The sequence below is a fragment of the Phaseolus vulgaris genome, chromosome 4 (genome assembly GCF_051622355.1).
Source record: "Phaseolus vulgaris cultivar YP4 chromosome 4, ASM5162235v1, whole genome shotgun sequence".
Classification (NCBI taxonomy): domain Eukaryota; kingdom Viridiplantae; phylum Streptophyta; class Magnoliopsida; order Fabales; family Fabaceae; genus Phaseolus; species Phaseolus vulgaris.
Window position 1 is genome coordinate 36,207,355 of NC_143501.1, and position 72,089 is coordinate 36,279,443.

Sequence of the window (72,089 nt, forward strand, 5' to 3'; positions counted from 1 at the left end):
TTTCATAAACAAAAACAGCCAGCACAGAATATAGAATCCTGATCTGGAATTAAAAACAGTTTTAAGAAACTTCAAAAACACAATAGAATTGATGTATAGGAACTTTTGTGTTTAATTCAAATTCTATAATAAACCTTTGGAATTTAGCGAAGGTTTAAAACCTCCGTTATTTTGTTGAGATTTTAGAATAAACCTTTAAAACTTAACAAAGGTTAAATCTTTTGTTAATTTGGTGAGGTTGTAGAATAAACCTTTGTTATTTTGCTAAGGTTTTAGAATAAATCTTTGGAAATTAACGAAGGTTAATAAAAACTCCGTTATTTTTTTGAGGTTTTAAAATACACCTTTGAAATTTAACGAAGGTTAAAAAAACCTCTGTTATTTACCTTTGGAACTTAATGAAGGTTACAGAAACCTATGTTAATTAAATCAATTCCTAAGGTTATATTAACCTCCGTTAAAACCATTTTTTCTTTTAGTGAAAAAGTTTATGACTCTTTTTATGGCAAGTGTACCGTGTCAGAAGTAATAAATTTGTTCCTAAGGACACGAATATCGAACCCACAAGGAACAGTTGAATTCTCAAGTATAAAATTCACTAAATAGAAAACAATATATAAAAGTTTGTTGTAAGTTTGATGTGTATGAGATTTCAATAATGTAAATAAAGCAAAGTAAAGAGTTATTCAATTGGAAAAATTGGGATTAGGTTTCATCATTCTCACTCTTTTGTATTTTGAAAAGCATGTTATATTCTATCTTTGATTGATATTGATGTCCATATAAAATTCATTTATATCTATTCCTTACATATATTCTCTTAATGATGTCTAGGGTTATGTATGATGCCTTCTATTTAACCTAATTGGGCTTGGGCTAAGTGACATCTTTATTCGTAATATATTTATATGCTTCATCTCTCCTTAAATTTTTGAAAATAACACAAAATTGGGAATAAATCATTCTTATTCAGCATATAATCCAAAAATATATAAAAAAGTTAAAATTCCTAAATTATAGATTGAATTATAATTATTTTATCAATTAAAGTCCATAAGTGTCTATCTTTTTGTATGAAATATTACTGAATTATGACATTTATCAATTATTAAATTTACCAAGTGTGTATGTATCCCAAAAATATGTTTAGTTAAACATGGAGGATGCAATACATGATGACCAATTGGAAGACATGATTCGTGATATTGGACCTGAGTCTTTTGCAAAAGCGTATTGATACGGAAGTATATCAAGCGATGTAGAGACCTCATTGTTTACTGGATCCACTAATTTCACATTGTTGTTGGCTATTTTAAGATTGATGAATTTGAAGGCAATAAATGAATGGACAAATAAAAGCTTCAAGAAATTGCTTCAGTTGTTGAAGGAGATGCTTCCGGGGGAAAATACTCCACCTAATCATAATCATGAGACCAAAAATATTCATTGTCCAGTGGGTATGGAGTATAAAAAGATACATGCATGTCCTAATGATTGTATATTATACAGGAAGGATTTTGAATTGTTGAAAAATTGTTCGAGGTGTAGGTTATCTATTGAAGAGATGGAAAAGCATGGACCCCCAATGAAGGTTGTGTGTTATCTTGCCATCATTCCAAGGATGAAGCGTTTCTTTCCAAACCCAAATAATGCTAAAAATCTCAATTGGCATGCAAATGAGAGGAAAAGTAATGAAATGTACCACCATCCAACTAGTTATATTCAATGAAAATATTTGATGACGAGTCTAGAAATTTTCAACTTGGCTGCTACAAAAGGGATCTCTTCATTTGGTAATTTGAGTACGAGTAACATTTAATGGTTGGTTTTACTAGTTATTTACAACTTACCTCCTGAATTATGCATGAAGCAAAAACCTCATTGGGAACCAATTTACACTTATGTATTATATTTAATTTAATACAAATGTTCTTTATTTTGTAGTAACCTCATCGATAACCAAGTTCGCAAATATAGAAGCATATGATTTACATTGACAATCCTATAGCCTATTTAATAGTGATTGCTAAGGCTATACGTACAAACCTAGTGGAGGTTTTGTAGGATGACACTTTTTTGGAAGAAACATTGACACCCCTCTATATATAATCATCATTCAATTTTTTATGATGTAAGTATCTCTCATCTATATCTCAATTTACTTTATTATATTAAATTATAGATTATAATTTAACTAATTACTTGTAGGTATTTGTTTGAAGTTTATATTAATGATGGGAATCAAGATGTCTATGGATTCTTGGATCCTTATTTCATTAATCCAACTGGAGCGAAGAAAATTGAAACTCACACATACATCACCAACACTTTGATTGGAGATGCAAAACAAATATATCTTGCCCCTAATATTAAAAAGTAAGTTCAATTATAAGTCGTTAATTATTAGTATTTCATATTTTAAATATTTACTAATTGTTTTCATGGATGATGCAGGGGTAACTAACAGTTACTTGTGTTATCCATAATTGATAACATTGTTGTGTGATTTTATTCATTGGATAAGAAGCCAACCATACATCTAAAGCAAATAGTTGAAGTGTAATTACATTATGAACTTACCTATGTATAATACATAAATGTCTACTAACAAGGTTTTTTCTATTAATCAAGGCATGGCGTGGATATAGCATACTTAGAGGTTGATCGAATGGAAATTATCAAAATCTAACATGGTTGAACCTAATGGTTTGTAATTTTATGTTTTCCTCTCTTCATTGTTTTTCAAAATATCAATATTAACTTTTAATTTATATTAAATTGTAGTGTAATAAACAATTGGGAGGCTATGGGTGTGGCTACTACGTTATGCAATGGATGGTTACCATTATAAGGGTAGACATTCAACGAGATTGGGAGCAACTAATAATATTTAAATTATTCTTTATAATGAAAGTATATGTAAATTAACACTAATTTGAACTTATTTTGTAATGCAGTATTTTACGAATGGTTACCATTGTAAGGGTAGGCATTCAACGAGATTGGGAGCAGGTAATAACATTTAAATTATTCTTTATAATAGAAGTATATGTACCTTAACACTAATTTGAACTTATTTTGTAGTGCAGTATTTTACGAATGATCAACAAGTACCTTCAGAAGCAATGGACTATGTGAGAAATGCTTGGGCCACACATACTTCATTAATTTATATTATAACTCTAGGATAGCTAATGAATAGTATATATGTTTAAGTAATATACCATGCTTCTAATGTATAGGAATTAGATAGATAGGAATATATATTGGTGTTTTCAATTGATTTATGAATATATATAATTTCATTGTTTGAAAGAATGTGTATAAATTTGAATCTATATCTAACTGAGTTTTTAAATGAACAGGTTAATTAAGATGAGGAAACAAATAAAACAATTTAAACTAAAAAAAATATCATAATAGATGGTGGTTCTTGCCAAAATAGCAGTCTATTATAAACTGTAGTTTTGACATCGTCGTTTATTATGGGGTCATTTTAAAAAATAAAGGTCCCAAAGTGAAGGTATTGACAGTGGTTTGTACAAAGAATTTCGTCTATACCCTTCTCTAGGTATATTTTGACCATATATGTTGTAAACTATCACTACAAAAAAAATTGGAATTACATACATCAAAAAATCTGTATGTATTATTTTTATTTATTTCCAATTATTATTTATACTTATTTTTATTATTATTAATGTTTGTGACAAAGGAAACATTAATCACTAGACCACGCAAGTTCTTTAATCACATTATCATTTTTATTATACTTATTATTATTAATATAATTTATACATATTATTATTATAAATAATTATATTAATAATAATAATAATAAAATAAATTATATTCATATTATTAATATTATATTCATATTATTAATATTATATTCATATTATTAAAATTATATTCATATTATTAATATTATATTCATATTATTAATATTATATTCATATTATTAATATTATATTCATATTATTAATATTATATTCATATTATTAATATTTATTAATATTTATTAATATTATTAATATTTATTAATATTATTAATATTTATTAATATTTATTAATATTATTCATATTATTAATATTTATTAATATTATTCATATTATTAATATTTATTAATATTATTCATATTATTAATATTTATTAATATTATTCATATTATTAATATTTATTAATATTATTCATATTATTAATATTATTATTAATATTATTCATATTATTAATATTATTATTAATATTATTATTAATATTATTATTAATATTATTAATATTATTATTAATATTATTAAAATTATTAATATCAATATTAATATTAATAATATTATTATTTTATTATTAATATTATTAATGTAATTAATATTATAAATTTTATTATTAATATTATAAATGTTATTATTAATATTATTAATGTTATTATTAATATTATTAATGTTATTATTAATATTATTAATGTTATTATTACTATTATTAATATTATTAATAGTATTATTAATATTATTAATAGTATTATTAATATTATTAATAGTATTATTAATATTATTAATAGTATTATTAATATTATTAATAGTATTCTTAATATTATTAATAGTATTATTAATATTATTAATAGTATTCTTAATATTATTAATAGTATTATTAATATTATTATTAATAGTATTCTTAATATTATTATTAATATTATTAATATTATTATTAATATTATTAATATTATTATTAATATTATTAATATTATTATTATTATTATTAATATTATTAATATTATTATTAATATTATTATTAATATTATTAATATTAATGTTATTATTATTATTATTAATGTTATTAATATTATTAATATTATTATTATTATTATTAATATTATTAATTATTATTAATGTTATTAATATTATTAATTATTATTAATGTTATTATTAATATTATTAATGTTATTATTAATATTATTAATGTTATTATTAATATTATTAATGTTATTATTAATATTATTAATGTTATTATTAATATTATTATTAATATTATTAATATTATTATTAATATTATTATTAATATTATTATTATTATTAATATTATTATTAATATTATTATTATTATTATTAATATTATTATTAATAATAATAATAATGTAAATTATATTCATATTATTAATATTATATTCATATTATTAATATTATATTCATATTATTAATCTTATTAATATTATTAATATTACATTCATATTATTAATATTAATATTCTTAATATTCTTAATATTTTTAATATTTTTAATAATGTTAATATTGTTAATATTATTAATATTATTAATAATAATAAGTAGAATAAAAATCATAAAAATACTAAAGAATTTTTTTGGTGTTGTGGTTAAATTTTCTTTGATCACTGAATGAACCTGTTTAGATACGGAATTTAATCTGTATGTAAAAATAAGTATGTAATGTTGATTTTACATACGGATTTCGATCCGTATATAATAATCTGTATATAATTCACGTTTTTCTTGAAGTGTATAATCATCAGTTGTTAAAAATAATCATTGTCTATATATGCCACTACGGTTTCGAATCATCGTCTATAAGTTAGAAAATATAAACTACGTGTTGATAGACTATAATTGCAAAACCGTTTAAGACCTCTAAAGCGCTGTTTAAAAGTTTTTCTACACTAGTATTGAGTAAAGTTTTACTATATTAATTATATAATAGAATAAATTAATGCATATATTAATATATTACACAAACATTAAATACATAAGTTATGATTATTTATGTTACAATAAGTTATTAATAAATGTATTAATTTTGTGCAATATATTTAATGATATCAGTTAAATAATATAATGCATACATTAATAACATTATTTAATAGTTACATATATGCTTCAATTACTTTTTTTATTTATTTTTAATCTATTTAAATAATCAGTTCAAAAAGGAAAACTACTAAAAAATTAATTAATGTTAATCCTTTCACTGAACTACTCATCTCCTCTTCTGCATCTATATAAAGTGGATATTCATAGAGTTTTCTCAACCAAGAAGTCGAATTTTCATCAACGATTATTTCCAGGTATCTCTGCATATAAAGAGTTTGGGCATCTAGGCGGCAGCATGGCAAAGATGAAGACGATGACAACGCAAACATATACTTTTGTGTGTGTGATAAAATCAATTTAAGGAAGTACCAAATGTATTATATAGCTTTTGATTAATTAGATTCATAGCTTTTCTTACATATTTCTTATTCATTTTTTTCATTAGTTTATATTTGGTTATTAAAGATTTCGTTTTCAGAAAATTGCAGTTTTTTGTGATGCATATAGTGAATAATTTGCAGTGTGTTGTTTTCAAAATCAAGATATGTAAACGATGATTGTTCTGATAAAAGATGTAAAACTGAATATTATGGTGGATATTGGCTTTGTTTGTAGGAACAACCAACAAAACGAGATGAGTTTGTTGGTTGGTTTGGAGCTCTTGCTTCTCTGGAGAAAGTCTCACTGGGCTCAAAGAAACACGGTGCCACTTTCTATATGCTTAAGGAAAACTTCTCCAGACATTTCTTCAAAGAATGACCTATTTTATCTTCAGGATGAAATGCAAATTCAATTTAGAGGAATGGAGAGAGCGCTCATAAGAAGAGCAAAGGAAAATAGAAACATTTAATGATCATTTGTAAATATAAGTGTGATTTTAACTTTTCAATGTAATACAACATTTAATGATGATTTGTAAATATAAGTGTGAGTTTTGAATGTAATATTAATTGTTATTGTTTTTGTTTGTATATATCCATTACTTTCCATCCCTAAGAAACTCTCTCTCTCCATTTGATAACACTGTGTTTGTGAAGATGTAAAATTCAACATAATTATCTAACCCCTTCCCCTTTCTATGTTTCAACATAAGAAAATGTAATATCATATGAACTGTAAAAGATCTCTAGACGATAAGAGAAACAAGAAACATGACAGTTACAATTGCAGTGGTTGTGATCTCTCGAAAAATGGCCACATTGTGAGGACTCTCTTCTTCCTTTCCACCGCTCCGCTATGGAGGGAGACAGAGAAAAGGCTGTAGAGAGCGATAAAGGAGTTAAAACTTAAGGTTCCGGCCAATGTTCTGGTCAAGTTTGTCGCCTCAATGTTGTAGAAAGGTCCTAGGATTGTGAGACTAGCAACCTCGTTTCATGAGATTTTCCATTTTTTATTTCAAATTACAAGTATATAAAAGAGAATTTCATGTTTTGAATATTTTTATGCATGTTGAATTTTACAAGACTTAAATCTTTAGATGGTACTAAATGGATAATTGACATGGTGAATGTTTATAACCTGAACTTTGCTTAGAACTAAAATTAGATTTATATTTCTTCTTGATGAATGAAAACATATATGAATCTTATGTAATTTAGGAGTATTATTGGTGGATATTGAATTAGGAGTATTATTGGTGGATATTGAATTTCTAGCATTGATTACATACACTGTGCATTTATATAAATATATAGAGAGAGAGGGGTTGCTACCACTTCATCAACAACTATCAATCCTCTCGCTTCATGGGGAGAAATTGCGAAGGTAATACATTTTATTGAATTGATCATATGAAATACAAGGCTAGTATAGCCGCTAATTTATTGTAATGAAGTTATTAATCCGTCCTGCTTTTGGCCCACGCAGGTTGTGGATTATGCGGGGCGGGCCTAAGTGAATCAGCGAATTAGATTAGTGAGCTTTCCCGCACTTTTTGGTAGCGGACTGCGGGTCGCCCCGCATGTCCCGTCCCGCATTGTCATTCCTAATTTTCATGATTATAATTTTTTTTTTCATGAAAAATAACAAACCAATTTTACACTACAAGAAAAACACGAATTACATACGAATGATCCATATGTAAAATCAACATTACATACGGATTTTTATATACGGATTAAATTCCGTATGTAAACAGGTATTACATACGGATTTTTCCGTATGTAATTACATACGGATTATATCCATATGTAATTTTTGGCGCCATGAAGCGGGAATTAAAATCCGTATGTAAACAGGTTTACATACGGATTTTTTCTGTATATAAAGGTTTACATACGGATTTTTTCCGTATATAAAGGTTTACTAAGATTACATACGGATAAATAAAAAATATAGATAGAGATAAATAATAATTAGTAATAATAAAAAAATTAAAAAGTAAACTTTTTACATTACATACAGATAAATCCGTATGTAATTACATACGGATTTTTGCCCGTATGTAATCCGTATGTAAACCTGTTTTATATACGGATTTTGGGTATTACATACGGATTTTAACTGTATGTAATTCCAATTTTTCTTGTAGTGTTAGAACACGAGGTCTTTTATCATAAAACACTTGTGAAACTTGATATATCATGATAAATGGTTTGTCCTAATATCATACATTTTGATAGCCAACAAACATCATTACTGATTTATCAATTTTTCACCAGTATTATTATAACTCACTTGCATCTGAAATCAACTAAAAAAAATTGGTATGCCCAATCTCTCTTATCTCCTTAATGACACATAATAAGTAATTGATCTCATGAGATTTTGAAATTTTTAAGTAGAGTACTACATGGATCTTCCTCTAGAGTGACTCCACTATTTTGCATTCTATTTTTATCATTTTAAGATTTTGTGTAAAATAAAATTTATTGATTTCATAGGCAAAACAAAGTAAGATATCATGACTCCATTTTTAAGTCATGTTAATGTTTCATATGTTAACATAGATTGTTCATAATTTCTTGTTTAAACCATGCCATAAAAGTATTGTTATGCTCCACCAACACTCACTTCTCTGATTATTTTGGATTCTTCTCTTGAGTAATGTCTTTGTAAGTAAGTAAGTATGGTACTATCTTGTCTATGTTACTCAATATATACAAATGTGCCTTTAAAACTTCTTCTCTAAATTAGCTATCATATGTATCACTAACTTGTCAATTTTTGAGAGTACCAACATTTAACAGAAACTCTTATAGGAATTTCTTTTGACATTTACTTCAAATAAAACTCAAACTTCTTTTGTAATGTATCTGCTAACAATAGAAGCTTTTTGGACCATATTGATTCTTCAATATCCTTTCAAAATCTTTATATGTTGCTCAATTGGGTATACCTATCTTAGATGAATAGACCAACAAAATCTAATTTTCTTACAAGGTAAATAAGTAAATGCACCATGATATGAAAAAAAGGACGAATAAAAAAACATCTCCAACTCACACAAGATAACAACAATCTATTCTCCAAGTTCATCCAAATTTTGTGGGTCAATAACTTTACTAAATATCGAATTTAAAAAACAAAGTCAATCTAATTATAGTATGTCTCATATTCTTCGACAAGATTTCAAAACTAACCACCAACTATAATTACTACACTAGGATGTGACAGTCATGAGACTTTAAGCATATTAGTTTTGGATTTTTCATAAATATTAGTCTCTTTGAGTGATTAGATGGGCATTGACTTGTATTCATTGGTTAACAAAGAACTCATAATATATAGAAGAACAAAAAACCAATTGGTCAAAAACAATTACAGAAGTAGTCAGAACAAAACTAATTGGTTAAATTGGATTTCATTGAAGATTAATTCATGGAATTCATGTACAAGCATTTTAACCATGAAATTTGCCCGAATCTCGTTGGATGGACTTGGATAACTCTCGGTCAAGGAGTTAGGAACTTAGAACTCAAAGAACTCGAGCACAACCAAATACAAAAGATGATGTGATTCCAATAGCCACATAGAAAAAGATTCTTGACATTCTTAGGAATCACCTTGAGCTGGAAAATATAGAGGCACTTTTCTTAGAGTTGGATCATTGTTCTAAGACAAGAACTCACCAATAACTAGTACCAAATCCCAAACTCATTTGGATGAACCAAATATTGTCAAATTGAATCAACAAAGAGATTAAAACTAGAATTGACCGAACAGAATTGAACAATTGATCAAATGAACCGAACCAAAACAGAAATTAAAAACAAAAACAGAACATAGTGCTGGAAAATAGAAAAACCGAAACTAAACAACTCAAGAACACAAGGCAACATGAACAATTGAAGAAGAAGAAAGGAAGGAGAAGAGAATGCTCATGAAGATGGAAGGAGGATGGATGATCTCGCCACTAGAAGTGTGGAATGCTCCTAGATGAGAGTGATGCCGCCACTTGAGGACTCCATTGATCCATCAAGATAAGACTAGAGAAGAAGGCTCCAAAAGCTCTCCAAAGGTCACTCAAAATTTGAGTAGAGTTTTCTTAGATTAATTCCAATCTGAATTTTACAAAGAGAGCACCTCTATTTATAGCCTAAGGTGCTGAAATGTAAGCTACACAAATTCAAAAAACTCCCTCCCAAAAAGCTTCTAGAATTTGCACCTAAAACAAAGCATGAGGAAGGTGTGATCCTTTCTCTCACTTTGGCACCTCCTTATTTACTCCTACACCTATCTACTAACACACCCCCCCTAAGACTCTTAACTAAAGACTAAAAGATGCTTTAACAATAGAGGTTTCTAATGTTTCCCTCTAAGCACCTTTCTAAACAATATTTATTTAAAACTTGGCCTTGCCCTTCATGGGATGGTCTTTGGGCTTTTGTGGGCTTTGGCCTTCTTGGGCTTGGGCTTGGGCTTGGGCTTTATCTTTTGAAAAGATTAACAAGAAAAACTTTAAATGTGAAGGCGAATGATCTTGTTCTTCATTATAAAAAGCCACCTTTAGTTGATTCTCATCATACTCCCCGAGTTGGAGAGAATTCGCCCACGAATTCTGAATCCCTGCATATAACAAAGTCAGTTTACTTTTACAATCAAAAGTGTAAGAAAAAGGAATACATGACTTAGCATATGGAACCAAAGGGATTGCAGAAAAGGAGGTCCTACAAATCGACCAAGTTGGAAAAATGTGTTTGGGAATGATGATATTTTTGGGAAAAAGACCTCTTAAATGGTGAAACCCCTTAGGAGGTATGAAAAAATCATCCCTAACATATTTTAACCAAGGTGGTGTTGAAATAGGAACCTTGGGTAATGAAAAAGATAAAGAAGAAGAAGACCTTGGACGGTCCATTTGAGGCATAGCACGAGTCAACATGATGGATTTAGAGGAGAAAATGGTGTGACTCGGTGTAGTACTTACTTCTTTTTCTTTCTCATTTTCTCTTTTAGTTTTCATTTTTATTTGGTCCTCATGAACCTCTTTGGGAGAGAGGGGTTTTAACATAACCTTGCGCCCTAGGAAGGAAAAAGACATTGTATTGGATAGGCCATCATGTAAAACATGTCTATCATATTGCCAAGGCCTTCCTAAAAGAAGATGAGATGCTTCCATGGGCACAACATCACATAAAACCTCATCTTTATACTTTCCTATTGCAAAGTTAATGAGGACTTGTTTATTCACCATGATTTCACCTACTTCACTAAGCCATTGTAATTTGTAGGACTTGGTATGAGAGATAGTGGGTAAGGCTAACTTCTCCACAACTCTTGTACTAGCCACATTAGTGCAACTTCCCCCATCAATAATCAAGGAACATAACTTGTTGTTGATAAGACATCGGGTGTGAAAAATATTTTCTCTTTGAGTATCATTCAAAGATTTTGGAATTGTGCCCAACATACGTCTTACCATCAATAAGTCACCTTCACAAGGACTTTCACTCTCATTTTCACTTGATGGTCTAGAAGGTGAAGAATGCCTAGGTGAATTGGAATCATGCTCACTAACTACAATGCCTTCATGCATGTACATACTTCGTTTAGAAGGGCAATTAGCAGCAATGTGACCATATCCCAAACATTTAAAACACTTTTGACTAGACGATTTAATTGGGGATTTAGGCCTAGAAGTAGATGGCGTAGGATCCTTGGGTTTGAAAGAAGAATCTTTGGAAGGATGTTTAGAAAAAGAATTTTTGTTTCTCCAAGACTTGGAGTAGTATCCATCATTGGAAGCATTTTTGAAAGAGTTTTTCTTAGCAAGTTGGGCTTCCACCTTCATTGCAAGATGAACTAAAGAGCCCAATGATGAATACTCTTGTAACTCAACAATGTCTTGAATATCCTTCCTAAGACCACTCACAAACCTAGCAATCATAGCTTCCTCACTTTCCTCTAATTCAATTTTAAGCACAAGCGTTTCTAGCTCTTTATAATATTCATCCACATTTAGCGTGCCTTGTTGAAACCGTTGGAGTCTCAACATGAGGTCTTTCCTAAAATGTGGGGGCACAAATCTAGCGCGCATTTGATCCTTTAAAGAGTTCCAAGAGTCCACGGGAGGACCCTTGTGATAGATAATGTCCTTTACAATTCCATGCCACCATTTCATGGCATAATCATTAAACTCTAGGGTGGCTAGCTTAAGCTTATGCTCATCTTGGATGTCATGGATCTCAAATATTTGTTCACACTTAGCCTCCCAATCTAAATATACATTAGGATCACTTGAGCCATTGAAACAAGGAAGCTTGACCGAAGGTAGCCTAGCCTTTGCATCTTGGTAGTAGCCATTGCCATAGTGAGGTCTCTCCCCTTGGTTGTGATGTCTATGTCCAAGGAATTGGGGTGGAGTTCTCCTTCTCCTATGGTCCTCTTCACGGCCTATGTCATTGGAAGAACCTCTTGTTGAAGGTCTATGTGAATGATGCCCATCATGGATAGAAGGAGATGGTCTAGTTTGTTGGACCTCCATCTTTTGCATTTTCTCTTCCAAGCGTCTAATAGTTCTTTGTGCTTCATGTAATTCACCAAGGATTGAAGCTTTGGAAGGAGAATTCTGCTTGTATGATGCATCACTTGAAAATCCAGCCATTTGTAATTAAAAACAGCAAACACACAAAAACAGCAAACAAGTTAAAAATTAGCAAAAACAGTGAGCTTTTGGCAATGAAACTGCCGAAGTGAACTAAGGCTGAAAAAGATATCACTCTCAAAGAAATAATGTTCTTGCACCAATCTGATCTTGAGGCCTTGGAATCCTCAAATGAAATATGTCAAAGCAAGCACACCAATCTTAAGAGCAAACCACCACAAAACCAAAGAAACAATAAAGACAAACAAGAAAAGGTATAAGCAAGGAAAGGTAATTGCAAAAGGAATATTATATGTAAGACAAACTCAAAGAGTAAGAATGAAAGACAATCAAGAAAATAAAGAACTCAATGAGAAAAGTAGGCACACAAAAGAATACCTAAGGAAAAACACTAGAGTAGATGAAGAAAACAAAAAATTTAGCTACTGGAAAATTATTTTTTTTTTTTTTTAAATGCAATCTGTGCTTGATATTCACTGATTTAACTGGAACGTTGTAGAGCGAACTGGATTATGAAATTTATACCACAGAAACTTCAAGATGTTAACTCAAAAATGGCACTGGAATCAATTAAAAACAGTAAGCCAATTGAGAGAAATAAATTTTTTAAAATCACTGCCAGATTACCGTATTTTTTTCGGCAGGAATGTACACTTTTTTTATTTTATTTATCATTTTTTGTGTACTTCATATTTTTGAATGATTCTTTTTTCTATTCTTTTCGAACACTTTGAATATCTCAAATCCAGAATTTCAGAATTTTACAGTACGTAAATCAATTGCAATAAGGAAAAACAGTAAGCACTTTTTTCAGAAACAGAGGAATCCTAATAGGAATAAAAAAACAGGATGATGAACTAGCAAAGACAAATAGAAAATGATGTATTGGAACTTGTATAGGTCTAGAATACAAGTATGAACTCAATTCTAAAAAGAAAATGCACAAAGGATCAACATCAATTCAGAAAATTATATGACACCAAAGCAAGAAACAATCGAAACAATAAAAGTACTACTAGAAGTAATGACATATATGGAATAACATGACTAAGACAAAACTTGACATGATTACAAAATTAAAAGACACATCACAAATTTTAACAACAAGTGAAAGGAAGCTTAAGGTAAACTCTAGGAAGGATAATGCCATTCCAAAAGAGCAACCATACTCATAAGAATTATGAGTGCCATAAACCTTTTCACAAGCACTTGGTGTAAAAGAAAAACAGCAAGAAAACTCAATTAAAATTCTAAAACAGAAACTTAAATTGCAAGAAATTAAAAAGAGCTCTTGAAATAAAGTGCACACAACTCAACAATTAAACAAGAAGAACCTAAGACTCATGATACCACATGATGTGATTCCAATAGCCACATAGAACAAGATTCTTGACATTCTTAGGAATCACCTTGAGCTGGAAAATATAGAGGCACTTATCTTAGAGTTGGATCATTGTTCTAAGACAAGAACTCACCAATAACTAGTACCAAATCCTAAACTCATTTGGATGAACCAAATATTGTCAAATTGAATCAACAAAGAGATTAAAACTGGAATTGACCGAACAGAATTGAACAATTGATCAAATGAACCGAACCAAAACAGAAATTAAAAACAAAAACAGAACATAGTGCTGGAAAATAGAAAAACCGAAACTAAACAACTCAAGAACACAAGGCAACATGAACAATTGAAGAAGAAGAAAGGAAGGAGAAGAGAATGCTCATGAAGATGGAAGGAGGATGGATGATCTCGCCACTAGAAGTGTGGAATGCTCCTAGATGAGAGTGATGCCGCCACTTGAGGACTCCATTGATCCATCAAGATAAGACTAGAGAAGAAGGCTCCAAAAGCTCTCCAAAGGTCACTCAAAATTTGAGTAGAGTTTTCTTAGATTAATTCCAATCTGAATTTTACAAAGAGAGCACCTCTATTTATAGCCTAAGGTGCTGAAATGTAAGCTACACAAATTCAAAAAACTCCCTCCCAAAAAGCTTCTAGAATTTGCGCCTAAAACAAAGCATGAGGAAGGTGTGATCCTTTCTCTCACTTTGGCACCTCCTTATTTACTCCTACACCTATCTACTAACACACCCCCCCCTAAGACTCTTAACTAAAGACTAAAAGATGCTTTAACAATAGAGGTTTCTAATGTTTCCCTCTAAGCACCTTTCTAAACAATATTTATTTAAAACTTGGTCTTGCCCTTCATGGGATGGTCTTTGGGCTTTTGTGGGCTTTGGCCTTCTTGGGCTTGGGCTTTATCTTTTGCAAAGATTAACAAGAAAAACTTTAAATGTGAAGGCGAATGATCTTGTTCTTCATTATAAAAAGCCACCTTTAGTTGATTCTCATCAAAAGATGGAGGAGAAAATTGATGAAAAACATGTCACTTTATCAAGAGAAAACTAAGTGCAAAGGAAAATCACCCCTTGATTTTGGAAAATTCAAGATTCATGAAAAGGGGCACATACATATAATAGATAACTCACAAAAATAGAGAATTTCTCTTTAATCTTCAATTCCATTCATGAGTTATGTTACGAATGAGAGGACTCGTGTTTATATAGACTAGCTAAGGAATAAGAAAAGCTAAAGACTTATTTGTTTGGTTTATACACTTTTTCAAACAAGGTCCATATATGGAATATGAAGAGTTTAAAAGTTGTTTGGTTATAATCATATTTGTCAAACAATACTAGTCTTATGACCAAACTTAAGTGTCTTAAAATTCTATTTTAAAGAAAGAAAATATATTTTCTATATTTTTATTTATAAGGAAATTGGAGGAAATATAAAGAGATTTTTTTTATATTTTTTTCTAATATCTTTTCTATTATAAATCTTCCTCCATAATCTTGATATTGTCTTTTATTCTTCTTGATTTCTCCTTTCTTGAATTCTTGTATTAACTTCATCTTATTATTATAACATTCATCTTTCTTGATTTGGGATTACATCAAACACTTAAGTAATAATGTTTTATACCAGCAATAAATGTTAGCACTTGAGCGTTGCTCAATCAAAAGAACAATGCTAAAACAATGAATATATATATTAACAATAAGATTATGCAAATAGTAAAACCAACTTTCTCAACCCAATTCAACTTTTTCTACACATTCCAACATGTTCTAGACATGAATTTTAACCTATTTCTATAATTACAATTCTAGTTCAATCTATTAATCAAAATATGGTTGTACAACACCCAAATCAAAATTTCACTACAATTGCAAATCAAACTTCATCATTCAATCACTAAGTATAAACAAAAAAAATCAATAATACATTAATTAACTTAAAACAATCTCATACTCTTAATTTAGGTCCCTTTACCGAACCATTGTTTGATTCCCAAGTAACATCGTCTCTAAATCAAGGATGAACTGAAATTATCTCAAAAATTTAAAAAACTCTAAACCCTAAATTCTAAGATCTAAGTTACGTCACCTAACCAAACAAATTTTGATAAGGAATCAAACCAACTAAAAAAAAATAACATTCTTAGTTTATTGAACTTGTGAAACATAAGATACTGTCATAAATAGACCTAAAAATAAAAGACAGAAACAATTTAGAGTAATAAAGAAACTTACTCCAAATCAAATTTTAATAATATAGAATCGGTTTAGATATTTAATAGGATAGAATTGGTTTAGATGTACCCAATTCCTTATTAGAGATGTATAATAGCTCCAAAAACGGAGAAAAACAAGACAAACAGGTTTATAGAATATAAGTTTAGATAAATGGTAATGATTTTGTAGAAGTGAACAAATAAATAATTAAAATTTAATTTATATTTGTTAGCCTATAACATTTATGTTTTTAAAATAATTTGAATATATTATTTAACGTTGTAGAAAGATAATCACTATGTAGTGACTTAAATAGAGGAATAATAAAATTGGGATTGAGTTTCATCTATTTTATATTTAATTTTTTAATTATTATGTGTACTGACCAGTTCTCGGACGTTGTTTGACCATTAGTAATGATGGGACCGTGTAAGGTGGGTCCTACGAGCGGCATGGGCTAGTGTCTAACGAGGCACGTGTACCAAGGTATCGAAGAGGTGGTTAGACATCGATCACCAGGATATGTCGATGTGTCACCAGCCAGTGTAGAGAGGTCAGACATTAGCGACTCGAACAACAGAGTTGGGCCACGAGAGGTGGATCCCAGACCACACGCCAGTTATCAGTTAGGGAGAAGCCAAGGTAACGAGAGTCCATACGTGTGGTGTGCATGACGCATTCAGGCGTAACACAAGTAAAGAGCCACTGGGAGATATACGACCTGAGAAGGTCACATTCCAGGGACGAGCTGCACGCATGGCACGCGAGCATCTAGGCCGCTCCCAAGACGGGTGACCCCAGAGATCAAGTGCACGAGGTGGCATCCAGGTGGTCGTCCCGTCAGAGGTTGCACTCCAGTTAGGGAGCCCTACACGCTAGTTTGCCCTAAGAATGGGTAATAGCGGCGCTGGGACCCACCCTCAGAAAGCCTATTTTGGGTAGTGGAAATAGTAGAAACCCTAAACTATATAAAGGGAAGTAACAAACCTAGTAAGGTACGCTATTCATTTGCGCTGCTTCTCACACACAGTTTACACATAACTTTTACGCTTAACAGTTTTTGTGTGTCCTAACCCTAAGATTGACTTGAGCGTCGGAGTGCAAACGGCCTCTAGGGCGCCCCTGTTGCACCAAATGGGGGCGAAAGCCTCACCCTGCAACAGATTATGGAAATGATGCAGGCCCTCCAAGAAGAAGTGGTTGCGTCAAGAGCGGATCAATAACGCATCCAGATTGATCTCGCTGTGTCGTTGGCAAGGAACGAAGAATTGCAGAGAGCTAACGAGGAGTTGCGCAAGGACCGTGAGGTGGAAGATCAAGAACTTGCGACGCCACCCAGGGAATTCCCGATGAAGTTCTCGCAAGCAATCATGGATGTTGTGATACCAGTCACATTTGTGGGGCCCAAAGCCAGCTTCACGGGTATAGAGGACCCGGAGGCTCACCTCACGGCCTTCCATACACAGATGGTGTTGGTTGGGGGTTCTGACATGGTGCGATGCAAGCTGTTCAAGAGCACATTGGTGGGAACAACGATGGATTGGTTCATCAGCCTCCCTGATGGCCACGTGACGTCGTTCCCACAACTCACTAAGTTGTTCAAAGAGTAGTACATCGCGAATCGGGCTCCCCCACATATCTCCTACGATCTCTTTGACATAAGACAATATCAAGAAGAGTCCCTGAAAGAATTCCTCAACCGCTTTGGAGCACAGGTGGTGAGGTTAGACATCAAGGACGAAACAATGATAGTGCACGCGTTCAGAAAGGGCATTGTGCCAGGGCCCTTCAGTGAATCACTCATCAGGAATCGCCCTAAAACTTTCGGCGAGATAAGGCGCCGAGCGGTGGCTCACATTGCTACGAAGGGAGAAGTCCATGAGAAGCGCACGTGTGTTGTTCCCATGCGCCCACGTGCACCAAGTCAACCTCAAGCCCTAAGGGTACATGAGGAAACGACAGAGAAGAATACCCCGGCGAAGCAGCAGCCCTATCAACCTAGGAAGCCCCAAACCAGGGGGCATGCAAGAGAAAATGTGCCACCAAGGCACAACTTCATAGTGGAAATAAAGGTCCTCATCACTATCCCCAACGTAGTAGAGAGACTGAAGATACCCGCCAAGACCAACAAGAAGCTCGGTCCCAACAAGAACTCCTGGTGTGAGTTTCACCAAGCATTCGGCCACCCCATACGCAACTGTTTGGCGTTGGGACACCAGCTGGATGAGTTGGTGAAGAACGGTTTCCTGAGGGATTACTTGCAGGAAACACAAGGTGTTGCGGACGTGGCGGTGATAGGGGGTGACCAGGGGCATGAAATCCCTGTGCATGGTGAAGTCCACACCATTTCGGGAAGTTTTTCAAGAGGAGGGTGCACCGCTTCTCAGCGAAAGAGATATGCACGAACAGTGATGTCGGTAGAAGCACAAGAGGCAAATGATGCTCTCGACATCGACCTCATCTTCACCAAGGTCGACCTCCGAGACGTCGCCCCACACGACAATGACTCGGTGGTCATCTCAGTAGTAATCGCTGGGAGGAAGGTATACTGTGTACTGGTGGATCAAGGAAGTTCGGCAAACGTGATGTTCTGGACGACTTTCAACAAGCTTCAATTGTCCCCCGACCTGTTGAGGCCTTATACTGGCTGCATGTACGGTTTCGCGGGAGACCAGGTGGAGGTGCGTGGGCACTTGGAGTTGAGGACCACCTTCACAGATGGTATCGTGTCCTGTACGGAGAACATCAGGTACCTCGTCGTCAACGCCCCTTCAGCATATAACATACTGCTAGGTAGACCTACGCTAAACAGGCTGAGGGCGGTATCAACGACGAGGCACATGAAGATGAAGTTGCCTGACTTGGGGGGAAAGGTGATTACCATCAAGCCAGATCAGAAGGAGGCTAAGAGGTGTTATGAGAACAGCCTCAAAACAAAGAGATGGGTGTTCATGGTTACCACCAGGGCACCAAGTGAAGGAGGGGTCGCCCCACCAGAGATAAACACCCGTGAGAGGCGACCCGAACCAGCAACTGAAGCGTCAAAGAGAAGGGTGGAGTACAAGTGCAGCTCAAGGCTGAAGCCTCTCCAGTTTCAGGTCGCCGACCTGGTGATGCGGAAGGCCCACCCCTATCGACTAGAGAACAAGCTATCCCCAAGTGGACTTGTCCTTTCAGAGTGACAAAGGCCCTTGGGAATGAAGCATATTGGCTTGAGACGTTGGAGGGAGGCGCGATTCCTCGTGCATGGAATGTGACCAACCTCAAGTTTTACTTCAATTGAACAGTAGCCTTGTACGTAGTTCTTAGGGGACACTCTTTTTCCCTTATGAGGGTTTTTTAATGAGGTCACCCAGTAAATTTTGATTGAAGTATATTCTCGAATTTTTTGTACAATGCAGTTAAGAACTTGTTTACCTTGCGTTAGAAGTCTCGTGAGCGGGAAAGGTAGGTTCGTAGAGAACACCTCCCCCTCGAGTGAGAACTCCAAGGTAGAACGAAACTGTTCACCAGATAAATCCTCCTCGCCTTTGAGCGAAGATGAGGTTAGTTACGAATTGTTCCCTTGCGTTAGAGGTCTCGAGAGCGGGAAAGGTAGGTTCATAGAGAACACCTCCCCCCTCGAGTGAGAACGCCAAGGTCGAACGAGATAGTTCACCAGTTAAATCCTCCCTAGCCTTTGAGAGAGGACGAGGTCAGAAACAAACCGTTTGCTTGGGCTAGAAGTCTCGAGTGTTGGAAAGGTAGGTTCGTAGAGAACGCCTCCCCCTCGAGTGAGAACACCAAGAATGAACAATATGGTTCACCACAGAAATCCTCTCTCACCTTTGAGCGAGGACGAGGTCAGATACGAGACATTCCCTTACGTTAGAGGATCTCGAGTGCGGAGGAGGTAGGTTCGCAGAGGACACCTTCCCTTTGAGTGAGAACGTTAAGGTTTAGAGAAATGGTTCATCGGTGAAATCCTCTTTTAAGAGGTCAGTCGCAGGCTTCTCTTTGGGTTAGAAGTCTCGGGGAGGAAAGAGCAGGTTTGCAGAGAACACCGCCCCCTCGAGTGAACGCCAAGGTGGAGCAGAACAATTTACAATTAAATCCTCCCCTGTTTCTGAGTAAAGGCGAGGTCAGTTCAAACTAGTGTGCAAAGCTCGCTACCTAACACAGTAGATGGGACGGGCAAGCGTGCTACCTAAAGTTCAAAGAGTTCGTTAGAGGCGTTGTTGGAATGGAGGTCGTCCGAGCGAAGATTTAGTCTCTTCGCTGAACAAGTTACAGCTCGAGACTGGGGGCTTGTGTACCGACCAGTCCTCGGGCATTGTTTGACCACTAGTAATAATGGGGTCGTGTAAGGTGGGTTCCACGAGCAGCATGGGCTAGTGTCTAGCGAGGCACGTGCACCAAGGTACCGAAGAGGTGATCAGACATCGATCACCAGGATATGCAGATGTGTCACCAGGCTGTGTAGAGAGGTCAAACATTGGTGACTCGAACAATAGAGTTGGGCCAAGAGAGGTGGATCCCAGACCACACGCCAGTTATTAGTTAGGGAGAAACCAAGGTCATAAGAGTCCATGCGTGTGGTGTGGATTGTTAGAAAAGATGGCTTTAAACTAGAGGGGGTGAATTGTTTAAAAAGGGTTTTCGCAAACTTTTCAAAACTAGAATGAATTTATCTTAAAAACCAATTGATTCAGCAATTCAGTTAGCCAAAACAGCAAGAAAAAGCTGTAGTACCAGAAAAACAATCGGTTGTTTCGTAGAAACAATCGGTTGTTTATACCAGCAAACAACAAATAAACTGAAATTAAAGAGTTAGAGATAGAGAGATTGTACACAGTTGTTTATACCGGTTCACTCCAAACCAGAGCTACATCCAGTCTTCTCAGAAACCCTGAGGAAACCCACTAAGCAACCACACCTTGATCACTTACACAACAACCAAGAGAATGACCTTGAACACCTCAAGAAACACACTCTCCTTGGCCAACACTAAGATTGCTGATCTTGAACACCTCAAGAACACACAACCAATCTCAGCAAACACATAAACGAATTGTTCAACAGAGTACAAAGATTACACTTGTTACAGATGAATATCTGAAATCAATACAAGTAGAATCCTATTCCAGCACCTTGATCAATCACAACCTTTTAGCAATCTCAGCTCTTTGAAAAAACTCTTTAGAAAGCTTTGTCAAAAGATTCTTAATTCTCAAATCTGTTTTTCTCAATATATTCAAAGATGAAAGTTTGTTATCAAATCTTAACAAACTCTTAAAATGCATTAAAAGATTGGTGAAAACATTTAATGACTGGAGCGTATACAGTTAAAGCATTTAAAGCTCAGTCAAACACAAAACAGTTTTTCTGTTATGGTTTCAAAACAAACAATCGGTTGTTTTGGTACTTAACAGTTTCAACCATTCAAAAACAGTTTTCAATCTTTCTCAAAACACCTAAGTATAAACAATCGGTTGTTTTGACAAAACAATCGGTTGTTTCAACTTAGTTTGAAAAACATTTTACTTTCATAAAGATTGAGATGCTAATTTCTTGAGATTTAATCAAAGGGTGGATTACAACATATAAACTACCCCAGAACAAAGCTTAAACCAGCACAGCAACAACAAGCAAAGCAGAGGCTTCAACATCCTTCAAAGGATTTGGATTCTTCAAAACATGAACACCACTTGGTTCAACATGGATGACGCGTTCAGGTGTAACACAAGTAAAGAGCCACTGGGAGATATACGACCTAAGAAGGTCACGTTCCAGGGACGAGCTGCACGCATGGCACGTGAGCAGCTAGGGCGCTCCAAGGACGGGTGACCCTAGAGATCAGGTGCACGAGGTGGCATCCAGGTGGTCGTCCCGTTAGAGGTTGCACTCTAGTTAGGGAGCCCTACACGCCAGTTTGCCCTAAGAGTGGGTAATAGTGGTGCTGGGGCCCATCCTCAAAAAGCCTATTTTGGCTATTCATTTGTGCCGCTTCACACGCTTAACATTTTTGGTGTTTCCTATCCTTAAGAGTGACTTGAGCGTCGGAGTGCAAACGACCTCTAGGGCGCCCTTTGTCTTTGTGATTTTAGGTGTTTAATCGAGAGACGAAGGCACAGAGAATCGGGTGTGGGAGTATCGTGAGACGTACGAAGGCTCTCGAGTCAACCGGCAGGAACAATTTGCATCTCTTTTTATTTTTTACAATTATTATTAACAATTATTATATATGGCATTACAATTATAATTAATTTTAGATATAAACTACAACAGGTGAGACTCTAACTCAAGTCCCTTGGATGATCAAAGAAGTTTTAACCATTACACTAGTCAAATTTGGTTATCATTTTAGGATTATTATTATATTTATTATTATGATTATCAATATTAATATAATTAATAATATAAACATTATTAATATTATTCATATATTTAATATCATTCATATTATTATTCAAATTAATAACAATATTAATTATTATAATAATATTATTAAATACTATTAATATTATTCATATATTTAATATCATTCATATTATTATAATAATATTAATAAATATTATTAATATTAATAATATTATTAAATTAATATTTTTAAAATAAATTAATGTATTTTTTCTTTTTAAAAATATGTTAGAACGTGTTAGAATTGTCATAAATCAAATAAATATTTTTTGAATTGGACATTTCACCAATACGTATTCTACGAGTGTTATACGAGTGTCGGTGTTCGATACGTGTATGGGACACAGACACGCCATTTAAGAGAAGTGTCCAAGCCTCGTAGAATTTAACAGGAAACGTTATTTCTGTGTTGTTTTGTCCTAAAATTTTGGATTCTAAGCCTTTGCTCAAATAGCAATCCATGGCACAATCAAGCATTTTGTTTAGTTGGTGGCAAATGCTTTTATATGTCCTTAGAAGGCTTACAAGAGTTAGAAGATAGTCCTCATGTTCTAAGCAAGCTATTATAGTTATTTATGGTCCAGGTTATACTGATACATTTGTGCGTGTAGAACTTTGGATGATCAAGATAATTGTTAAGGTAAAGTATGTCCCTTTTATCATTTAGAATCAGATACAATTACATGGAATCTATGCTTAGATTTTGGAGCACGAAATAAATCTATTTAATGCATTATATCAACATTGGCTAGTTGTGACATTTCAGTGTAGAACTGGATTTAAATTTTCAGAAATTATGCATTATCACATGGGTTCCACTTGTATGTCATGTGGCTGGGCTCCAGGTATACGTATATATTAACTCTCAGTCATGTGTATAGGATAACCCTTCACGCATAAGATTAATTGCTAAGGTAAAGAAATGTAGTAGGCCTAGGGGTGTGCTTAGTGTGTCCAGGTCTATGATAAGTAAAGTATTAGCTGTAAGGCTCAGGTTGCGTTGCATGCATGGCTATAAGAGCACAACTGTACGTGAGCACATATGAATGAACGCATGGTTATTGTACTGCGCGGGTCCTTATGTCAAGGATTGCTCACGTGTTTTTTATAACTACGTATAGATATGTTTGTTAATATCACGTTACATATTGTTTGGTTGTTACGCATACGTGTCTGTTGCACATAGAATACCCGTTGATAATTGTTGTTAACCCTAAAACGTTAGTGTTCTCACCAGTTGACTCGCTCGTCGGTTGACTCGAACGGCTGTCTCTGGCCCGCCTGTCTCCGCCTGAGAATCGAACTTCCTTGGTTGAAGAATCTCTCACCTGCAAAGACAAAGGGCGCCTTGGCGACCGTTTGCACTCCGACGCTCAAGTCAGTAATAGGGCAAAGAAACAGTAAGTGTATAAAGTACTTTCAGTCTTAGAAACGGTGTACCTTGCTAGGGTTCTTAGCGTCCTTTATATAGGTTGAAACTAGGGTTTACCTCTATTTTGTTACCCGTGTCTAGGGTTCCTTGAAGAATTTCCTTGCGCCGCTATTACACAATCTTAGCATAATCTGGCACATAGGACTTCTCTTTACTGGAGTGCAACGACTAACAGAATGGTCGCCAAGGTACCAACTCATGCACCAATGCTACGGGGACATCTGTTCTATGGGTGCCCTAAGTATTCACGTGCCATGCATGCGGTCTACCCTTGGAAACCCTAACCATAACGGGCCTTAGCGCCTCCAAGGGTTGTTTACTTGTGTTGCGCCTGAATGCGTTATACACCCCGCGTGCATGGATCCCTCGTGACTTAGGCTCTTTCTTAGTATCTAGGAGTTGACTTCATGTTAACTCATATTGCTTGTGGGACCCAACTTACGTGACCCATCTTTACTATTAGAAACCGATGTCTGATGTCTTTCTCTGGAGTCGATGACCGAGGACTGGTCGATACACAAGCCCCCCAGTCTCGCGCTATAACTTGTTTCAACAAAGAGACTAAGTGATCGTCCCAGGCGACCTACGTGGCGTTGGGTGATAGGACGTGAACAGTGCACCGAAGTGGCATCTCACCATACTTTTTCAATCAACGTACACGTGGCAAGATCAACGGCTATCACTTGTTGGCGCTTGCGCTTCTTCGTATACTGTTTAAACCCTTAAACCCCTACGCTTCCTTCACTGTTTCATTACTTCACTTAAGCATTTCTTGAACATTTCTCATTCTCGAAAACACTCTCCCTTCCTCTTCGATAACTTATACCTTCAAACCCTACCTGATCAAAGGTATGATTTTTACCTCCCGATTGCTTCTGTTTTATGATTTCGACGCTAATAACATGTTATAACTGTTATGGGACTGTTTATGTTTTTCGCATTTTTTGTTTCTCTGTTCTTCATTTTTGAGTCTCTGTTTCTCTGGGTTTGTTGAGTCGTGCCATCATCTTCTTCTAAACCTTCGTTTTTCTTCATTTCTCCTCTCCCTCTTTAGCTTTCTTATCGAGATGGCCAGAACAAAAACCACATCGAACCCTCCATCTTCTGTTGATTACAAAACCCTCTACCATTGGGCACCTGACGACCTTCTGGCCGAGACTTCCCAAATTAAAACCTTCAAAAACATAGAGACGTACAAACAGGGCGAATCTCATGATAAGTTCCATTTCTTCGAGAAGGAACTCGACGTGTATCTAAAGGTTCTACCTTGTCGGGAAGGCGTTCCTGTGTGTGCGGACGATCGTGCGGATCCTGAAGAACCCTTTTTCTTTATGTACACAACCATCTTCAAACGGCTCAAACTCTGCCTTCCCTTCTCGGGGTTCGAGCGCACTCTCTTTACAAAAGTCAACGTGGTCCTTGCCCAGCTGCATCCCAACAACTGGGCCTTTGTGCGGGCCTTCGCAATCCTTTGCGACCATCTTGGCCATCCGTCCACTATGGACGTCTTCCTCTACTTCTTTGAAGCTAAGAACCCCGAAAAGAAGCTCTGGATGAGCTTCAATGGGGGTGGCAGGGAGAGTTCTCCTGACTCTCTTTCAGGAATCTTACATGGGCTTTAAGAAGAAGTTCTTGAAGATATGTTGCAACATTCATGACCCCACCTTGTTGGATGGTTTTCCATTTTACTGGGTGGAGAAACCGGAAATCAATAAACCCAAGAGCCTCGACGACTTGGCCCCACCTGATCGTGAGGTGTGTCAGCTCCTTTCGAGCTTGGGAGTGGTGTTCAACACTGTTGAGCTGATCAAGCTCGAGTTCAGCACCAAGGCCCTTAAAGGCTACATTGGTACCTTTACCATTTCTGCTTTGTACTTTTTGCTAGTTGCATGCTGTGTGGATTTAGTTTCTTATGCTTTGTTGTTTCTCATGCAGATATGGTGCTCAATGCAGAGAAGAGGAAAAAACTGGCTGAATGGACCTCCTAATGCAAGGCTTCTCTTGTCGATGCGGGTGCCTCTACCGCTCTGAGCACTCCTCCTCCTGCCACCTCCACCCCAATCTCTCCTGAACCAACCCACATCGACCAGAGGCAAAAAGGGGTAGTGGAGACTGCCTCCGAAGACGAAGGTACCTGCACATGCCTCGTCTTCAAGAGGAAGAGGGCGGCTGATGTGGTGGATCCATCACTCTCAACTTCAAATGGCCACGCCCCCTCCTTCAAAGAGAATCCTCCCAGTGCCTCCTCCCCCCGCGACCTCATGGTGCTTGAAGGCGGGGGGGAGAGCGCCCCTAGAGGTGATCACGGTACACCCCCTGTTGTTGATCTGCCAGTCTTCCTCCAGCAGGCCCTCAAGTGCTTCCAAAACTGGGAAGTAGTGAAGAGGTTGGGTGAAGACCCCCTACAAGACCGTGCAACTCAAGGCCTTGGGGAGTTCCTCATCGTGTCCAGCCTCTCCATGAGTAAGGCGCGATACTTGCAGGCCGAGATGGCGAAGCTGAGGGAGGAATCAACTCTTCAGGCCAAGACTTTCTCCCATCACGAAACTGCTTTGCATCAGGATCTGGCAAGCCTTCGACAAATTGAGAAGGAGACCAAGAGGCTTCTCTTCGAGAAGTCTCAGGAGGCCCTCCAATCCCAATTGAAGATTCTGCCTCTTCGCAATGAAGTGATCGAGCTGAAGGAGAAGGTCGAGGAAGCGCAGGCCAAGATGGCCAGGCTGGAGGAAAGGGTCACTCAACGAGAGGTCCAACTTGGCGAGTTGGAGGGGGAGTTAGCCCAGAAGATTGAACTCTTCAAGAAAACTGAAGAAGAGCTCAACGACGTCGTCGATGCTTATGGTTCCGAGTTTAAAGATGCCATTGCTCAGGTTGCCTGCGTGCATCCTGAGATGGATCTCTCCCCATTTGAGGTGACCAAGCGGGTCGTGACAGGAAACTAGTGGCCAAGGAGTAGCCTATTCTTTATCTGTAATTTAATGGCTTGACAAACACTTTGTAACTTGTATATATATATATATATACCTTGCTCTTATTTACAAATTTGCTCGCTTTAAGTTGTTTTCTTTGTCTTGATTGTTAACTGGCGTGTCTTGCACTAACTTTGCTAACAACACCTTTAATGCATATTTACACCTTAGGTAGCACACTGCGCGCAACTCTTGGTTAGTCTTACCTTCGTTGTACGAAGATAGGGAAAACCCTCACTTACTGCTTCTGACCTTCATCTTGCAAGATAAGGGAAAGGCCTTCCCAGCGACTTCGCCCTTGCCTTGAAGGTCAAAGGAGATGTCTTACTAGTGGTACTGGTGAACCATGTTGTTCTCAACCTTGACTTACAAACAAGGGAAAGGTTCGCTTTATGACCTCGACCTTGCTCCATGAGGGCAAAAGAGGATTTAACAGTTGAACCATGCTATTAGACCTTGGCATTCTTACTCAAGAGGGAGGCGTTCTTTGCAAACCGTCCTATCCCAATCTCGAGATTTCTAACCGAAGTGAAAAGCTCGTAACTGACCTCGTCCTTGCCCCTTAGGGCAAGAGAGGATTTAACTGGCGAACCATATCGCTCAACTTTGGCGTTCTTACTCAAGAGCAAGGCGTTTTCTACGAACCATCCTATCCCAATGTTGAGATTTCTTTGGTAGTGGACTGGGGAGTAGTGTGGTAAGCCCACGCAATTCTAGGAACCTCCTCTGCCCAGGTCTCTTTAGGCTTCTCCAGCCTTCTCTTCAGACCTCTGAGCAGTACTCGGTTGGCGGACTCGACCTGCCCGTTTGTCTGGGGGTGTTCGACTGATGCGAACACCTGCTTTATTCCCAGCTCCGTACATAGTTTGCCCAACTGTTGGCTTGCAAACTGGGTGGCATTCAACAACCAAGAGAAGTGCAGATCTAAGAGGAGATAGGCGGAGTCCGAACCAGTCATCGGAGTCAACTGGCAATCAAGTCAACCAGCAAGAACAAAATCTATCTCTAAGAGCTGAATATGCTAGATTGTAGGCAACACTGTACCACAAGGTAGACAATCTCCCTCTTGACATAAAGTAGAAGAGGACCAAAGAATGGAAGATGAAAAATCGTAGAAACTTAGTAATATAGCCTAAAGTTAACATGATATATGACAATGCATATTGATAAGAATCCAGCATGATGTCCTATTTCTTAAGAAATACATACATATATATATATATATAAAATGTTCTTTCTAAATTCTTGGAAGGTGAAGAATCTTTATTTGCTCATCAATTTTTTGTAAGCTATCATTGGTCTGATAGTTACCATGCAATCATGCCTCAGTGCTGTGACTTGTAGGATCTGTATTCTTGATCTGTAGTAGTTAGGAGGTTCTTTTGTCTAAGTGTCCACATTCTCCCTAATGTCCCCTTCCCTTGCATCATTCTCGTAATAGCCTTGAAAAGCACTATCCTTTTATTAATTGCTTTCTTCTAGCATCACTGCAGCAGGGTCGAGTGATTAGAAATAATATGTAACTGCAGACCTCTAGAATTTAGAAAATACCTCTATATGAATTGATATCTTTGAAATGTGAGTTCTTGCAAGTTGAAAATAGACTTAGCTAAATTGGATGTACACATTTTGTAAATTTTGTAAAGGAACTGTTTTTCCTATTCTTGTATTTTTCTTGAATGGACTTCCATTCCATGTATATGAAACTTATCCATTACTGATAAAGAAAATAATGTTTGGGGATAACAATATTGTATCCCCACCCTCCCAATTTTAATAGAAATACCAGATGTGGGAGATTTACAGAATTCAAAACCTAATTGAATTCTCTATAGTGATGCTAGATAAAAATCCTATAATGAAGTTAATAAAATAGTTTTATGTTATAGTATACAAGATAAGTTATACGTTATAGTTTCCCTTGGTTATTCGCAGCTTTGAAATTCAGTTTGGATCTTATCTGTAACTTTTCCTCGCTTCTAAAATTGGGGAGAAATTTATTTCATCTGAATGTTGTATTCCCAAAGTGCTAATGTTAATAAAACGTCCATTTTGTAATGCTCCAAATAACAAAATGTTCAATTTTGTTCTTGGCAGTTTTGCTGTTGCGTAGTAACGCGTAGTAACTAAGAAAGATCACTAAGTTATTACATTGTTCTGCATTGTTGTAATTTATATTATTGTTATTTCACCCTGTTGTTTGATCTCTGAATGGCACTATGGATTGCATCATATCTACAATAACAATCTAAGTTCGTATCTGCTGGTTCTGCTCCTCTGGGTTGCCTCATTTTTGTTGGTTACATGTTAAATACTGTGGTCAAACAGCAGTGTTGAAAAAGAGACTTTCATGAATCGGGTGAGCTTTGTGTAATGTTGCTAAAGGTGTGGCTAGGATCGCAACATTTTTATCTTTGCCTTGCATTTCATGCACTTTTATCTGATTGTTTCATATTTAAACTTGATGTCAGTTTAGGCTGCTTCATATTTCCCTCTACAATTATCCATCAGCAGTGAACCTAAATGTTTTGCTGCTTCACCAAACTACCCCCACTATCATCTCAATTGCAGAGAGCAACCTGTTGTGGCAAGTTCGGACACACCTTTAAATGGTGTGTTCATGTCGGACACATGTATCAGATATTGACACGTGTAAAACACTCGAATGACACGCATCGTTAAAATGTTCAATTGAATGAGTCATAGGAAGTATCTTTCTGCCACAAAGAAATAACTCAACTATACTTATTTACATAAATTTTGATAATCAACTTATATAATTCATAATTCATAATCAACTTATTTACATGTGTCTAAGTGTTCGTGTCAGTGTATGTGTACATACAAGACCTTGGAAATGTACCTCTATAGGTTTTGTTTCCGTAAAGGAAGAAATTGGCTTGTGTGGTTTCCTTCCCCCTTGAACTAAATACTTGTCTGTATGCTGTGTCATGTTAGTGAGTTTTTTTTTTCCTTGTTACATTCTATAAGGCAGTGGATGCCACCTCTTATGGATCTATCTTCATATGCTTAAGGATCTGTTGCCACCAACATTGTTGCATACATGTTAAATGCCTTTGTTTTTGTAGATCTCATGCAGTCATACTTGACTACTTTGTTTTCATGCTGGCATCATCTCTGCCTCTCAGCCTGCCTTGGCCATGATTTCATTAATAAAAGCTTGCATATTTACCAAGAAAGTTAAAGAATTTCCATTTCCCACTACTTCACCAATCAATAAATGGAAGGCAAAAAGATTTGGTTGCATAACTTTAGTGAATATAAAGTGTTTCTGGCATGAGGGTAATATTTCCAAAAAGGTTAGCAGGGATGGTAGAATACGAAAAGAGCATTCATAATTTGTACCTTGTAGAGTGTGTCACATGAAATTTCCTGGCAACTCTCTCACTCAAGCTGGTTCGATTGGAAATTTGAACTCCTGTGGTGGGCATTATTCTTAAAAAGAAAAGAAAAAAAAAAAGAAGTGGTGCAGTCTAAACGGTTAAGGATATTTGTGAAACTAAAATTTGTGGCTTCATTTATGCAGTACAAAAGGATATAATATAGGAAATGTCATTGCACTGTGACATCTTTCCTTGCTGGCCCCATAGAGGGGAGACTTGTTGAGAAACAGTTGAAGGTGTGCTAGCTGGCTTGATTCTCTTCTCCATTTGAAGTTTATCCCTAACTATATTCTTGCAGTTAAATTTTCTGTCGTACTTAGGTTCCTTTGTACTTGCATGAATGGTGTAACGTCTTTTCAGAATTAGACTGCATTAATGAGTGATGGATTTAGCAGCCAATACTCATTGTCCTCAATGGGGACAAGGGAAGGGGACCAATTGGTTTCAAGTCACTCTGTAATCCTTCCTTAGTGGCTTTTGTCCCAAAAACCTTTGTTCATGTCTACCTCTTTATCCGACATCTCTTGGGACCCTTGTCTCCTCCTATTTTCCATTTTTCAATAAATTACAGGTTTTTTTTTTAAATTGGACTGTCACCTACTTTAAAGTTTACTACTAATTTCTCGATATACTCATTTCTTTCAAAGATTAATAATATCTCTTACAAGAGTTTATATATTTCTACTTTTAATTCTGATTTAATTTTATAAAATCGATTGTAAAATATTCAACACGTAATTATTAAAATCTAATTCCTAACTATATACTTTAATGTTTCTTTCTATAAATTACACATATTTCCTAATTAAGATATCACCTACTTTAAAGTTATCTATTTGAATACTAAAATGTTTGAAAGATTGGTATAAACTCTCATAATTGAATCTTGATTATCTATTTTAAAATTATATATTTTCATTGAGGTATAATCTAGTTTAGAGTTACACATTAATAATCTTTTGAAGTATTAGTATCTGTTTGAAATATTAATATTTCTAAGCAGGTTTTTCTTTTTCTAGAAATGCATATTTTAGTATGGAATATCTGAATACATGTTTAAGATACAGCATTATCTGAAGTATTTCACATTACATTAATATTTTTACTTAATTGCTTGTCATATCATTAGTTGATTTCTTGATGAAAAGGACACAATTTCATGATCAATGTTTGATGCTAGAGAAGATTTGTATGCAACACCACACATGGCTTGTAGTGGATGATAAAGCCTGAAATTTCCTTGCCATGAAAATCATGATATTTATTTATTTATTTCATATTTCAGAGTTCTGTTGAAGTGATTCAAGGACAAAAATACAGCTACGTGTGTCTCAAGGACTCTAGTGGTAATGGTATCATGCAATTTATCCATTTCTGCGCGTGCCTTCAGGATGAGAACATACCAATTGTCCTTTTTTACATTTGTTTTTATGCTGTAAATTGTAAGTACTATAGAATTTTCCACTTCGTTTCTAATTCATATTTGTATGTTTTTAGTTGGAAAAACTATACACAAGATATTTTTATTTATATATATATGGATTAAATACTCGACTAGTTAATTTAATATGCATATTAAATATCACTAATCGGTTCAAGGTTTATTTTTCTTAAATTTGAAATAAACGACAAAATAATTTTAAAAGACTTGTTTATTAGAAATGTTTTTATTGAAATTCATATTAAAAATATATTAGAAATTAAATAAAAGTGTGTTTTTCAATGAACATTTTTTATTTTGAACTCTTTAATCAATAGCATTTACTCCACTTTTAGTTTCCCAAAAGTATACGTGTGGATTATTCTATGGAAGAAAATTAATGTTGATTTACTTCTTCCATTAAGAGAAGTTAAATTTTCATGAAAAAAAATTGTTTTATGAATTTTGAATATTGTATTTAAACATGGCAAAATAAATGTTTACGTTCTAATATTCGCAAGAATATATATAAATTGACTGAACGTAAATATAAATATGAATTTAATTGAAGTACGAAGATAAGAGTGAATCTATCATCATATTCATCTTATTTTTTTTTATATCTTATTTATTTTAAATTAGTTATTCTTTCTTAATTTATTTCGTATTTTATTTTAAAATTTATTTATTATTATTTGATACTGAAGAAGAAAAATATATTTAATGTGAAATTATGAATAATATCATATTTTTTATTTATTTTAAATTTCACTTTTTTTATAAAATGAATTATATAACAACCATGAATAAATAAAAATACATATATATCCATTATATTCATTGAAAATGGAATATAGATTTTATATCAAACATGAAAAACAAAAATTATTTATATATTTTTATATTAAAAAATGTCTATATATTTATATTAAAAAATAAGGACGAGTATAATTAAATCCAGGGTTGTCCTTCTCCGGACTCTGTCACTAGTCGTTTCAAAATGTTGGACTCAATTAATATCACATTCTATCATTAATTAATGCCTACGCTTTTTTTTTTTTTTGGCTTTCAGAAGATCGAATATATGCCACTTTATTATTATCCATGTGTTGCATTAAATTCAACTTTAGGGACCAAATTAATTTTCTTCAATAAAATGCTTTTTTTCGCTGTAATTGCGGTTTTAATTAAAGGAATATAGTGTATATTTTCCTTTTTGAAAAACGTTACTATCTTTTATTAAAATGTGGCAGGGAAATTTAAATCAAATTGACGATAAAATAAACGCATACTCATTTTTTCTACTATCATTTTATTTAAAATTTCCTTATTATTCTCTCTCTTCTAGCCATGTCACTATTTTTATAATTTCATTCTTTGCTAGCGTACAAAATTTTATAGTTAATACAAAATATTTTAAACCAATTATTCAAAATATTTACATAAAAGGTAGTTTTGTGAAAAAAAGAAGTAGATATTTTCATTTTTGACATATGGGTAAGTCTTGTTTATAAAATACAACTTGAAATAAATAAATAAAACTCGCTTTTCACAATATATTAACTTTTGTTATTCAAATTCTAAATTAAAACATTACTTTAAAAAAAAATACTTTTTAAATATATACATTGAATTTGAGTTCATAAAACACAACTTATTAAAAAAAATTGAAATTATTTTTACAAACGTGAATTAAAATAAAATATATATAAAATTCATGTTTAAAAACATGACTTTTTTCATTTTAAAATTCTTAAAATAAATTATAAATTCGTGTTTCAAAACATTATTTTTGAAGCACAACTTAACTTTTTTTTTAAATCTACTTTATTTTTGATAATTTTTTAAAAATAGCCAATTTTGTAAAAGAGCCCCGAAATAATTGGTACTTGAAAACGAAATAAGTACGATTTTTTTTAGGGACAGAATTTGCAAGACAAATCTAACGGCAGTCACATTTTAACGTTCACCAAACCACGTTTGGTATGTGACACAAACGGAGCCATAATAATGAAAACTTTTGTTTGAATGGTTTGCTTTATAGTTTGGAGACATTTTGCCCCCACAAGCCATAGATTTGCCTACGGAATATTTTCACGACGGGGCTTACTTATGGCATAAATTCTTCATATTTTAAGTGCGTGTCTTGATTAAGACTCTAAATCTGACCTATAAAATAAATGGCACCACTCTTGTAGACACATGGAACACCTCTTTTTTCTTGCTTCTTCCATGAAACAATTATTTTGTCTAGAATATCTCATCCATGTAATAATGGTCCAATAGAATATGCATATCAATGTCCTTTAGGTTTCATGCACGTAATGAATATGGTACCATGGGATATTTTATCACTTCTGTTCAACCTTATGTTGCAGCAGTTGGGATGTGATCATCATCCAACTGATGAAATCAACCTTCCCATCTCCTCATATCCATCCATCTATAAATAAACACATCACAATAAGACAAGGGCAACCCCTTGCAAAATCAACAACATGGTCCCTATTGTTTCATAAATTTGGTTTGTGACATAACTTCCCAAGGATTTCAGCTAACTATTCTTTTCCTAATTCAACATGTCTGCTTACAAAGATTCCCTCTCCTTGCTTTTGATTTTACTCACCAAAAATGCTCTGTGGGCTACACATTCTAAAGCACAACACTAGTTCTGATCTATTCTGCTTAATTTTTTTTTTCTACATTCTTAATGTGCCCCTTCTGAATAACATGCATGATTCATGAACCTCTTCATGCTTTTCATTAAATATAATTGGTATGATAAATTAGTGTCAAGTTCTAGAAGCAAAAACCGTCCAACTCCCTTTGTAAAAATTTTAAAGCAGCAAATGATTAAAAAGGAAGGGTGAGGTTAACTACTGATGGGAACAAGACATTATGGGTCTAGTGGGGCTCACATTTCTGTTTTTCTTTTCTTTTTTCAATTCCAATTATTAAATTTCATTGTCTCTTGCCAGACAGCCATTTTCTCAATTGTTGGAGAGAGATGATATGTTAAGGTATATATATATATATATACACACACAAGTTAATGATATGCTGAATAAGATTAAGTGAGAGGAGAGGCTTAAGGCTTTGCTTTACACTGTCCAAATTGTGAATTATTTCAAGTGCTTCTTCCACACATTCAAAGTAGAAACCATGGAAGCTTCTCATCCTCTTTCTATTGAAAGTTTCTCTTACAGTTGGTTAGTGAACCTGAAGCCATCTATAGAAAGCCTTGATGGCTCCCTCAGAGCTTCCCTTGATGCTTCTGATGAAGCTTCCTTCATTGAAATGGACCCAAGAATGCCACCTTCTAAAAGATTCTTCCGAAACTCCCAAGATTTCAAATTTGACTTCCCAGCTTCACAGTCCCCTCTCACTCTTGTTGATGCTGATGAGCTCTTTTCCAATGGTTACCTCATGCCCCTTTTTGTTGAGTCTTTGAAAATGGAAGCATATGAGGCTTCAGATGCCAATCCAAGTCTACCTTCCTCATCACATGTGCCAAAAATTGCGGTTCCTAATGCTCATTCTAGATGCCCTTCATTGAAAAGGTGCAGAACATTATCAAGGAGAATATTTCAGAAGTATCTCAACTTCTTAAGGCCCTTGTGTAGAAGATTGAGGAGTGGCAAATCAGGTTCAAAACCTGAATCTGTTATTAAAAGAACTGAGTCAGCAAAGAATAGGGGATGCTATTCTGAAACATCCCCACGGATTAGTGTAGCTTATTCAGCTGATGACTGGCGCAAGTCCTGCGATTCCGAAAGTTCAATTTATGAAGCAGTTCTCCATTGCAAAAGATCCATTGGTATGTTCAAGTTCCATGTGTATATGTGTATATCATTAAACATGTGTTACGTTCAAGGTTTTAAATAATAGTCACGGTTGTGATCTTGTTGAAATCTTTGACACTGCAAGAAATTACAGACAAATGGGGTTGTGATTTGCCAAAAATTGCAGCTGTAGACTATTTTTTAAAACTTAATTTTGCGTTTACTTGATGTCATTTTGTTCATATTTTGTGTATCTAACAAACATTTTGATACTTTACTCATTGCAGAGAGAATGAATTAAGGATGCTGCCAAAGGGTTCAATTTGGAGATAAAAAATTAAAGAGAAAAGAGAAGATAAAGGGAAAAGGGAGATGATCAAGGCTAAACCATCATCAGCCACTCCTCTGCTCCATCATCCTCTGCTTGAATGATTAAAAAATGTCAATAGGAAATAAAGATGTGGTTGGTCAAGCATTATTCAAGAACTATGATCAAATTCTGAAAAAAAGAAGAAGAAAAAATACAGTACAATTTTGTTTGTTCATCTAATTATTATGAGAAGGAACACTTTTACTAAAGATTAGAATCTGCCTCCTATTTCAGTAAAGTTATTCTTCAACTGATTTTTGGATTCAGAAATGTGTGTTACAGATCAATTATGTATATAAGATTCTGATAACTTGGTATATATCTTATCTCCTATGTTGTTGCCTCCCTATTCCATAAACATGATCTATGACATGCTTTGAAAGAGGGTTTTTGATTTTATCTTTCTCCCTCTCTCTCTCACTGTCTGGCTCTCTCTTCTTGTTCTCTTGTGGATGTGAAAGTAAGAAAATTGGAAGATGGAAAAGTTTTGAGACAAGAGATTTAAGAAAGTGAGAAGTTTGAAAAATTCTCTGCAAACTTGACAGACTTGTCAGTTATGCAAATTTCAAGGCAATGATGAAGAAACGACACTTATGGAGACAAAATCTGACGACAAATGTGCGGAGCCATTGAATTGTATGTGGACACTTTTAGCACAAATTCATAAAAAATCTAATGATGGAGAAATAATGAGTGATTTTTTCTCTTAAATTTTATTTTATATGTACCCCAATTATTACCATTTCTGTTATTTTGAGAAGTCTGGTGTTGTTTCTGACAAAAAGATGCATCAGGAACAACGTTGAGGATATTAAGGATTATCTTCAACTGACAGAATAACCAAGATCTGAATAATCATTTACAGAGATGTTTATATTTGGTCAAAATACTGGAAGGTGTATTGAAACAAGGTTTGATGAACTTAAATTTTGGTGTGTAATTGCAAAACAAACTTTATCAAGTCAGAGTTTGCAGTGCAAAGTTAAGAATGTAGAAACTAGAGTTTACATTGGACCTCTGCTACATAGTTATATGTTATTCTTGTACAAGTTTGTAGTAGTAAGTAACTCTTGCATTATGAAATATGAGAATCCCCTTTAAACATAAATGTTTTGTAAGTAGAAGAAATTGAATGTAGGGTCAAAAAGATTTATGGCCTCAATATTGAGTTGACTTTACAAACCCATCCTTAAGCTTACTGGTAGTGTTAACTTTATTCTTTATTGTGGGCCTAAATTCTCTCACAAGATCTGGGACAATATTTAATTCCTAGTTCAAATAAGATTATCTTGTTTTTTGAAAAGAAAAATGTTGAAAACTATAAAGAAAGCGACCACTTATAAAACTATTAGTTTAAATGCATGTTTAGGAGCATAAGATTCCATGAAAATGGAATTTGATTATTTTTTAATGAATGGTTAATATTCTTCTTTTTGTTTCTTTTTTTCTTTCTATTTTATCCTTTTTCTATTTCTTTCATGTCTCTATATTCTCTCTTCCACCCTATCCCTTTGCTCGAGATCGTAAATGAATATCTATGAACTCAAACTAATACAATCAAATATTTTGGGTTGGATTTGATCATCTTAATCAAACTTAAAGTAGGTAATAAAATTATTTTTCATTATTATGTATAATAAATATATATAGTCAGGGATATAAAAACAAAAAATTATTTACTTTGCTCAAAATTATTACAGATTTTTTGTGCATATTAATATTAACACTAAAAATATGTCACTTACTGAAATAATTGCAGTGAAATAACTTGCTCTCTCAATAATTGCATGTTACTTTTATATATACTCCAACATCCATGTAATTTATTTGGGATCAAAATAGAAATAATAAAATTAACATTTCATTGAACATTGAAAAGTGAAAATATTGGTCTGCTTAAAAACTAAAACCACGATAATTTTGAGATAGAATAGTACTTTTGGAGATCTAATATGACATTAAGAAACTAGAATTACCTTTTTCTTGAGTAATTAAGAATGAATCTTTAATTACTTTTAGATAGTATTTTGCATTAGGAGTAAGTTTAGCACGAGTGAAGTAGTGAAGAAAGAGAAGAAAGAAATATGAAATAGGCATGAAATAAATAATATTGATTATGCCTTTCAATTTATTTTTTTTCAATTCTGAATAAAATTTAGGCTAATTTAATGAGATTAATTAATGCTAAAACTTTTTTAATTTAATTGAAGTTTATTTTTAATGTATTATTTTTATTTCAAGTTGAAAGAAAAGAACGGAAGTTTAAAATAAATACGTATTTTTTAAATGAAAATAGTACAGATGTTACTAACTAATTGTTTAATATGTGTGAATAAAACTTTTTTATTATATTAAAGGAATAATTATTTTATTAAGGTAGAAGAATTTTTTTCATTTTGCTATATATATTAGTTGATTGAGATTGTCTATGGTTAGAATTAGGCAATTATAATTAGTGCGAAATGGTATAATTTGACAGGGTTGTTTTAAATGGAAATTTAAGTTGAGGGGAAGCTTCCTCTTATTAATGGTATGTTGTTCCCAATTAGTTGACTACTTATATGAGACCTATTCATAATTAACTCATCCAGCAAAACTTATCTTGGTGATGGGATGACTATGACTTATGCCAACTTGTTTGACAACTAATGGGGTTCAAGAATGATGTGCTATTCATAAATATTTATTAGATCCTACCTTAAGTGTTTCATCAAAAGCAGTAGTTAATAATAAATATATATATATATATATATATATATTAAATGTAGTAACTTAAATGTTGTGTTTAGAATTTTTTTTTTCTTGCCAGTTGACTTTCTCGTCGGTTGACTCTAATGACAAGCTCTAACTCCGATCAGTTTATGAAATCTGTTATACGTCTTGTTGCACTAAACGTGACTCCGTTTGAAACAGAGGGGGGCACTATCTGTTGATCACACTCCGACGATCAAGTCAGTAAGAGTTTACTAAAACAAAGAAGTATCCAGTTTCGGTCTAAAAAACAACGTACTTTTATTTGGGGTCTCAAGTCCCTTTTATAGCTTGTCTCTTGTAACAGCTTCCTCCTATGAGAATCTAATCTCAACTGAAAGCGCATGTAACAGGAAAAACATTTTGTTTATGGGTGCCTTCTCTCGAGGTGCTACAATAGAAAGCGTTCTTATCGCTAATAGAGCTTAAAATAATAACAGAACAACCACCTGTCAACAAGACACCATCTTAAACGCCAACCACAGAGAAGTATTTTGCTTACATGGGCACCCTTACCCATGGTGCAACGTTATCTTTTACTATGCATGCAACTTAACCACCACGTGCCCTAGAATACCCACATTCATAAGTTAAAAGATATTTACGTGACCTAACCACCGCATGTACTACACGTACCTCTAGGTTCGTAAATAGCCTTGACTAATAACCTTATATTAGCGCACCAAGATATTGTTTTAATTACGTTCCCACGGGCTTATAAACAAAACTAGACCTAACACATGACCCACTTTATAGGCCCAACAGCCGAGCTGGCCTACTTACACTATACACCAAACTCCGATCATTGAGCATTGAGCTCTTAGGGCTATGTACAGTACACTTTTTAATCTAATTCATTCTCAGAAGAAGAAAATTGGCATTTATATGAAACAATTTCTCTTCCCCTAATTACTTGGTAAGAATTAAATAAATTAATTTAAAATACTTGAAAATACTCTGAACCTTGTAAAAAACAAGTAAGATTGTTAACATAATTTGTAACATAAATCTATAACATAAGGATAAATAAAATCGGTGTGTATAAAAAAAAATGTAATTCATGACAGTTGAATCAAACTCTTATCCATAAATCAAAACTTATAATTAATAGTTAATATATTAACTTTTTCTAGTTAAAAATTTAACTAACTCAAGCATCATAATTGAAGAGTAACTTTTAATTCATCTAACTTTTATACTTTCACCATGAGACAAATGATGCTTAGTTACAACACCCATGAATTATTATAAATATATTTATGTCCTATAAACTTGTATGAGTAGATGGAGATTCAAATATTTATCAATTACTTTTTAGGTTTACAATATCTTCTTGTATTTCGAATTTGTTCTAAAATGTGGGGAAATTAGTAAAGAATTTATAAAAAAATTAAAAAAAAAGAAAATGTAGAATTTGACTCATATGATTGAAAAGATACACTTAAAAAAATCATGAAATATAAACCAATTTTAGAAACAAAAAATAATTAGTCTATTGTGATTAAATTAGATACCATTTTAGAGACTAAAAAAAAATTTGGTTTCTATTATTGTTAAATAGTTTCTAAATTGGTATCTAATTAGCTACCAATGTTTTAACTACTAATTACTTAGATTCTAAATTTGGTAGCAAAAACCTTGATTGCTAATTAGATACCAATTTAGAAACCATTTAGCAATAATAGAAATTAATTTAGAAACTAAATTTTTTTTCGTCTTTAAAATAATCTCTAATTTAGTCATTATATCAATTAATTATTTTTTGTCTCTAAAATTGGTTTTTATTTCATGATTTTTTTTTTAGTGATACGTTTAATTAATTGCAACTCAACCTTAGTGGGAAATGTAAAAGTAATATAATTATAAGACTATAAATCCCAACATACAAATGGAGAAGTATATGAAGTAAGTTATAATGTTAAATTCTTTTATACGTTTTGTTTTACAGATTTTTTTTTTTCATTCTCCACAAATAATAAGAATATTTATTCTTAACTCTTTGTATAAAATAAAATCATTTTCATTTTTAGAAGGTTACTGAAAATTATTCTTTACATTTTATTCTCATAAAAACTTCATTATTATATTAATCCAATTTTTTATTTGTGTTAAGTAGTAGAAAAGTTACATTCCCATGTAAATGTGAGGGATTATTTTCTAACTTCCCTATAATTCTTATTTTAGATAGTTTAAAATTTAAATGAATTTGTTTAAATATTAAGAGTTAATGAGAAGAGGTCTGAGTTCGTAAACTTGTCCTTCTTTAATTTTATTGGGTTGGCTTGGCAATTATGTTGAGCTTTACAAGTATGTGAACAGAAAATCATAAAAGGTTTAGTGAAAGCAAATTGCATTTTTGATAGAAATGCCTGGATCATATAAAATGAATTCAATACTTCATGTTCAATGAATTCTACATGTTTGATCTCTTACAATAGACTCCTCTCCTTTACACACTACAACAAATATCAACACAAACTGTGATCGAAAATGTAGAAATTGTAAGTTAAACTTTACACAACAATTTTTCATAGGTAGACATGACTATTTATAATAAGAAGAGAACAATTTTAAAACTGTTGTTTAAAGTCATGACAATAATTACAATTTTACTTTCACTTTATTTTAAAATGGTTTATACCACAATTATATTCTATTGCATTTGGATTTAATGTTTGTTTTATATTAAATACATTTTTCTAAATTTTGTATAGATGGTTCATACAAAAGTTTAACATGGAAACAATTAATCCATAATTACCATTTAAAAAGTGGACAACACTTTAGAAAACATTAATAGAAAAAAATAAATATAATTGAATTTATAATAAATAAAATTCACACATATATTTCAATGTTAGTGTTAAAAGTTTAAAATCAAAATAATAATTTTTTTTATCAAAATTAAAATTACAAAACTTAGTTTAAAAACATGATGTCTAGATTTTTTTTATTATATAAAAATTACAAAATTATCTTTATTATCTTTTAAATTAAAAATAAGACAAAATATAATATGTTAAATATTTTAAAACATTATATAAATTTTGATAAAAGCCAATTGATTCTGTATCGGTAGGGTTCGCACGACGAAGGTCATCTCTTTATCCCATCAATGGACCGATCGACATTACGAATCCAATTATGCTTAAGTAGTATTAGTGAAGCTAACCAACAGTTAAGAGCTAGGTAATGTATTCATCAACGTGACCCAGCTCCCTAATCCGACCCAGTAAGAAAGATCCACTAAAATAATATAAATAGAACAAATTCCAAGAATCAAGTATGTCATTACACAGTACTTAGAATACCGAGTGTCGAATACTAAATCTGACTTGAGCGTCAGAGTGTTTTCTGCGGGTACCATCTGAGTTTGGATTTCGTGAAGATCAAAGAGTGGAGCGAGTAGGGGAGAGGGAGGAACTTGCAGGGAGAGGAACTGAAGTGCAAAGTCACCGACTGACCAAGGAATTAGAAGAGTAGCTTCAATCGTTTTATGTGCCCCAACCCCGTTCGAGAACAAATTCTAATTGAAATAAAAATGTTTTAGCAAATTAATTTGTTTAATATTTCAATAATTTTTTTATTTAATAGTTAAGTACTATTAATTTTATTTGTTTGCCAAATATCACGATTTTGAGTCATTCAAACTTAAAAAAGAAGAAAATTCCTAACAAAAGTATTAACAAAAGGGATAAATGGCCGACAGATGGCATTCGACTACGACGACTACATGTTTAGTGTTGTACTGGATAGGAATGCTTGGGACCTCGGTCCAAGTATTTGGCTATGGTTAGCTTGGCTTTGGGTCCAAAAGCGAGTCATGGACTTGACCCAATTTTAATGGTAAGCCCGGTAAAGGATAATTAAAGAGTAAAAAATAATAAGTTTGGTTATATGTTATTATAATGCATACGTTAGTTAAATATATATGTGAATATAAAACTGTTAGTTGAATATATATCAATATATAAGTTGTAAATTAAATATATATGTGAATATAAAGTTGTTAGTTGAATATATATGAATATACAAGTTGTTAATTGAATATATATGTTAATAAAGTTGTTAACTAAGTAGCAAGCACCTGTGAATAAAGGTGCACAAGATTCTCTTTTGTTGTTAACAGTGTGAGTAAAGGTGTCCGTAGGCAGAATATTTTTCTTTTATATATGCTTTCAGTTGAGATTATATTCTCGTGAGTCAAAGTTGTTAAAGAGATAACTATAAAAGGACCTTGAGACATCCGGAAAAGGTACGTTGTTTCTGGATACTTGAGAGTGAAACTGTTTACTATTTTGTATGCTCTCACTCACTTGATCATCGGAGTGTGATCAACAGGTAGAGACCCCTCTGTCTCGTCGGAGAGTTTTTCCAGTGCACCAAGAGGAGACAAACTAGAAGCGGATCTCTCCATTCAGTCCAACAGAAGGCCAATTGGCGAGAACATTTGGCGCCCACTGTAGGGCCCGATAAAACTTGATCCCATCTGCATTCGTGATTGAGCCTTCTAACGTGATGAGAAACACAAGGCAAGGCCCGCAGGAATCTGAAGGAAGCGATGCCCCTATCTTACAGCAACTCATGGATGCCATGAGGGCCCTCCATGAGGCCAACGAGGACCACATATGAGAGCAAGAACGAATCCAAGAGCGGATCCAAGAAGTAGACAAGGATGAGCAGGAGAGGCTACAAGTGGAAGTCCGAGCTGAGCAAGAGCTTCTGCAGAATCGCCTGATGGTAGAAACTCAGGCCTCTCAAGCGACAATGGAGACGCACGCGCAAGCCAATGACGAGTTGCGCAAAACCATTGAGGAATCACTACAAAAAAAATTGTATATTGTGGCGGTTTTTTTCGTATAAAGTGGCGTTTATAACCGCCATAATATACGCTTGTGGCGGTTTCCCAAACCGCCATAGAACTGGCCGCCACAAAGTTTAATGTGGCAGTTTTATGTTACCCGCCGCAACACCTGCCACTTTAAACATAGTGTAAGTAGTGGCGGTTTTTATATGTAAGTAGTGTCAGTTATAACTGTCGCAATTTACAATCATTGAAGAAGATTTTGGCACCATAATATACGTAAGTAGTGGCGTTTTTAACTGGCGTAATTTTAATACTAAATAAGTAAAATTTAACCACTTTTTTATAATCTTTTTTATAATCTATTTTATACAATTATAAAATTTAACCACCACTTTTCTATAATCTTTTTTATAATCTGTTTTATACAATTATAAAATTTAACCACCACTTTTTCATAATAAAATAAAATAATGTATAAAGTTATAATCATCCATTCATTTCATTAAAAATTAAAGCACACATAATAATGTTCAAATGTTTATATGTAATTGAAAGTTAAAGCACACATAATAATGTTCAAAAGTTTAAAACACATAAAAAGTTTATACATCCCTAATCAAGTTTAAAATTACAACACATAGTTGTTCAAAAGTTCATACATCCCTAATCAAGTTTAAAATTAAAACACACATCTCTAATCAGTTTTGCTTCCGGCACTTGATCCTATTACTTGATTAGGTGATGGAGCACCACTTCCATAATCTGATGCCTGAAATAAATAATTTTAAGTTAATGAATTTGTATGTTTATAATTATAAAATAAAAGACACCAATAAATATTTAAATATATTAATACCTCATTGGTGGATGCATGAACCAAATTAGCTGTTATTGCAACAAAATGTTCTGGAACGTCTTTTCTTGAAGCAATATAAGCAAGCAAAGTGTTCATTTGATTTTTCACAGTTGCAAGCTCATTTTCCATTTGAGTTATCTTGTCCTCCACATTTGATGAAGTTGAACTAGAGGAAACATGGTTCATACCACTTAGCCTTGTTGTGGATCCTTTGAAAGCAAGGCGGGGACAAGCTCCATATGATAACCCTCTAACTCGACCCGGATGCTCCTTACCAAATATGATACCAATTGGATCTTCTTTAGTATTGGCAACATGTTAAGAATATGATATACAAATAATTAATATTAATATGATAAAACATAAAAACAATTGTAAAAGTATTAGATGTTATGAATTAGGTTAACTAAAAGATTTAATACAACTCACTCAATCTAAAATAAAATAATAAACTATATAAACAACATATAATAAACTATATGAATTGTATTAAGCAATATTCAAAATACATTAATTTATAAAATCTGATATAATTGGTGAGTAATTTGTCTTTGAACGTACCCTTTTGGGTGCTGCCTCAAGAGCAATTTTTGTCCTATGACTCCTAATTATCCAAAGAAGTCCTGATTCACAAAATGATTCAGATTAGTGCATAAAATACAATAATCACCTTACACACTATATTGATAGCTTGTATTAAAAGAGTAGGGTAAGAATATTCCAAACAAGTGACATCCAACTTAAATAAATCAATAAATATTCAAATGTACATTATAATCCATAGAATCTGGAAGAAATGACAAACTACCATAAGTACTGTTACTCTGCTTCTTTTTCCCACTCATACGGTTACTCTGCATCATCATGATCTTGCAGTCATAAAGCACAACTTTACGAACTTAATGAAGCTTTGAAACCTAAATCATCTTTACCTTACAAGATTGTTTCGTGCCACCACATGGTCAAACAAATCCCTAGTTAATTACAGTAATAATAGTTATAAATGTCTCTAAGAGCTTATTTTTGTTTATTAAAGGGGATTGGTATCTTGCTTGATGGTCTCTATGGAACTGGAACAGGTTCCACTGTATCTGTGTAAGTTGCCCTTTAGGAATCACTAATACTAGTTGATCCCTGCATACGACCTTATATGATTATATCTTTCTATGATAGCTTGATGAGCTTTAATGGTTGGTTATTCTAGGGAAAATGTGGAACTCCTTGGTCTAACCCGTGTTGGAAGTCGCAGAGTTGTTCAAATCTCTGCTGGTTTTATGATATTTTTCTCAACTTTAGGTCAGTATTGATGTTTCAAACACAAGTTTTGACTATAATAATACTATAATAATCTTAAACAGTGTTTTAATAATCAATTGCTGCAAGCATGTACTAGCAGATCAATTCAAATCAAAGCAATCATTAATCAAAATGGTGATCAGTGCAACAAATAGGTGAAGGGTTTGAAGGCACTTACTACTTCCAAATAGGTAGGAGCTAGTCTTTCTGTTCCTCTCCAGATGCTTCCTAATTGAAACTGCCTTCTTAATCAAATGGTACAGATCTGTACCATTTCTTCTTAATAAAAAGAAAAAAGTTTAAAAAACCTAAAGTATTTCTTACCAAGCCTTTCAGGATTTCCTTCAATCTGCATAAAAAGCTCTCGTGCAGCTTCAACTATGCCTGAATGCCCAAGGTGGGGGAATGATGAAGTCACATCATAATGAATGTAGTTGCAACTGCAAACAGAACATAAAATGTTGAAGTGAGGGACCAGAATATTGTATTGGACCATAGAAAGGATCTATACAGTTTGGCCCATATAAAACTATTACACATTGGAACTGAAACTATAAGGTATACAGAGAAGATTATTTATGCAGATAAATGTAACTCAATAGGGATGTCATTACTCATTAGCCTTTGTTTATAAACAGTTTATAATCAGACATCATAGCATAACATGTCAAAATTTATTTTCTAGGGTATATATGTCACAACCTTCCAAGTCATTGAAAACCAATCCGACAACAATACCAGAGGATATGTAGTAGTCCTAAAATTTAGAAGTTCAAAATTGCATCTTAAAATTGTGAGGATTGTTTATTGCTTTGTGTATTGCTCTATCAATTTCAGAACACTGTACTGACTCAAAAAAAGTTATTCTGTAAACAAAACTTAGCTATTTTTTTGGTGCTTAAAATATTATAATCCTAGTAGTACCTTCATAAGCTTCCCACGTTGCTATATTCCCACAGAATATAGCAAATCAGAATAGTCACTCAATCAGGAGAGCATAGTCACCATCACCAAAGCATCAAGAGGGACAAGTTATGGGCATCATAGTGAAAACTGAATTCTAAAAAGAGTTGTGAAAACTGAATTCTTAAAAATAATCTCAGCACATTAAAACAATGATTTTAAATTTTTGAGAAATGAGAATTAAATAGAAAAATAAAAAATTAAAATATAAACTCACTTTTATATAATATTTTAGTAAGGACTTAATAAAATCCCTTGACTTGACTTCTTTAAAAATTATTTTCTTAAGTTTTCAAAAAAAAATCATTTTTCAAGTGAAAAACTGAAGGATTTTCAAACATTTCAGTTTCGGGGGGAGAAACAATATTACTGATGTATGTTAATGATATTATAGTAATTGGGGATGAAAAAGAAGCAATAAATCCTAAGTCAATGCCTTGCCACAAAAATTGAGATAAGGAAGACCTAAATATTTATTATTGACTTAAATAAATATGGAAGATAACCTGCAAGCCAGTTAGTACTCCAATTGATCCAAACATAAAGTTGAGTCTAGTAAGCCAATTTATGCACCAACCAAAGGAGGCTTATTTACAAGCTACTCTTAAAGTTCATTGGAGCCTTTGGCCATTGGAGCTCAAACTGTCAAAGGTCTACAAATTGGGCACTATATTTGAGAGAGAACCCTTATTCTTTCTAATAAGATCCCATGTTTCCATCATATAATTAGATATTTTCAGTCAGTACAGTTTGCAAGGTTGTTTGAGGAAGCATACTCTAGGCAACCTATTGTCTTGTTTGGGGAAACTGGAAGTACAATCACAACCAGACAGAACACAGGCAGACTATAAATTATATGACCATAGAAACCACAGGAGGAGCTGACATTCATGTTACCTGCAACATCTCAACAAGAAGAATGATGCGCTCAGCGTGCTTGCGACACGTAAGGAAGCCTTGAATGCATAAAACCTATGTAAAGGACAAAGCAGTATATAAAAAACTAGAGTTAACAATGACAAACTACCATAAGTATAAGGAATGCACTGCATTACCCTGTCAATATGACTAATCATGGTTCTAAATGATGTTTTTTTTATATAAGTATGTCTAAAGACAATGTTAAGTTTTCTGTTTTTTATATAACAATAAAAAAGGACTTGCGTATGAGATAAATATCCGTATTGGATTAAATAAGTGCAGTTTAGTGTGTGTGAATATTATATTAAACAACTTTGGCCTTTTACACAGATTTGAACTGTCAAAAAGACTCCATCGTTTATCATGCCAATATATATAATTAGAATTTCGTTTGTTTCGAGTTACAAATGTTGATGAAGTGGCATACATCAAACTCCTTTACTAAATTCTATTGCTGGCTTCTTCATTAATGATGATGCATGTTTCAAATCTTAGTTTGTACCAATATAAAGATAAATTAAAAAACGTTAATCATCTATTTATTCTTTCCATTATATATCAATTTACCAGTTATAAATTGTATATCCTTTTTATCTAAGTTAAAAAGTCATGTCTCTTCTCAATTCCTATAAGAACTATTATATTCTGAATTTCACATATACAATAAAGTCTCTAAAAACAATATCAAACTTAAACCCTAACTGAAAAGTTGCAGGAACAATTTAAAAAAACTTTAACAAAATTAGAGATACTAGCAGATATTAGTCATGACGATTCTTTTATCCAATTCACACACTGTCGAAGGTGCATCATACAACACCAGTTACCAGCAGAGAATACAAGCACAGAATTATACCTTGGAATTTTAGGTTGCTCTAATTTTGCATTTGAAAGAGATATTGCATTTTCTTAGAACTCAAAATGAGTTTTAGAATTCTCTCACCTGTCTCTGTGATAACTTGCTTCAATTGCTCGAAAATCAGAACTCGAGTCAGGAAACTCTTTCTCCCCTGTCGCCTCTGTGATAACTTGCTTCAATTGCTCTTTAGCTACCTAGTAAAAAGATGCGGATACACAAATAGAACGAAACATTCAAAACATCAAACAAAGCACGAAACATTAAAAAAAAAATCTACGAAGCAAGCACATCCAAAACATGAATGAAGTTGATGGTCGACATTGATAAGAGAACGTGCGAGCATTTAATTACCTTCAAATCGGTTCCGTGTAGAAAGCGCTAGGGTTCGTGTGGAGGCCGAGAGCGCTAGGGTTCGTGTGGGGGCCGAGAGCGGTAGGGTTCGTGAGTAGGCAGAGAGCACTAGGGTTCGTGAGGCAGAGAGAGACGAGAGTGAAGAGTTAGGAGTTAGGTTCACTCTGGTTTCCAGAAATTCAAAAAAAAATTATTTTCTTAAGTTTTCAAAAAAAAAATAATTTTCAATTGAAAAACTGAAGGATTTTTAAATAAAAATGTGAATATAGGAATAAAGGAATAAAACAATTTCAATTCTGAAGGAAAATTATGACAGTTAAAAATGACATAATTTGAAAGATAATTGCGGCGGTTAATGAAATGACGTATTATACTGAAATTTGTGGCGGTTATTAATAACCGCCATATTAAAACCGCCACTTTTTACACATTTTTTTGTAGTGAATTACACAAAAGACTGCACCAACGTTCCACCAGGGAGCGATCTCTAAACTTGCCAGCGAGAGATAGTCCAAAACCAGTCTCGAAAGAAATCATGGATGAGCCCGTGTCAGCTAATTACATCACACCTAAAATCGCCTTTTTCACGGGGGTTGAGGACCTTGAAAATCACCTTACAACATTCAACGCTCAGATGATTATCTCTGGAGGAACGGATGTCATCCGATGTAAAATGTTCATGGACACTTTTACAAATACAACCCTACAATGGTTTAGCAGGATCCCTGATGGTCAGATCACCTATTTCTCTCAGTTTTCCAGGATGTTTAGATACCAGTTCTCAAAATTATTACAGATTGTTTGTACATATTAATATTAACACTAAAAATATGTCACTTACTGAAATAATTGCAGTGAAATAACTTACTCTCTCAATAATTGCATGTTACTTTTATATATACTCCAACATCCATGTAATTTATTTGGTATCACAGTAGAAATAATAAATTTAACATTTCATTGAGCATTGAGCATTGAAAAGTGAAAATATTGGTCTGCTTAAAAACTAAAACCACGATAATTTTGAGATAGAATAGTACTTTTGGAGATCTAATATGGACATTAAGAAACTAGAATTACCTTTTTCTTGAGTAATTAAGAATAAATCTGTAATTACTTTTAGATAGTATTTTGCATTAGGAGTGAGTTTAGCACGAGTGAAATAGTGAAATAGTGAAGAAAGAGAACAAAGAAATATGAAATAGGCATGAAATAAATAATATTGATTATGCCTTTCAATTTTTTGTTTTTTTTTGTTTTTCGATTCTGAATAAAATTTAGGCTAATTCAATGAGATTAATTAATGCTAAAACTTTTTTAATTTAGTTGAAGTTTATTTTTTAATGTATTACTTTTATTTCAAGTTGAAAGAAAAGAACGGAAGTTTAAAAAAAATACGTATTTTTTTTAATGAAAAATGTTACTAACTAATTGTTTAATATGTGTGAGTAAATTTTTTTTATTATATTAAAGGAATAATTTTTTTTATTAAGGTAGAAGAATTTGTTTGCTTTTGCTATATATATTAGTTGATTTAGATTCTCTATGGTTAGAATTAGGCAATTATAATTAGTGCGAAATGGTATAATTTGACAGGGTTGTGTTTTAATGGAAATTTAAGTTGAGGGGAAGCTTCCTCTTATTAATGGTATGTTGTTCCCAATTAGTTGACTACTTATATGAGACCTACTCATAATTAACTCATACAGCAAAACATATCTTGGTGATGGGTGGATGACTATGACTTATGCCAACTTGTTTGACAACTAATGGGGTTCAAGAATGATGTGCTATATTCATACCTTAAGTCTACTACTTTCTCATCAAAAGTAGTAGTTAATAAATATATAATTTTTTTATTTTAAAATGTAGTAACTTAAATCTTATGTTTAGAATTTTATTTTTCTTTTTTTCTCGTCGGTTGGCTCTAGTGACAAGCTATAACTCCGATCCTCTTCTAGAATCTGTTTTACGTCTTGTTGCACATAACGTGGCTCCGTTTGAAACAGAGGGGGCCCTACTTGTTGATCAAACACAACCGATCAAGTCAGTAAGAGCTTACTAAAACAAAAAAGTATTTAGTTTTGGTCCAAAAAAACAACGTACCTTTACCTAGGGTCTCAAGCTCCTTTTATAACTTATCTCTTATAACAATTTTCTCCTATGAGAATCTAATCTCAACTGAAAGCATAGGTAACAGGAAAACATTCTGTTTATGGACACTTTTTCTCAAGGTGCTACAATAAAAAGGAATCTTATCTCTAATGAGAGCTTAAAATAATAATAGAACAACTACCTGCCAACAGGGCACCATCTTAGGCGTCAACCACAAAGAAGTATTCTGCTTACGTGGCACCCTTACCCATGGTGCAACGTTATCTTTTACTGTGCATGCAACTTAACCACCGGGTGCCCTAGAACACTCACATTTAGGTTAAAAGATATTTACATGACCTAACCATTACATGTACTACACGTACACCTAGGTTCGTAAATACCCTTGACTAATAACCTTATATCAGTGCACCAAGATATTGTTTTAATTACGTTTCTATGGGTTTACTAACAAAAACTGGGCATAACACATGACCCACTTTATCGGCCCAACAACTGAGCTGACCTACCTACACCATGCACCGAGCTCCGACCATTTAGCACTGAGCCCTGAGAATCCTGTCTAGCACCCATTTTAATCTAATTCACTTTCACAAGAAAAAAATTGACATTTATATGAAACAATTTCTTTTCCCCTAATTACATGGTAAGAATTAAATAAAATAATTTAAAATACTTGAAGATACTCTAATCCTTATAAAAAAGAAGTAAGATTGTTAACTTTTTAACATAAACCTATAACATACGAATAAATAAAATCTGCGTGTAAACAAAAAATATTTAATTCAAGACTGTTGAATTAAACTCTTATCCATAAATCAAAACTTATAATTAATAGTTAATATATTAACTTTTTCTAGTTAAAAATGTAACTAAGTCAAGCATCATAATTGAAGAGTAACTTTTAATTCATCTAACTTTAATACTTTCACCGTGAGACAAATGATGCTTAGCTACAACACCCATGAATTATTATAAATATATATTTATGTCCTATAAACTTGTATGAGTAGATGGAGATTCAAATATTTATCAATTACTTTTTAGGTTTACAATATCTGCTTGTATTTCGAATTTGTTCTAAAATGTGGGGAAATTAGTAACGAATTTATAAAAAGTTAAAAAAAATAGAAAATCTAGAATTTTCCTCATAAGATTGAAAAGATACGTTTAGTTAATTGCAACTCAACCTTGGAGGAAAATGTAAAAGTAATATAATTATAAGACTATAAATCCCTTCATACAAATGGAGAAGGTATATGAAGCAAGTTATAATGTTAAATTCTTTTATATGTAGAGTTTGTTTTACAGATTTTTTTTTTCATTCTCCACAAACAATAAGAATATTTATTCTTAACTCTTTTTATAAAATAAATTCATTTTCATTTTTAGAAGGTTAGTGAAAATTATTCTTTACATTTTATTCTCATAAAAACTTCATTATTATATTAATCCAATTTTTTATTTATGTGTTAAGTATAAAAGTTACATTCCCATGTAAATGTGAGAGATTATTTTCTAACTTCACTATAATTCTTATTTTAGATAGTTTAAAATTTAAATGAATTTGTTTGAATATTAAGAGTTAATGAGAAGAGGTCTGAGTTCCTCATCTTTAAGTTTATTGGGTTGGCTTGGCAATTATGTTGACCTTTACAAGTATGTGAACAGAAAATCATAGAAGGTTGGTGAAAGCAAATTGCATTTTTGATAGAAATGCCTGGATCATACAAAATGAATTCAATACTTCATGTTCAATGTAAATGCTAATGAGGAAATGTTCCTCTTTTGATGTACTGGTGTTTGGGCGCCAGTTCATATTGTTTTAAAGTGTGTTTTTTGAAATTTAAAATAGCTAGCTAGAATAGGAAAACATAAAGCATGGAACCAAGGTTGAAGACAAAGATTTTGTGAGAAAAGGTAAGGTTTAATTCCAAATGTATAAGATGATTTGGTGCTCGAAATTTGCACTAACTTGTAGTCAGAAAAATAAAAGGCATAAACAAAGTGAGGTGTTTAAAAAATAAAGCTTGTAACATTGTTTGAAGCTATGTTTTGAACATCTTGAGGGCCATGTCTTATCATGTTCTTATGCCTCATTGTGAGTTTATTCTTTAATTTATGGACCATATATATGTTGTAGACCCCACCTCATGTATTTATCTTATCATCACTTACAACACTGAGGTTTGTGAATGACAAAGTATCAGTTTCTGGTGCCTAAATTATTTACAGTTTCTCTGTCTCAGTACAATTGTGAGTTTGAGTAATGATATCAATGGAGACATGTCCATCCAACAAACTACATAACCCAATTTGATAATACATCCAATTCAATTTCTTGTCTTTGAGTCTTATCATTTACTATCTCTGTTTTCAAATATTACTTTTGTTTATAACTAATTTATACTCATAAAAAATTATTAATTTAGTTGAAAGTATTAAATTTGTCTCTAATAATAATATTATTTTCTTTCTAAAATCATCTTTGCATAGTTAATGTGAGGAGAGAAAGTAATATTAGTGAAATTTGAAATGTTCTTTAAATGTGTGTGATTAACACTACAAACCCAATATAACTTATGATAAAATCTTTTTCTTCTTTTATAAAGAAAGTATCTAAAAAGGTAGATGTATTTATAATGTGTGGATAATATAAAATACACTCAATATTTAGCATATAGAGATAAAAGGGATTAGTTGGAAGATGTTTTGTATGATGAGAGTGATGAATGGAGGTTGCAAAACAGTTAGTACAATAGTGTATGCTTAGAAAGTTAGTAGCCAGCAAAGTGCCATAGAGATGAAGTAGAAGGCATTGTTGTGTGTTGGGAGCAGTATACAAGATTAGTTACTACCACCTAATACTGAGATGTAACCAGCAATTATGGTTCTAACATTGAGATTCATTATTATAAATGACAATCATAATGGAAAATGCTAGGGAACCCCAAAAGACAGGCAACTTCCACAGGCACATCAATATGTCAGTGTCGAACTCAAACTTGTCTGCACAAAAGGTAGATGTGCTTCACCCAAAGGTAAACTGAAACTGCTAGAAGCATAAAAAAATCATTGTTGCTGACTGAGATAGAACTAGAAGTAATATAGTATGTGGTATATTTGAATGAATGGCATGCATGGTATTCCTATATTCAGTATTCTTGTTCTACAAGCTGATCCAATGGGAAGGTCTAAGTTGTAGGCACCCCTTTTGGTTTAACTTCACTTTAAAGGTTCATTCTGGTGGTGGTGAAAAGACATGATAAAAACATAAAATGGTCCCTAAAGGAATGGGCCCAACATGTGATGGGTCTTGGAGGCTCAAGTGTGAGTGAGTGAGTGAGTGATTGCCACATGGAATCTAACCCGAAGTTTTGCTGGGCCAATGTTGGCCATTGATAGTGGTAAAGGATTTGGCTAAGAGCTACAAGTTCATCACATGCCAACAGGAGTGAGAAGGGGACATGGACAAGATGTGCTAGGAGAAATGCCAATGTCTGATAACTCTGCTTTCTCTGTTTCTTTCTACTTCTTTTTGTCTTCCTCGTTGGATTTTATACTTTGCGGTGAGAAAAGCACTACAGTGCCATTATCACTTTGCTTCTCTCTTGTTTCTACATCAGCTTAGGTTGTGGGGGACCAGAGCTTACACATGATGCATGTTCATGATATTGATCCTTCCACTATACATGGCTCTTAGAAAAGTTATAGAAATCATAGCTACGTCATCTCTCAGTAAACCTCAAACCATACATGCATTCTTTAATTAATTAACAAAACAACCCTCTATTCCACGTAATAACATAGTAGATTGATATAGCAAAACAAACATTGAAACGTTCTACAAAGGTTAAGGTTAACTCAAGAATTGACTAAAGTGTGAGATATGACTTATAAGTCTACATGTTTGATCTCTTACCATAGACTCCTCTCCTTTACACACTACGACAAATATCAACATAAAACTGTGATCGAAAATGTAGAAATTGTAAGTTAAACTTTACACAACAATTTTTCATAGGTAGACATGACTATTTATAAAAAGAAGAGAACAATTTTAAAACTGTTGTTTAAAGTCATGACAATAATTACAATTTTACTTTCACTTTATTTTAAAATGGTTTATACCACAATTATATTCTATTGCATTTGGATTTAATGTGTTGTTTTATATTCAATACAATTTTCTAAATTTTGTATAGATGGTTCATACAAAAGTTTAAGATGGAAACAATTAATCCATAATTACCATTTAAAAAGTGGACAACACTTTAGAAAACATTAATAGAAAAAAATAAATATAATTGAATTTATAATAAATAAAATTCACACATATATTTCAATGTTAGTGTTCAAATTATAATTGTTTAAAATCAAAATAATAAAAATAAATTTATCAAAATTAAAATTTCAAACTTAGTTTAACCACATTATGTCTAGAATTTATTTTTATTATATAAAAAATACAAAATTATCTTTATTGTCTTTATTACCTTTTAAATATAATATAAAATATAATATGTTAAATATTTTAAAACCTTATATGAATTTTGATAAAAGCCAATTGATTCTGTATCGGTAAGGTCCGCACGACCGAGGCCATCTCTCAGTCCCATCAATGGACCGATCGACACTATGATTAGTGAAGCTAACTAACCGTTAAGAGTTAGGTAATGTATTCCTCAATGTTATCCAACTCCCTAATCCAGACCAGTAAGAAAGGCCCACTAAAGTAATATAAATAGCACAAATTCCAAGAATCAGGTACGTCATTACACAGTACTCAGAATACCAAGTGTCGAATACTAAATCTGACTTGAGTGTCGGAGTGTCTTCTGCAGGTTCCATCCGAGTCTGGATTTCGTGAAGGTTGAGGAGTGGAGCGAGTAGGGGAGATGATGGAACTTGCAGGAAAAGGAATTGAAGTGCAAACCGACCATCCGAGTTGGAGTGTTCAGGGCAGCAAATTCTCGTCTTTTTCTCTTAAAAATAAGGCCCAAATTGGTGTTCTCGTCCTCATCAAATGGGATGGGAGAGACTTCGATCAGGGCCTTCCTTTTTTGAGTTGGAGAATCCTTGCTTAGGTTGGTAGCAGCTCTCATATTTCTAATACGTTCAGCCATTCCGATTTTTCGATGCCGAACAACATCCTTTTTGCAAAGGAAAAAAGTAAGTGGTTAAACACAATAATGAAGTTTATGTTACCAAAGGTAGGAAATGAGGAGTACTAGTATAGGCTTTCAAAACAAAACACCAGTAAGGTACTCTTTGTTCAGAAGGAAGGAAGTGTAAAAAACAACCTTTAGGTTCGTCAAGAATTCGCATACTCCTTGATCTTGTGGGACAAGTCATCCACGCGTCGAGCACTCTGGAATCTCGGTTTAGGGGACCAGTATAAAGGAAACCCGTCTAGAAGGGTCGGATCTCCTTTGGTAGCTCAGATTTTTAGGAACTTGCCCTTGAAATTTTTGTAAGAAGACTAGAAGAGTGTGAACAAAGCTCTTCCAGGGGCACCGTTTAAGGATACCCATAATTGGCGATCCGAATCCTTGGCCTCAAAGAAGTATAGGAAAACTTCCACAGTCGACGAAATGCCGAGCTATGAACACCAAATAGTAAAGGCATGAATGAATGCCCAGCTATATGGATGTAGCTGGACAGGAGCTATGTTGAGCTCGGTTAACAATTATTTTTCAAAAATCGACAAAGGAAGACACAAAAGGACTTTCTTAAAAAAGGTAGGATAAAAGTAACAGAATGGACGCTCGTGGTCCGAGGATTCATCACAACATACGGGCTCATCTTTCCTACACTCTACTATTCTTAGAAACCTATCGTGCCTCTTACCAAAGGTGCAACCACTCTTTCTTAAATCCCTAATATGCTTATGGGTAGTATAGAAAGAGGTTTCGTTTAAGAGGTCCTTTTTGACCCAAGGGTACATGGCATTGTAATTCATTGCAGTTATATCTAGAACACAACCCAAACACAAACCAGATACGAGCACAATTTAAGGCAAAGAAAATGGATTAAAAGAAAATTCCAGCTCAGACGATGCAATCGGTAAGTTGAGTACGTATTCAGAGATAAAGATTGGTGGAAGGAAAATACTTGGTGTGATGGATGATTGGAAAGAAGAGGTGCGAAGAGAGAACTTTTTAGTGAAACGGAGGTACGTAAAACGCACGAGTACTGAGAAATGAAGGTTGCGTGAAGAGTAAGAAAAGAAATGCATTCTTAACGTTTAAAAGGATAAATGAAATGACAACTCTTTCTGGGCGTATGGTGAGATGTCTCTTCAGCGACGCTTCGGTACCTATGCCTCACCTGTAGAACATGGAAGCTTTGATGATTCAAATCTGTGTTGAAGGGTTGATGCTTTGCTGTTTTGGTTGGAACATAGTTCTAGGATGTTTAGAATTCTTGTACAGATCATTTTTGTCCTATGCACAAAGCTAAATCAATCTATGTTAAAAGAGAAAAAAAAATTCTAAGCAAAGAGAAAAACAATCGGTTGAAATCACGATATAATTGGTTGTTTTACACTTAGCTTGATTGAAGATTTTCAAAACTGTTTTTGACTTGGTTGACTAATTGTCATAACCAATTCAATGGGTGAAAATGACATTTCAACCGGTTGATTGTCACATTGCCTAACAGCTTTTTAAAAACCTGTTAAATTTGTTTTCAGTTGAATTAAAACTTTTTTGGATCATGATTGACTGCTTAGAACGGCTAGTTTTAAAAGCTATAAATATGGTTTCTCTTTGTATTGAAAATAATACAGAAAGTGAGATTGAAATTGTTTTTTGAGAAGAGACTCAAATCAAAGTTTTGTAAGATTGTTAAGTAGTTGTGCATTGGTTCAAGATCTGATCTTAGGAGCTCTGTGATTCCTGAATTACCAGGTGTAATATGTTCCTTTCTGATTCTTGTAATTGTTCTTTTCTAAACTTGTAATAGGTGTGTAAACCTGTAAGGTTAGAGGGTGTTCTGACTAAGGTTGTGTGAAAGGAAAAGAAGGTGAGTGCTCTTGTGGTTTCACGAACACCTTTTTATGGCTTTGAGTGTGAGTAATTTGTGATTGATTGCTAGTGGAAACCCAGTGGTTGTTCTGAGAACTGGATGTAGCTCAGGGTTGAGTGCACCAATATAAATTGGCTCTATAATCTCTTTCTCTCTCTCTCTCTCTCTCCTCTCTCTCTCTCTCTCTCTCTCTCTCTCTCTCTCTCTCTCTCCCTTTCTCTCTTTCTCTCTCACTTCTTATAAAATGTTTGATTTGATTTTGTATTGTTGTTGCCATAAACAACAGGTTAAAACAAAGTTTCAACCGATTGATATTCTGCAAACAGTTTCAATTATCTTATTTGATTAGCTTCCTTGATTACTTCTTCTCTGATTGTTGTTAAAACTTCATTCTTTTCCAATATTTTCGAAAATCTTTTGACAAACAATTCAATCCCCTCTTGTTTAGGCCATTAATTCTAACAATTGGCATCAAAAGCTAGGTTCTTGAAAAATATTCAAGTTCAGTTTTTTTTTTCTAAAACTACTTTAATGGCTGATAAACTACCTTTTGGAGAAGGTGCTTCTATAAACAGACCACGATTGTTTTGTGGTGTGAATTACCAGTTTTGGAAAGTTAGGATGAAGATTTTTATGCATTCCACAGATAAAGGAATTTGGGAAGCAATTGAAAATGGTCCTTTTATTCCCCAAGTTAAAAATGATGATGTCTTTGTTGATAAGCCTTCATCTGAATGGACTGAGGCTGATAACAAGAAAGCAAAGTTTGATTGGATTACTAAAAATATTATAACCTCTGCTTTGAGTTGTGATGAGTTTTTCAGGGTATCACAATGCACTTCAGCAAAAGAGTTGTGGGACATCCTTGAGGTCATACATGAAGGAACTAATGATGTAAAAAGGGCAAGAAAGCATGCTCTCATCCAAGAGTATGAGTTATTCTGAATGTAGAAAGGGGAGACAATCTCTGATGTGCATAAATGGTTTTCCCACATTGTGAACCACTTAATGAGCCTTGGAAAGAACTTTGACAAGGAGGAGCTGAACATAAAGATCTTGAAGTGTCTTGGTAGGTCTTGGTAGCCAAAGGTCATTGCTATTTCAGAGTCAAAGGATTTAACATCCATGACAACAACTTCCTTGTTTGGTAAGCTAAGGGAGCATGAGCTTGAGATGATTAGGTTGGTTGTCCAAGAAAGTGAGGACAAACACAACAAGTGTATTGCACTTAAAGCTGCCAACCAAAAAAGGAAACAAGACTCTAGTGATAGTGATGAAGACACAATGAGCTTGCTGTCAAGGAAGTTTAGCAAATTTTTGAAAAAGAATAAAGGCCAGTCTTCAAAGATGTACAATCATAAGAAGTTAAATGACTTTAATCTTAACAAATATACTTGTTATGGTTGTGGTGAACAGGGATACATTAAATATGAATGCCCTAACAATGAGAGCAAGGAAAAGGCTGATTTCAAGGAGAAAGGAGAGGAAAAACCAAGAAGGCATATATAGCATGGGATGATAATGAGACATCCTCCTCTAGCTCTTTAGAAGATGAAGAAGCAAATCTATGCTTAAAAGCATCAACATCAAGCAGTGTAAGCTCATCTTCATTAGTCAAAGGTAAGAACTACTACCAATTACTTGAAACATTCAATGAAACACATGAAAAAGATAATAGATTGGCTTTCTTGAACAACCGGTTGAAAGAATTGAACAACTGGCTTGAAAACAGAGTTAAAAAACTAGAAGAGTTGGAAAAATCTAAACTTGATTTTGAAAACCTGGATTTGATTTACAAAAATTATGCTTGCATGTGTGACTCTAGTTTTTGTGAAAACTGTGAATCTCTTGAAAAGAAGGTTCACTACCTTGTGAAAACTGTGGATAGGCTTACAACTGGAAAATCCAACTTTGAGAATGTTCTTACATCTCAAAATTGTGTCTTTGGAAAACAGGTTTAGGATTTTATCCACATAGCAAAAAGAATGGGATTTCAAAACCTCTTTCATCAGTGCAAGAAAATCAACCGATTAAAAGAACGAAACAACCGGTTGTTACATGCTTTTACTGTATGAAGGGAGGTCATTCTATTAGATTCTACAGGTTTCGTAAGTCTCTTGTTCCTAAAGGTATCTTTAAATGGATTCCAAGAAATTTTGATGGTTCTAAAGATAAATCTAACATGGAAGGTTCCAAGTTCTTTAAGGGATCAAATCTTGTGATTTGATAAGCTTTCTTTTGTAGATTTTTGCCTCCACATGAAGGATCTGTAGAATCAGGATCTCATGGATGCAAATAAGCAAGACAATGCCTTGTTCTGAAATTGTGTACTTCTTCATATGTGTACTATAAAGATTGAAGAATAACTCTTTGTTCTTCCTATACTTGAACATTTCATTTTAAATTCAATTATGTATTTCTTCTCTTAAGGTTCTAGATTATTTTGTATTCCTTCTGTTTCTATACAAAACTATGTGCCTTAAAACCTGAATCCTTGTATGTTCAATTTCTGTTAAAAGAATTTGGCTTTTTCAAACTTTTCACTGGTTGCAGAAATTTAACCTATTGTTTATTCGAAACAACCGATTGTTTCAACTCTGTCAACACTGGTCAAATCTGTTTTTAATTCAATGTGCATTGATTTGATTTTCTGTTCAAAGTGACGTTTGTGGTCAACAATGCTTTAATTACAGCCTTGAATACAAATTCTCTCTGCAATAACTACGCTTCAAGGAATATATTATTCTAAACCTTGGAAATTAAATTACCTTTAAGTTTGGTTAAATCAACATGTGTTTTCTATGCTTTTTGTTGGGTCTGACATAACTACTTTATTGTTCTGATTTGATTCCTTTTTCAGTTTGAATTCAACCCACTAAATGCCATCTTTGACTGACTGTTCTGGGTATATATATGTGAGGTTACTTGTTGCACTTAATCACAATAAACAACTTGTTTTTCTTTTTTTTCTCTCTACACTAAATCTGTTATGCAGCTTACTCACATCTCCTCTACCTAAACCATGGCATCAACACTTCCATCCTCTAAGAGAATGAAGTCAAGGGTAGTAAGGAGTGGTGGAAAACTAGAAGGTTGGTTTTCAGGAGAATCAGAATTGATAGAAAAGTACCTACATGAAACCAGTAGGAAAATTATTAACACTCCAAAGCTTGTTTCTTTCACCTGGATGAAACAACAGAATCTTATCATGGTGAAGAGTCTTCTAAAGGAGCAAAGGCTGAAGAGATTCCTTGAGCTTTCTGGAAACATCTATCCAGATTTGGTGAAGGTATTCTACACAAATCTTCAATTCAACGGTGACACTCTCAACTCTCATTTGAAGGGGGAGGATATTGTAATCACCAATGATGTGTAGATTGCTATAACTGGGCTAAAGTATTATGGATTAAGAATCAACAAAGGCAATCTTGGAGTGATAGAAGAGTTCAACAAAAAGCAATTCTACAAGAATTGTCTCAAGAATCCTCTCTCAAAGGTGAGAAATTTTCTATGGGAGGTTTGAAGCTTAATGAAAAGCTCATTGCCTTCATAGTTTATTGGATTGTCACACCAAGGGGGAGCAATCATTCTACTCTTTCTGAAGAAGACTTGTTGTTAATCTACTACATCATGAATAAAGTGAAGCTCAACTGGATTCACATCTTCAAAGACCATATGCAAAAAGCTATAAGGTTAAATGACTTCCATTATCCCTATGCCATTTTGATTTCTAAATTTCTACATTATTTTGAAGTAGATATTGAAGAAGAACTGGCTGAGATTATAAATCCTTCAAGTGAGATCAATAGTGGTTCCCTAAGCAAAATGGGGTTTACCAAGATTGATGGAAGGTGGGTAAGCAAGGATGGTGATCAAGCTGGCTCAAGTGGAACTCATGATGAAGAAACTGAAGTTGCAGCAAACCTATAAGAACCTATTGTTGAGACTCATGAAACTGATCCAAGTACTGATCACATGGGAGATAGGATGACTTCAATGTCTCCTTCTGAGAGGCTCATGGTAAACCGAATGGATAGCTTTGCGGAGAACCAAAGAAATCTTCACGAGCTGTGTGAATCAAGGTTTTCACCATATGGATTCAAAGTTTCAGACCTTGGATGAACAAATTGAAGAGGTTCAAAACCAACTACTTGATCTGCAATATGGAAGGAATGACTGAAGCAAGCCTAAGGCCTTCATTTAAATGTTTGTTTACTTTTCTGAACACTTTTTTTTTCTCTTTTATGCTGTTTTTTGGGCTCCCTACTTGGAAGCTTGTAGCCTTGTACGAGTCGTGCCAAAAATGGGCCATTTTAATCAGTATGTTGTGTTTTAATACACTTGCACATTTATTTGACATGTTGACTGGGTGTTTAATTTTTTCTGAATATGCAGAAATCATGTCTTGCGTTGACGGTGTAAGTCTGTAAATATATTTAAGAAATTGAAGTGACAAGCTGGCAAGAGACAAAAGGGATTGATCGAGTTTATAGGTGCAGGAATGTCTGCACCTATTGTTGACCTAATGCCCCCGGCCAGTAATGAACACCCGGTTAATTCGAAGAAGAGGGGTCGCTCAGCAAAAATGCCTCAATCCCAGACTCGGACACGAGTGGGGTCATCTCCGTCTTCCCCTTCGGTGCTAGACGGGAGTCTTCAACTCGCTCGGGGGGGTTCAGATTGCTTTCACACCGGAGGAGTAGAGCATAATGGTTGCGATATCCACAACTAACTTAGTCCCAGGGCTAGTGGAGATGCTCATCCGATTGCTTATGATAAGCTGGACTTTGGGAGACGAGCTGGAGAGGAACTCGACCACTGTGGTGGCTAAGTTAAAAGCAGAACTTGACGAGTCCTCCAACTCGTTAAAGGCGAATAGGTTTATCTGGCATAACATGCAGCCTGCACATGTCAAGTGCAGGCCGGGGCGGGCAAGCCCGCATAACCTGCACATTTTAAAAATTTATAAATTTCTTTCTACACCCCATAATTTCTTCTTACATCCTTATAATCTCAAAATTTATAAAAGTATACATTCCAAATTTTATAATCTGGAATACAAATTTCTATTCTGGATTGTGAAATTTGGAATATTGTACAATTCCGAACACGAGTTTTGTCTTCTAGATTCTGTAACCCGGAAAGTCTCTAAATTCCACATTTTTCAAAATTGAAGAAAAAACATTCACTGGAAAATGCCAAAGGGTAATTTGAGTATTTTTTGAAATATGAGATGCATGAAGAAAGGCATGGAGGTACAGGAAAAAACTACCATCAATCCCTAATTCATAACACCTTCACGAAATTTAATATTTGTTTTTTAATATTTAATAGTGTTTTTTTTTTTTCTTTTTGAAGTGGATAGATTATTTAGGTTTCAATATTCATCAAATGATAAAAACAGTAGTCAGACCTTAGTCTTTTTTATAATAAAATTTAAATATAATATTATTTTATATATGGATATTATTTTTCAAATTAGAATAGTAATTATGTGCCTACGTATATTATACTTTTAAAAAGTGTATATATTTAATAAAATATTTTATAAGTCAATTTATTAATACGATTGAAATTCAAATTTTATTGAAAATCAGAACATCTTATTATGCATGTGTGGCGAGAATAATACTATAAGACTATGAATTTTGGTTTAGTGATTAGAGGATCTCTCAATTAGTGTCTTGGATTCAAATTCAAATCCCACCTGGAACAAAATTGGTAATGTTATATTTAATAGCTTTAATATAATAATATAATATTTAATGATAAATAATATTTTTAAAATATTAATATTAATAATTACTGACAAAAAATTCTGTTGGTTTGAATTTTTGTCAGTCACTTTTTCATGGTAATGCGAGTTTATGGACTAATTTTCGGTCTTATGAATTTTGATAATATACTTTGTAGTGTCTAACTATATTGTTTAAAGTAAAAGTTCGCGTAATGGGATTCTACTTATTTATTTTCTCTTTTTTCCGTGAAGGACCTATTATGAGGAGGAAATGAGATGCATGTTTTTCCTTTTCGCTACTTTTACGGAAGAAGGGATGACCAAAAAAGTTCAATAATTAATCAGAATGATATTAATTAATTAATAAAAATAACACTTTTTTTTATCACAAATCTTTTATCTGTATGTGTAGCACCAGGGTTATAAAAACCTACAAAACTTTGAATGAGGTAATGGTTATCACATGACGTTCAATGATGAATGTCAAAAAAAGTAAGAGACATAGGGCTAAATTTTGAAAACAACCAACCATAGGGATAAAATATGAATATAGGTTACTGAGCTAAAAAAGCTCTCGCAATGTTTGTAACAGCACCGACATTGTAAGAACATAAACCTAAGTCTAAAAAGAATGTAGATAAGGAACCTTTTCATTGCATAGGTATGATGATTACTTGGTAAAATTATGTAATAATGAACTCAAACCCAACTTTGAGACATAGAGCCGACACAACTTCAGATTGATGCTGACAAACTACGTTTCTTGTGGCATATGCTACTGAACATTATACTAGATATATATGTTATGATGGTTACCCTTCCTCTAAAGTAATTGTTGTATTTTGTGTGTTTTTTTAAGAATCGGTTTTGTCTAATAGCCAAACAACGTTTTTCTTTGAAAGTAGACAAAATGGATAAGGAAAACCTAACAAATTGTACACCAACTGTTGTGTATGCAATTGAATCACATGTTGCAAACAAAATTAGTTTCTGATACAAAATTAGTTTATGACCTAATAGAGTACAGGAAACCGTGAAAGACAGAAAGTATCACATAAATATAAATGATTGATATATAGTAAATAAGTATCTAGCCTTAGTATCAACCATATACTTAACGTCGATTTTACTAACTTGGTTTTGCAATTATAACAAAGCCTAGATGCTTGGTTTAAGTTTGTAACCATTTAGAAAGACAAGAAATTAGATCAATGAATACAGGTGATTATAACAAAGACTTAGGTTCCATCCACTTGAGATGAGGTAAATACAAATTATCTGTGTAGATATTGCTTCATGTTCAATGACACGATGCTCAATTGGTGTATTCTACAATTGTAGCCTTATTGTAATGCAGCAGCCACAGCATATGATGTGATATGCAACTTCAAAACACTTGATATATTCTTCAAAATATTAGTTGAACCCTTTTTTTTAGTAAATAGAGTAGAACAAGCAATCCAAGTCATATACAAAAGAATATGTAAAAAATATAAAAATATAAAATCTACTTAAAGAAACCCTTCAACTATAAGATGATCATTTAAATATAAATCCTCACAACAAAACTCATCTTTCCTAATATAAAAAATTGTTCTCAACTTGAATATATTGTATAAAAACCCCACTACCTAACCCAAGAAGGCATGTAAAAAATCAACTAGATTAGCAACAAAAGGTGTCTAGAGTTGTTGGAGTCTTCTAGTCCCTTTCGCTTACACAAAAGGAACATAACCACCAATGCCATTTCCAAACTAGATAAACAAAACCCCAAAAATCCAGACTGTATTTCCCACAAGAATACTCAAATTATAAAGAACCAAGTCTAAGTGAATTATATATTTGTTAGATTTTAAATATTTACAAAATTTAAAGCTAACTCAAACTTTATCAAATCGGCTTATAATGTCAAATATTATGTAAATGATATTTTTATATATTTATTCAGCGCATGCCTACTGTTTATTTACAATCAAATTGGAGAGATATACTCCATATATTATGTCTATCTATCAACACCAAACTATTGTCTTATTTTTATCACGTATATTATACATTTATATATTTTCAATATACATCTATATGGAAAATATAATAATTTCAATATCCCCCTCAAGTTGGTGACTAAATATCATGCACTCCCAACTTGTTTCGCAAAGTCACGAACTGATCTTTCTCAAGAGGCTTATTAAATATATCTTCTAACTCTCAATGTGAAGAGACAGGTGATGGACCTTGCAACTTTTCCCGTATGATGTGACAGTCTATCTCAATATGTTTCATACGTTCATGAAATACAGGATTTGGTGCAATATGGAGTGTCGCTTTGTTATCACAATTCAAAGGCGTAGGCAAGCTAATTGGAACCTTACGGTCTCGCAGTATATAACATAACCATGTTAGCTCTAGACAAGCATTTTCCATGGCCCGATATTCTTCATCGGTAGATGACCTTAACACGTTGGTTTGTTTCTTAGACTTCCTGGATACCAATGAATTTCCCAAGAAAATGCAATAGTCACCGACTGATCTTCGAGTAATATGACATCCTCCCCAATTTGAACCGCAATAGGCTTTCATCTTAAGATCATCATCAGAGGGAAGTAATATATGCTCCCTTCCACTTGTTTCAGAACCAATTTCAGAACACTTGTTTAAATCCGTATAAGGACTTATGAAACCGACAAACCAGATTTTCCCCCTATTGGCAAAATTCGAGAGGAAGCTCCATGTAAACAATTTCATGAAAGTAAGCGTGTAAAAATGAATTTTGTACGCAAGTTGGTGGGTGAACTAGTTTCTAGCAACTGCAACGGTGAAAAGACAACGTAATGTCGTGAGTTTAGAAGTAGGAGAAAAATTCCCATATAGTTAATCCCATCCAGTTGTGTGTAGCCTTTGGCAACTAAGTGCGTCTTATATCGTTTGATGCTCCCATTAGACCTATGTTTTATTTTATAAATTCATCGATATCCTATGGGTTTGTGGCCAACTGGTAATGAAACAATGCTCCAGATGTTGTTTTCTGTCAATGCTGATAATTCAGCTGCCATGGCTTCCTTCCAGTGGGGAAAAAGAATGGCTTGATCATATGAAGAAGGCTCTCTATGTGTAGAAATGTTATATAAAAAGTTGCAGTGAGCGAAAGATAAGTTGGAATAAGAAATAAAATGAAAAAGTGGGTATGGTGTACCTGAGAGAGAACCTTGGCTAGGAGTAGACTGCTTGGCGCGAGGTGGCAGCAAGTAATCTTTATGCCATGCAGGAGGATGCTTGAGACATGTAGAATGTCAAAGTGGTTGTGTAGAAATATTGGTAGATGAATTAGGCACATGAGATTTTGTGGTCATAGGTTCGGGAATAGGCTCAATGGGTGAAATGAACTCAATGGGTATGGGTTCGGTAATGAGCTCACTGGGTGAAGTTGGTGAAGCCGATTGTGAGTTCGGTAGTGTGGTAGAAAATGTAGAATTTTGATGGTCTTAGTCAAGGACCAAATTTAGTAGGATAGAAGGGTGTGAGGGTGATGTTGTTTCATGAAAAAGGGAAAATGGTTTTGTGAAACCACGTCCCTATTGATAAAAATACTGTTTTTCAAGATCATATAATTTGTAGCCTTTATGATTAGGTGGATATCCAATAAAGACGCATTGTTGAGCGCAAAGATCAAATTTGTATTTGGGATGATTCTCTGTTGCATAACATAGGCTGCCGAAAATACGTAACTCTATAACAGATGGAACTTGGTTGTATAATAGTTGAAAGAGTGTTTTATCTGACAGAATGGAGGAAGGTAAGTGGTTAAGGAGGTAAACCGTGGTTAAAACACTATCTCTCCAAAAAGGAATAGGTAAATTAGACTGATAAAGAAGAGATCGCGCAATTGTGAGGATATGATAGTGTTTGCGCTCAACCACCCTATTTTATTGGGGGGGGGGGGGTATAGACACATGTACGTTGGCATTCAATGTTGCTATCAAGAAAAAAATTGATGCATGGAAATAAATTTCGTACCATTATCTGGTCAGACGACTTTAACACGGATGCAGAATTTTGTATATGCAAATGTGATGAAAGATTATAGTAGACGTTGAGTATGTGATTTCTGTTGCATCAAAAGAACCCAAGTGCATCTAGTTAAATCATTGACGATGGTTAAAAAAATTGTGCATTTGAATAAGTAGGTGATTTTTGACACCCTTAATATCGAAATGTAACAGGTCAAATGGATGTTGTGTATTTATTGCTCAGGAAGTAAAAGTGATACAACCCAAGTAGCTATAAAAATGACCAAGGAAGAAAAAGACAAAGCACATGATGAACAGTTTTCTCAGCGAACAATTCATAACCCTACCAAGGATCAGATGGACCTCACCAAAGGAGCTGAGTATAAACTAGCACACCAACTATTCTTCCTTTTGGTCTTCTTATAAGATACAAATATGTTGTAAATAATTTGGTCTCTCTTTAGGGGTCTAAATAACAAAGATATGATAGAATAAGATTCTTTTAGCATAATAGAGGGTGTAGTTAGCATTTTAACTTGTTCCTAGCCCTTTAGAAAGGGATTTTGACATAGTTTCTAGAAGGATAAGGCTAGGATACGGGTTTGACTAGGGCTGCCCCTCTTTTAATGTTTCCCATCCTACCCTTCATGCTTGTTCTCCAAGGCTCTTTCACCTATAAATAGGAAGTCTACCTTATTGTATTTTAGAAGTTGAATTTGAATGAAGCAAAGAAACTCTGGACAAATTGTGTGAGCTCTTAGTGAGGTTTATGTCCTCTTAGGTTTGAGGTCTTATCTTGAGTGATTTGGGAAGTCCTTAAGTGGCGACCAACACACTCATCTTAGAGCACATCACACTCCAAGTGGCATGATATTTCTCACCCACCACCATAAGTTTTCTCATTCCATTTCCTTCTATTTCTCCATTCCATTTATGTTTTTGTCTCTTACTTTTCTTATTTGTTGCTCTTGGGTTTCACTCATATTTATGAGTATGGTGCATCATTTGGGAGGCCATGACCACCATTGATGTTTACCTTGAGCCCATTTCAATTCCGCAATTGCATCGCATCCTCACTCTTTCTTGTTTTTCATCTTTGCCTCTGTGAAGTGAACCTTCACACTTACTTAACCACTTGGTTAAGTTTGTGTCCAATGGGAATCTTCATTAGGTCCTCACCACTAATTGCTAAAATCTTAATCCTAAGTAAAGCGTCACATCTAAAAATGTCTAAATCTAAAAATCAACTCACATAAAAAAGGCAGTCTTGCTTGTTTAGCAATGGGACAAATAATGCAGTTATTATTAGTAGACGTATTGAAACAAAATATTAAGGATGCCAATTTTAAATGGGATGAAGAAGGATGACCAAATCTCATATGCTATAGATTCGTGTTGCTGGAAACTTGAAAAGAATCAAGCAATTTTTTGAAAGGTTTCATGTAATAAAGACCACCTCATTTTTCACCTGAGTCAATTATCCTCCCCGTAGCCAGATCCTACAGGATACAACCATTTGGAAGTAAGACAACACAACAATTTAGAGCTTTAGTGAGTTTACTTGTTGAAATAAGATTTGTTGTTGTTGTGTCTCTTCTTGTATAATTAATGAATATGTATTTCGAATGTTAGGCAAGGGAGACATCATCAAAATATTAGATCGGACACCTTTATAGGTGTGATTGAGACCTATAAGAAATTGCATTAAACAATCTTCTTCCTTCTCGTCAATATTGTGTGCTTTCATTTGATTACAAGGCGAGGATGAGCGATATGTGTCTAACTTGTCCCAAAGGCTCTTGATTTTTATGTAATATACGACAAACATCGTGCCTTGAGTAATTGTTGCAATAACTTTCTGTATATGAAAAACTGCAAGCGTGTTCTTTTGTGAGAAATGATCTTTCAAATCTTGCCAAACCTGATGTGCTGATTTCGCGTGTATGATGCCTTTAGCCAAATCTACTTCAACAAAAAAATTTAACCATGAAAGAATCATGCTATTGCGTTGATTCCATATAGCGTATTTTGTTGGCTACTTGGTCTCTGAAGGAGCACTGATTGTGCATCAATGAACCCTATTTTGTTCTTGGTTATGAGAGCATGAGTCATTGATTTGCTCCACGTTGGATAGTTTGAGTCATTCAATTTCTCTGGGACAAGTAGGTGTCTGGGTTGATCTGAATGATGTACATAGTATGGATTTGATGTATCAATAACTGCGTCTTTGAAGTTTTCGGCGGACATGGTTGTCGAGGAAAAAAAGGGCGAAAGAAAATTTTGTAGAGTCACCAAAAACGGTTCTCTAATACAATGTCAAATATCATGGAAATGATATTTCTATATTCGTTCAACACATGCCTACTATTTATATACAATTAGATTGGAGAGATATGTTCAATATAATTCACTATTCATTTTAGGCCTATCTATTAGCAATTATACCAAATTATTGCTTTACTTTTACCACATATGCACTTTTTATATACCATAATAGGTGTCTGATAAGACCAACAAACACTCACTAGGATATACTTTAAATGACCCTGATACCATATTAAAAAATGAATTTTAAGCCTAACTCAATCTTATAAATCCAACTTATAAGGTGAATATTGCACCCACTAATCAATATGTGATCTCTAATATATATATTTCAATGCAACAACACGTTATTAAAATGTATGTCGGCCACTCGAATATCATCAGATTCATAAGGTTTTCACGGGATAAATATTATATGAATTCTCTAACTATTAATTTTATGTGCAATCTCACTTTCACTTTGATATTTGTTGTCTTTCTTTTTCTTTTTATCACGTCACATATATTAGATCTGTCACTTTCTTTCTTATATGAGATATGTCACTTTCTTTCTTCGTTTTTCCTTTCTTATATCGCTTTTTCTTTTCAACTCGATTCATTCCATTTTAGGTTGAACGAGTATCATTACTTTTAACTAAATGTATGGTCAGCTTCATGAAAAGAGACATGGACATCCGCGAGTTTTTTTGCATATGAACAGTTTGCATGGTTTTGTATTATAATAATTGGCGAAAGTATTGATAGCAAACTAACTACAAAAGGTTCGCCATAACCTCGTCCTTCGTGTTTAACTACATTGTTTGGAAGTTTTTGTATGAATTTGAATTTGAAATCAACTTGCACCAGCTTTACTATTGAGATGAATGATTGATTTTGGAGGGTTTCTTTTGCCATTGGTTACTATTTCTAGAACCTTTTCACTTCCTAGCATTAGTCTGAAATAGGTAAATCAGGTCATAACTAAATTATAATATTTAATGTTATATAAAAAAAAGTTTTAACTATATATTAACTATAAACTTTGGTATAATGATAATAAATCTTTAATCCAATAGCGATGTAACATAACACATGTGTTCACTTTGAAAGTCGGTGTTCTGTTACAGTTTTGTTATGAAAAGGTACCTCGACTCCTGAACGATGTCAGACTATATTGACACACGGAAACATTATCTTTAATGAAAAAAAAAACATACTCTGAAGTAATCAAAATTTAGGGCACTAATTAAGAGTTTGTTTGATAGCCAAAATAATTCAGTCAGGATGTGATTAAGTTATCTTATCCTATTTTCATCTAATGCTTATTAAAGTATGGAATATACCAAATTCATATACAATCATATATAAAATAAAAACATATAAAAACAAGATGTTTAAATTATATTTATCTACTAAACAAATAAATACCAGATCATCGTGTTTACTAACAAAACAAGAATCTAGAAAGACCAAAGAAATACATATTATGTAATTCCACTACACAATCTTTAACACATCAGTACAATTTCCCTCTGACAGAACTTGTTTACCTCAAATTTTGACCAAGGACAATGTGACCAAATGAGCTCCTCTGCTACAAGTATAATATGACAGCAATTTCTAGCAACCTTGAATACCCACACTGACAGTGTTTATAATTTCATGCACAATGTCATTTGCCTCGCTTTTCAACACCACTTTCTCTGCTACAAAATTCTGAGGCTACTGAGTTTTCTTTTTAAAATTTCTATTGCTTTCATTTTACCTTACGTACATGTTTTTTCATCAACAATAAAGATTTTAATAATCGAGAGTCTAAATCCTAACCTAAACCCTAAACTTTTCACTTACATATATCGATTTCGAAATGGATC

The 72,089-nt window shown here is 33.6% G+C and overlaps 2 protein-coding genes across 2 annotated transcripts; both read left to right on the plus strand.

Moving 5' to 3' along the window:
* The first annotated feature begins 35,112 nt into the window (after positions 1-35,112).
* On the plus strand, positions 35,113-36,528 carry LOC137837573 (putative membrane-associated kinase regulator 6). The gene is given in 4 exon segments (XM_090301909.1): positions 35,113-35,884; positions 35,979-36,012; positions 36,137-36,226; positions 36,228-36,528. Coding segments are annotated over 4 exon segments (951 nt in total). The 5' UTR covers positions 35,113-35,229; the 3' UTR covers positions 36,400-36,528.
* Positions 36,529-58,698: 22,170 nt separating this feature from the next.
* On the plus strand, positions 58,699-59,112 carry LOC137838748 (uncharacterized). Its single transcript, XM_090301016.1, has 2 exons — positions 58,699-58,931; positions 58,992-59,112. The coding sequence occupies exons 1-2, from the start codon at positions 58,699-58,701 to the stop codon at positions 59,110-59,112; spliced, it is 354 nt and encodes a 117-aa protein (XP_090157142.1).
* Positions 59,113-72,089: the final 12,977 nt, after the last annotated feature.

Excerpts from the sequence above, each read along its gene's own strand:
- LOC137838748 (XM_090301016.1), top strand. The coding sequence starts at position 58,699 with ATGGCTGATAAACTACCTTTTGGAGAAGGTGCTTCTATAAACAGACCA. Across the intron at positions 58,932-58,991 it reads GCTGATAACAAGAAAGCAAA|GGTATCACAATGCACTTCAG; the intron begins GTTTGATTGGAT and ends TGAGTTTTTCAG.